At 40.0% G+C, this 72,089-nt stretch overlaps 2 protein-coding genes across 7 annotated transcripts; one reads left to right on the forward strand and one right to left on the reverse strand.

The window, feature by feature from the left end:
• Window positions 1-247: 247 nt before the first annotated feature.
• On the forward strand, window positions 248-45,071 carry HIBCH (3-hydroxyisobutyryl-CoA hydrolase). Of its 4 annotated transcripts, none has more exons than XM_082056896.1 (15): window positions 248-396; window positions 1,324-1,366; window positions 2,113-2,253; window positions 3,653-3,737; window positions 4,649-4,729; window positions 13,672-13,724; window positions 25,881-25,959; window positions 30,197-30,342; window positions 30,747-30,833; window positions 32,396-32,457; window positions 33,232-33,313; window positions 36,810-36,929; window positions 38,089-38,122; window positions 43,049-43,157; window positions 43,965-45,071. In XM_082056896.1, exons 1-15 carry the CDS (start codon window positions 365-367, stop codon window positions 44,095-44,097), a joined length of 1,287 nt encoding a protein of 428 aa, XP_081913022.1. In that variant the 5' UTR covers window positions 248-364; the 3' UTR covers window positions 44,098-45,071. The 4 variants fall into 4 exon arrangements, with proteins under 4 accessions (XP_081913022.1, XP_081913023.1, XP_081913024.1 ...); XM_082056897.1 differs by having other exon boundaries at window positions 286-396; window positions 32,399-32,457; XM_082056898.1 differs by having other exon boundaries at window positions 286-396; window positions 43,049-44,109.
• Window positions 45,072-45,218: 147 nt separating this feature from the next.
• LOC309441816 (small membrane A-kinase anchor protein) lies at window positions 45,219-57,296 on the reverse strand. Of its 3 annotated transcripts, none has more exons than XM_082056903.1 (5): window positions 57,249-57,296; window positions 56,817-57,001; window positions 52,518-52,591; window positions 51,829-51,876; window positions 45,219-48,303 (listed from the first exon to the last, which is right to left on the reverse strand). In XM_082056903.1, the coding sequence occupies exon 5, from the start codon at window positions 48,135-48,137 to the stop codon at window positions 47,874-47,876; it is 264 nt and encodes an 87-aa protein (XP_081913029.1). In that variant the 5' UTR covers window positions 48,138-48,303; window positions 51,829-51,876; window positions 52,518-52,591; window positions 56,817-57,001; window positions 57,249-57,296; the 3' UTR covers window positions 45,219-47,873. The 3 variants fall into 3 exon arrangements, with proteins under 3 accessions (XP_081913029.1, XP_081913027.1, XP_081913028.1); XM_082056901.1 differs by having other exon boundaries at window positions 51,829-51,896; XM_082056902.1 differs by lacking the exon at window positions 51,829-51,876.
• Window positions 57,297-72,089: the final 14,793 nt, after the last annotated feature.

A 72,089-nucleotide genomic window follows, 5' to 3' on the forward strand; every position in this document is an offset into this window, starting at 1 on the left:
AGGTACGAACCCTTCAGACAACGGGGGCAAGGGGCCCGCAGCCCCGGTTACACACCCTCGTCAGCCGCCGCGCTGACCGAACGGGCTCTTGAGGCGGGAACCGGCGGCCGCCCCCGGGTCGCCTCACGTACGTGAGCGCTGCAGAGCGAGCGAGAGGCGGCCCGTGGAGGGGGGACTGCCCCTCAGAGCGGGCAAGGAGCCCGGAGGACGCGACACCCCCCCAGCCCCACCGGTTCCCCGCGGCAGGGTGATTTGAGGGGAGCGGAGCCCGGCCCGCCTCCTGCTCCCCCGCGCATGCGCCCTCCCCCCGTTCCCCGGCGTACCGCTCACCCCATGACGGCGATCGATCGCGCCGGCTGCCGCCATGGCCGCCCGTGTGCTGAGGCGACTGCCCAGGTAACGGGGAAGCGGCGATGGCTGCCCTGAGGCACTGCCAAGCCTTTCCCGCACCACCCCACATCGCCGAGGGGCTTTAAGTGGCGGCGGGGCGGCTCGGCGGGGCCTGCGGCGGGAGCGCTCCTCTGGGGAGGCCTCTGGTGCCCGGGATTGTAGCCCCCTGAACTGGTGTAAAATACAATTTAGGCCTCAGTCAGTCAGGCCGAGGTTAACTTTTCCATTCTAAAATGAGCATGTAGTTTTGGATGCCGGGCGGTTGCGATGTAGCATGGTAATTAGCTGTGTTTAGTGCTCTGAAGTAGCTGAAATATAAAAGTTACTTGTTGATGTTGACAAACGCCAGGTGGCTGAAGTCCAGCAAGCACCATTGATAACTGTCTTCCTCAATATAATACAGTGACAATAATCTTATTATTTAAGTAACATTGTTCACAAAACATCCAAGCACAGGTATCTCCTTTGAGCCTTGTTCAGGCCCTTAATAAATGTACATACACAAGGATGTAAGGGCAGGTTTGGTGTTCTGGAAGCTTTGGAAATGGTACAAATTTTTGACAAGACCATTTAAAAAACGCTGGTATTTAAACATCCAGAAAAAGGCTGTAAATATTTAAGACATGCACTGCTAAGAATCAAGCGTATACCCCAAGCTCTTTGTCTTGTTACTTCCAGCTTCTAACATGAACACATTGAAACCATTAGTAGGTGGCACTGCTATCTGCCATCTATTTACTAGTAAGCAAATAAGTTGCCAACAGTTACGGTCTCAGAATTGTACTCTAATTTACTTGATTTTAAAAAGGAGAATATAAAACAATTGTGTTCAGAAATTTTTCTGACAAAGCTTTGCTTAACTTAGCCGTCATGTATCTGGGCATTTTGTAGCTGATTTATGTTTTTAGCTATCTTAATATTTTTTTTTTTCAGGGTGAAGCCGTTCAACAGGCTGCAAGTAATATTACAACATTTGGTAAGAAGAGCATCTTGTTTGACTGAATTGGAAGCTTTTAGGACTCTAACTTTCCTGGGAGAGACAGCACATGTGACTTGTTCATATGCTCACAGTGGTTCTGAATGCCATCATTTATTGCTCAGGCATAACATTGCCCATGTATCCGAGCACTTTCTTACAAGTTCGTAGTACACTGCAAATTAAAGCCTAATTATTTTCACCTTGCCTACTTTTGTAGTTCAGGTCTATGTTAGCTTCTGTATTCCTTAAATATAATTCAACAGTCAGTTTGAAACCAGTTGTGAAAATACTTTAGTGATTTGTTCTCTCCTGTTAAAAAAAGTTACTTACAAAGCAATGAGTACATTTGGGTTTGCAGTATCAAACCGCCAATAGAAAACCACGGAACTGTCATTGTTATAATTGTTGCAGGTATTTTCTGAATGTCAGTCTTAAAGAACCATGGTTTTGTTTTTTTGTTTTTAATGAACTCCAATGTCATTGTCAAAGAGTGTGCGGCTCAAAAACTTGTCTGAGGTTTATTACACTGAGGCGCCCAAACATAAAGTGATTTCAAAAAAACTGTTTAGGAAATGCAACTAAAACTTGAAGTACAGCCTGAAAGCCTTACCATGCAATTCCAAAACACATGGTTTATGATCTTAAATAGTGCACTTTGAGAATGTATGTCCATAAACACTTTTGTATGTTACTCAAGGTATCCAACTGATCACATTTGCTTTATGTTTTTTTTGCATGTACAGAAAATGTCTAAGCAAACAGATTCGACAGCTGAAGTGTTGTTGGAAAAGAGAGGAGATGCAGGAATAATAACTTTGAATAGACCCAAGAGTCTCAATGCACTAAATTTTTCCATGGTCCAACAAATGTATTCACAAATAAAGGTTAGTAGCTTCACGTCTGCCCAGCCACTATACATGTATTATCTGAAACCAAATTTGAAATTCAGTCTGAACTCAGTGTGTGGATTTAAAGAATGAAAGTCTGTGTGAGTACATCGTCCAATGAACTCAGATTTATAGGGTGTGAAAGAATAGACAGTTTCCAGCAAGTTGGAAAGAGGATAAGACATGGTCAAAGAAAGCAGCTGTCAGACAAAATTAAATTCAGCATCTGGATAGTTAAAGAGGCACCTATATTAAAACCAGAACTGAATTAAAAGCAAGCAGCGCTCAGCATTTATATGTTCCTTTTGGCAACACCCAGCTGGTCTGTCATGCACACATTCCAAGCTACACAGTGTTGTCACCTCTAGATTTGGTGCACGTTCTGTGGGAAGGCTGCGTGGCTGAAATAAAAGACACAAGCCATTAGGAAGCAAAATACTGTCAGTGTCATTCTTAAAGGAGAACTTTTTGGATTTAGAGACACTTTTTCTACAAGCTAGTGAATTAATGTGACATTTTAAGCATGTAAATAGTGCTTTTAAATTTAATTATATGATCTATTATGTTGCAAATTTATGCATTCTTCAAAGAACATTTAAAGAAATAAATACTTAATCTGTAGTGCTGAATACTGGGCTTTATTTGAAGCACAACCTTAGAAGGTCACATAATTTTAGATACAGTAGCTGGTATAGAGAAATGTCTTATCTCTCTTTTATTCGGGTACACTTGAATAAGGGATATATGAGCATAGTTTAGGTGGGGGGAAAAGCCTGTAAAAGGCATCTTTTTCTCAACACAGTTGCACCACTGCTGGAGTCTTGTACCAGTGTATTCAATTCAGAAAAAAAACAGAACAAAACAAACCAAACCCAAAACATAGTCTTTTTACTTAGCAAAACATCTGCACACAAATTGATTTGATCCAGTCCTTGATTAGCATTGACTGCAGTCGTTTTGACAAAATCTGTCAACAGTTTAATGGTGTTTTCCTTGCTATGCATCTTAGATTTACACAACTTCCGTGATTTGGCCGGAAACATTGTTATTATATTTTCTATATTCCCAGCTTTCTGCCCGAGGATTGTGTTCCCATTGAGGTTTACGTCAGGCCCTCTTTTAGGGAGTGCTGCCTTTCTTCAGAGTTTGGGAGCTCTGCACAGGCATTTTTCTGAAATACGAAACACAGCTCTGCTGGTCTGCTGTGTAGAGGCTGAATAGGACCCCGGAGTGGCAGAAAGACATTGAGCTCTCAAACTTCAGTTTAAGACAAACTATTTTAAATATGGTTTGATTTGCTTTTTCAAAAAGTTAAAAAAGGATTCTAGACTGTATAAAGAGAAAGCATTTTTTGCAAAGCCTTTAACCTTATGTGGAAACATTTACTTCTTTTTAGACTTGGGAGAAAGATCCTGAGACTTTTCTAATAATAATAAAGGGATCTGAAGGAAAAGCTTTTTGTGCTGGGGGTGACATCAGAGGTAAGGACTACAGTCACTTAAACATTTGACATATCTTTGCCAGTTACTATTTTCATTAATTTCCTTTATTTACTGTGACTCAGGTAAACGGAGGCTCGCTACACAACAGGAAGAGAGATTAGTTGTGTTGACTTCTTATGACACCTGGATGTGCAGATGTTATTTGTCAGGAGACAGCTGTCAGAACATTGTATTAAAGAGTAAAAATTGGGCTTTTATTAATAACTGGTAGTATCAGCCAGTCATTCCTAGGAAGAAAGTGTTCTTGTCTGTATTGTTTTCTTCCCAGATTTTCATTACTAACATCTTCTTTACAAGAAATTTCAAGAGTCCTAATAGGTAGCTCTGGTGCTATTGGGCAATTTGTGTCTGATGTTTGAGATGGCTAGATACAGAGCTGACACTGGTAGTCAATGCATCTGTGATTATTTTGTCATTATGAATTGTAGGAAATCTCCAAACTCTGAAAATTAGCAATTGTTTCAAATTTTAGGTAAACAAGTAGCACAGGTTATTGTTAAATTATGTGCTGCTCTAATTAACTTCTCATTTTTAGTATTCAGAGTCTTAAGTATAATCAGTTTTAAGTGACTGTTCTATATATTCATTTGAAGTATCACAAACAAGACTACCAGACATTAGAAGCAGTTCCATACCATAGGAAGTAGACTGCACTTTCACGAGTATGTGACAAAGTCTCCAGCACAGTAGAATTGACTCAAATTTGAAACTTGGCATTCATATTTACGTTTGAGCAAATTCTCTCAAATAAAAAAAAGCAGTATTAAGTTGCTGTTTGATTGCTGTAGGGAAGAAACTGTTATCATGTGATACTTTTTGCTTGTATTACTTGTGATTTTTTACTTGTATTTTCTATTAAACTTATTTTCAAAATTTTTATTTCTCTTAAGCCATCGCAGATGCAGGAAAAGCTGGAAGTAGACTGATACAGGATTTCTTCAGAGCAGAATACAGCCTGAACAATGCCATTGGTATGTTTAATATCAAATTTTGAAGCAACACAGTTTTCATAATAATGGCTTTGAATCTAAATTCACTTGCTCTCTTTGCTAATCTAGAAAAGACTATGATAACATAACAGAAGTAGTAATTTTTTTTTAACCAACTTCAGTACCAGTAGTGTAACATGTCTCATTTTTATACTTTGCATGCAGGGTTTATTTCTTTTGCTAAGATATTTTGACAGCTACCTCATCCCATTCCATTTTTCTGGGTAGTTATATTTCTACTGTGGATGAATTAAGTCTTAGATGCAGACAGTGCACTTCTGCACTAAGTATCATTAGTCTGCTTCAAAGAAGACCTGAGATGAAAATAGATGCACAGAAAATCATTAATATTCAGTCAGAAAGCAGAAGATCAAATTATGTTAAAGCTTTCAATTTAAATAAACTGCATAAATGAGTACCCAGGTGTCGAGGGTTAAGATTGCGGGGTGACAATAAAACCCTGGCAGATGTATTGTTAACCTCCTCTCCCCCCCACTTCCCCCTTTCTCTTGCCCCTCCCTCTCCCCCTTCCCACTCAGGACAGGCGATCGGGAGGGAAAGAAGGACAGAGAGAAGAGAGTTGGAAAAATTAAAGATGTTTTACTAATGCTACTGATAAGAATAGAGAAAATAATACAAAATATACAAAACCAATCTTGGAAGTCTCAGCAACTGCAGAGCCGGCCACCAAAGTCCTGGATTAGACTCTGCAACCAAGCGGAGCTGGATTCAGTCTCTCACTAGGCCTCAGTTCTCAGGGACGACCAGCGAGATCCTCTCCTAAGGTCGGCCATAAGCAGAAGGGAAAAGGGACGAGATCCTCGTGATCTCCCACTTTTATATGAAGTATTCACGTGAATGGAATGTTATACACAGTTGGTCAGTTTCTTGGTCACTTGTTTCTCGTTGCCCCTCTCCCGAGATGTCCATCCATGCTTATCAATATGTTTGCATTCCATTGCTAGGTTTACCAAAACATGTGTCTGGTTCTCCAGGAAAATGCAGTTAATATGAAGGCTTTAGCTGACAGGCAAAATTCACTGAAAGAGAAACTTGTTTTAACAAAACCAGGACATTCCACCCCTTATAATATGCCATTCACTGAATACTTAAACCTTAACAATACAATCTATCAACACAATCTAATTAATCACTACTATTATATATATATATACATATATACACAGGAGTAATTAATCAGTGGACCAATGCTTTAAAAAGTTCATTAAGTTCATTTTGTCACAACAGTCTCCCAGGGCAGGAAAAAATGGTACAAGTGCATCTCATGACCACTGTTTGTGGGTTAAAGACATCAACTTCGAGGAATTTGTCAGGCGCCACTCGAAGAAGCTAGCTCTGGTTTCATCATCACTGTCTTGATCTGAAAGACACTTACTAAATACTGTTAGTACGGCAATTCACATCATGCAGTTCAGTATTGAATATTTTCACCTAAACTCAAATCCCCTTGAGGTACACACCGAACTTCTCCATCCTTAAGCATCACCCACCAGGTGCTGCCAGGTCCCTGGGCAAAAACAATCCCACGAATGGGCTTGCCTTTGCCTGAGGCAGGAGTAACCCAGACTGCCTTTCCTAGCATGTTTTTCATGTGTACTACAGGGACTTTATCTCCTTCTACAGTCCGCAGAATTTCTGATTGGGCAGGCCCGGCTCGATTGGTTGATCCCCTGGTGTTGACCAACCAAGTGGCTTTTGCTAAATGTGAATCCCAGTTTTTAAAGGTTCCACCACCAAGTGCCTTTAGTGTAGTTTTTAGCAAACCATTGTACCTTTCAATTTTCCCAGAGGCTGGTGCATGATATGGAATATGATATACCCACTCGATACCATGTTCTTTGGCCCAATTGTCTATAAGACTGTTTTTGAAATGAGTACCATTGTCTGATTCAATTCTTTCTGGCGTACCATGTCGCCAAAGGACTTGCTTTTCAAGGCCCAAGATAGTATTTCGGGCTGTAGCATGAGGTACAGCATATGTTTCCAACCATCCAGTGGTTGCTTCCACCATTGTAAGTACATAACGCTTACCTTGACGTGTTTGTGGAAGTGTAATATAATCAATCTGCCAAGCTTCTCCATACTTATACTTTAACCATCGCCCCCCATACCATACAGGCTTTAAACGTTTCGCTTGTTTGATTTCGGCGCAAGTTTCACATTCATGAATAACCTGTGAAATAGTGTCCATAGTTAAATCCACCCCTCGATCGCGAGCCCATTTGTATGTTGCATCTCTACCTTGATGCCCTGAAGCATCATGGGCCCACCGAGCTAGGAAAAGTTCACCTTTATGTTGCCAGTCCAAGTCCACCTCAGCTACTTTAATCTTAGCAGCTTGATCCGCTTGTTGGTTGTTTAGAAGTTCCTCGGTGGCTCGACTTTTAGGCACATGAGCATCTACATGACGAACTTTCACAGGCAGGCTCTCTAGCCGAGCAGCAATATCTTGCCACAGTGTGGCAGCCCAAATGGGTTTACCTCTACGCTGCCAGTTGCTTTTCTTCCATTGCTGTAGCCACCCCCACAAGGCATTTGCTACCATCCATGAGTCAGTATAGAGATAAAGTATTGGCCACTTCTCTCGTTCAGCAATGTCCAAAGCCAGCTGGATGGCTTTCACTTCTGCAAATTGACTAGATTCACCTTGTCCTTCAGTGGCTTCTGTAACTTGTCGTGTGGGACTCCACACAGCAGCTTTCCACCTTCGATGTTTTCCTACAAGACGACAGGATCCATCTGTGAACAGTGCATACTGCTTATCAGTCTCTGAAAGAGTATTATACGGTGGTGCTTCTTCAGCACGTTTTACTTCCTCCTCATCTGGAGACATCCCAAAGTCTTTGCTTTCTGGCCAGTCTGTAATCACTTCTAAGATCCCTGGGCGATTGGGACTTCCAATTCGAGCTCGTTGCGTGATCAATGCAATCCATTTACTCCACGTAACTTCGGTCGCATGATGTGGAGAGGGAACCGTCCCTTTGAACATCCAGCTCAGTACCGGCAGTCGAGGTGCCAGGAGGAGCTGTGCTTCAGTACCGATCACTTCTGAAGCAGCTCGAACTCCTTCATATGCTGCTAGTATCTCTTTTTCAGTTGGAGTATAGTTGGCCTCAGATCCTTTGTATCCTCGACTCCAAAAACCTAACGGTCGACCTCGGGTTTCTCCTGGTGCTTTCTGCCAGAGGCTCCAGGTAAGTCCATTATCTCCGGCTGCGGTGTAAAGCACGTTTTTAACATCTAGTCCAGTCCGAACTGGTCCAAGGGCCACCGCATGAGTTATCTCACGCTTAATTTGTTCAAAGGCTTGTCGTTGTTCAGGGCCCCACTCAAACTGGTTCTTTTTACGAGTCACTCGATAGAGAGGGCTCACAATGTGGCTGTAGTCAGGGATATGCATTCTCCAAAAACCTACAACGCCCAAGAAAGTCTGTGTCTCCTTTTTATTAGTAGGTGGAGACATTGCTGCAATTTTGTTGATCACATCCATTGGGATCTGACGACGGCCATCTTGCCATTTTATTCCTAAAAACTGGATCTCTCGTGCAGGTCCCTTGACCTTGCTTCGTTTTATGGCAAAACCAGCATCCAAAAGAATCTGAATTATTCTCTCACCTTTCTCGAAGACTTCTTTCGCTGTGTCGCCCCATACGATGATGTCATCAATATATTGCAGGTGTTCTGGAGCTTTACCTTGCTCCAGCGTGGTCTGGATCAGTCCATGGCAGATGGTAGGACTGTGTTTCCACCCCTGGGGCAAGCGATTCCACGTGTACTGGATGCCTCTCCAGGTGAAAGCAAACTGCGGCCTGCACTCTGCTGCTACAGGAATAGAGAAAAATGCATTAGCAATGTCAATTGTAGCATACCACTTAGCTGCCTTTGACTCCAGTTCAAATTGCAGTTCTAGCATGTCAGGCACAGCAGCACTCAGTGGTGGCGTAACTTCATTCAGGCCACGGTAGTCCACAGTTAGTCTCCACTCGTCACTAGACTTACGCACTGGCCAGATTGGGCTGTTAAAAGGTGAGCGAGTCTTACTGATCACACCCTGGCTTTCCAATTGACGGATCAACTTCTGGATAGGAATCAAAGAGTCTCGGTTGGTGCGATATTGCCGGCGATGCACCGTCGTGGTAGCAATTGGCACCTGCTGATCGTCAACCATCAGCAATCCTACAACAGAAGGATCATCTGAAAGATCAGGCAAATCAGACAGCTGTTCAATTCTCTCAGTGTCCACAGCTGCTATACCAAATGCCCACCTATACCCTCTTGGGTCCCTAAAATACCCTCTCTTGAGGTAGTCTATGCCAAGGATGCACGGAGCATCTGGACCAGTCACAATAGGATGCTTTTGCCAGTTTTTTCCAGTTAGGCTCATTTCAGCCTCTACAACAGTCAGTTCCTGGGATCCCCCAGTCACTCCAAAAATATTGATGGATTGCGTTCCTTTATAATTAGAAGGAATTATTGTGCACTGTGCACCAGTGTCCACTAAAGCTTTGTACTCCTGGGGGTGTGTTGTACCAGGCCATCGTATTTGTACAGTCCAATAAACTCTGTTATCCCTTTCCTCCACCTGGTTGGAGGCAGGGCACCTCTAATTTCTGTTTTGCACAGTCTCTGGATGTGAATTAGAGGTTCCTTCAAGAGCATCAGAATCTCTTCTGCTCCTTTTGTAAACTGGAGCAGCCACCTTCCTAGGAGTTTTTCCTTTGATCTCACGTACTCGTTCCTGAAGTTCTGAGGTAGGTCGTCCATGCCACTTACTCATGTTTTCTCCCTGCTCATGTAGGAAGAACCACAGTGAACCTCTTTTTGTGGGCTGCCTCTGTCCTCTCTCTCGAGACTGGAAACGCCTTTTCCTAACAGCTGAAACATAGGTTTGTGCAGGTCGTGAATGGTATGTGTCTTCTCTGAGTTCTTTGATTTCCTGCAATAGCTTTTCAAACCGGTCATCAGATTTTTCACACAGTTTCTCTACAGCAGAGACACAAGCCCGTAGAGAACCAGCAAGGCTGTCCTCAAAGTTCCGGAGCTGCTCAATCACTTCAGTAATATCTTGTATACCTCGTGATGACCAGACCATTCCTGCCAATGACTTAGCATATGCGGGTGGTGCACTTTGTACAAATCTGCGCCACAGAGGTCGTGTGCAATTGATTCTATCTGGGTCTGTCCCCTCTTGGCTGTTTGGTTCAAAATAGATGATCTCTCGCACAGCTAATTCTCTCAGGAACTGAATACCTCTCTCCATAGTATTCCATTTCCCTAACTTGGATATACAATCTTCCTTGTAGGGAAATCTTACTTTCATAGCTGCCAGGAGTCGGGCCCAGAGAGTAGTGGCATTAGACTCTCTTGAAATTGCCCTATTAATGGTGGAATCTCTTGACAGAGATCCCAGCTGCCTGGCTTCACCACCTTCCAATTCAATTGTTCCTGCCCCATTGTCCCAGCATCGGAGCAGCCAGGTTAAAATATTCTCGCCTTCACGACGACTAAAGTCTTTTCGCAGATCTCTCAGCTCACCTGGAGAAAAGGACCGAGTGATGGTCACTTCATCTCCTCCCTGTCCTGATGATGATGGCCCTTGGGTTGATGTTGGCCCTGTGCCATCATCTGCTGCACGGGTAGTCTTTCTAGTGACTTTCTTACAACCGGCAACTGATGCTGATATGGGTTTACCATCATTTGATTCACTTCCAGAGTCTGAATGACTGTCACAGTGGTTACTGTGGTTACAGCAGCAACAGTGCCCAGTGTGTGAAGAAAGGGGGGCTGCCTTAGCCTGTGAGGCTGGAGAAGTAACGTTATCAGCAATGTCCTTGGGCTGCGTAGGAGCCGTACCTTCAGCCTGCGAAGCCGCGGTTGGCGGGGGGGCAGTGGCAGCAGCTGCAGCCTTTGCTGTTTTGCCCTTTCTTGAGCGGGTAGGAGAGCTTTTTGCTAAAGCTTCCGAAGACGCATCGCAAATCTCAGGACAACAAAGAGACGCAAACCTCCTGTTGAACGCCATTTCTCTTAACAGAAGCACAAACTGACACACATTCAGCAAACCAGATAACACCATCACAGTTCTGTCAAAACTCCAAGGATATTCAAAATTCTCTAAAACATTTGCGAACTCTCCTAGCGAAAAAACGAAAGTATTGTTAGTCAGCCTTTCTAAAGATTCGCTTGACCAATTAGCAAACACAGAGCCGTTCTGCTCTTTAATCTCTCCTGGAGGCTTTTCAAGGTAAAGCAGAAGCGAGTAGAAACTCATTAGAGGCTGCAGTATAATTAAGTAAACTAGTGACAAACCACACAACATCATTATGACCATTGTCCAGTTCCTTGTTGTTATATAATGAATACTTCGATTTAAAAAGAAAGCCCAACACAGATATGGAATCAGTGAGCACAATGTAGAAAACAACTGATACAACTTATGCCATAACATCTTTAAATCAACGTAATTCACTTTGCCTTAATACCACTAAATAATGTCCGAAGCAAACAGACGCGCGAGTATCACAACTCTATGAGTTGGCACCGTGCCAAGAAAACTGAAAGGTACGTTAGAGCAGTAGAAAAGCCAAAAATCTTTAAGTTTACCCCTTTCTCTTTGCCCCACGTTGGGCGCCAATTATCTGTCGAGGGTTAAGATTGCGGGGTGACAATAAAACCCTGGCAGATGTATTGTTAACCCCCTCTCCCCCCACTTCCCCCTTTCTCTTGCCCCTCCCTCTCCCCCTTCCCACTCAGGACAGGCGATCGGGAGGGAAAGAAGGACAGAGAGAAGAGAGTTGGAAAAATTAAAGATGTTTTACTAATGCTACTGATAAGAATAGAGAAAATAATACAAAATATACAAAACCAATCTTGGAAGTCTCAGCAACTGCAGAGCCGGCCACCAAAGTCCTGGATTAGACTCTGCAACCAAGCGGAGCTGGATTCAGTCTCTCACTAGGCCTCAGTTCTCAGGGACGACCAGCGAGATCCTCTCCTAAGGTCGGCCATAAGCAGAAGGGAAAAGGGACGAGATCCTCGTGATCTCCCACTTTTATATGAAGTATTCACGTGAATGGAATGTTATACACAGTTGGTCAGTTTCTTGGTCACTTGTTTCTCGTTGCCCCTCTCCCGAGATGTCCATCCATGCTTATCAATATGTTTGCATTCCATTGCTAGGTTTACCAAAACATGTGTCTGGTTCTCCAGGAAAATGCAGTTAATATGAAGGCTTTAGCTGACAGGCAAAATTCACTGAAAGAGAAACTTGTTTTAACAAAACCAGGACACCAGGCCAGGAGATAACTGCCTTACTTTATTGCTAAGAACCTAGGAGTACATGGTCTTAAAATAACTAACAGCAAAGACACTGGGTAAAGTTTACTGTCTTAAAGGATTTTAAGAAAGGATATTAATTCTTTAGAGTACAAGTTGAATGTTTCAGTGAGAAGAAACTGCTCCAAATGTACTTTAATTGAATACAGTTTTAGTTTTTAAACACTGTAGCTAGTGTTAGTCAGCACAGGAGGAGAGGTGGACATGTTGCCTATCAATTTATGTTGACAGAAGAGCATAGAGTTAGAGTAATTTCTGAGAAGTTATTTTTACTTTGTTTGACAGTTATTCCAGTTATAGGATGTTTGTCATGTACCTTTCTTGCCTTCCTGAAAAAAAAGTTTAAGGTTCACATACCTGGGAAAAACTAGTATTACCATGGCAGTTAGACTAGATGATGGTTGTAGGTTCCTTCCAACTAACTATTCTAGTCTATTCAAATATTAAAAGTGTACATACTTGAAAAGTTGTGGGCTTTTTAATGATTAGGGTGTTTTTAATTGATTAGGGTGTTCTATGTCTATAACGCATGTAATTATAAAGCCTAGATTTTTAATAACTTTGATATGATTGTAGTCCTTCAAGACTGAAATTTCTTCCAAAAAGATTTATTTATATCTTACATTTTACAACTTAAAATATACAGCATTTTCTATAGGAAAAGCATGCTTCTATAGAAATGTAGCTCAAAGACTAACATGTAGAGCCCATCCATTAGCTTACACATTCTGTTTTCTAACTACTAATTTGAAGAACTGAACAGCAGTTAGAAATAGTTCTTTTTTTAAACAAGGTTCTATAGTTGCTGCAGAAAAGCTAGCAACATGGCTGCAGCAGATACCCGTATCAACAATCTGACTGAACTTCAAATCTGACCTGAAAATACTGAATATGAGGCAGCAATTTCATTCACAGTGAACTTCTGAGTCTTTCCATGAATGGTAATTGAAAGCATCAGGTCTCTAGTTTTATGCCTCCTAAAGGCCCCAACAGATAAAGTTGATAGATAAAACTGGTGTTGGTACTTCAGGACATTATCATCACAACCTGCGTGTGCCACATTCAGGGTTGCAACATGCAACAGAGCTGGCAAGACAGAACATGTTTGCATAGCAGTTGTTCATAGTCACATTTTGTCCGAAGCCTCCCAGTGCATCCAGCTTTGTGGTAAAGTACTGGAGCGCTGGGACACACTCTGTGCTGTTAATCCAGGCTGTGAGATGGGGTGAAAGGGAAATTGTTGTGTCCCAGTGTCCTACAGAGCTATTTGTAATAGCCAAATGTGGCTAAATTGTCAGGTACTCACATAACAACCAATCTGACATTTGATGGTTGTATAATGTTCTCTTACAACACTCAGAATCCAGCAAGTCACTAAATGGTGTTTGTTTTCATTGCTTAAGAATTACATTAAATACCTTCATTATAAGTTGCTATTTTACTGTTTAATTTACCATATATTTTCTATTGCTCTTCCTGAAGTAAGACAAGGGGAAATGTGTCATGTATACAGCTAGTCACAGGTCCACTCTTTTGAAGAAAATGTACAATCTTTTTTACATTTCTTACAGCCACTTGCAAGAAGCCGTACGTGGCACTTATCGATGGCATTACAATGGGAGGGGTAAGTTACGTACCTTGGTGTGATATCTGATATATTTTGCTTTAAAGTAATCTAATATTCTGTACTTGAGTTGAATGAAGCTCACGTGTCATTTCAAACATTTCAATTCAAGAACAAGCATCATAATGCGAACCTTTGTCTCTTGCTTGTCAGGATAGATGGCTGCTCTTCCAGTGCTTCTGCTGTCCTTTGACAGCTAACGCAGCTGCTTCCTCTGAGGATCTGGTGACTGAGACAAGGAGCAGAATTCTGTCACTCTAGGAGACAAAGATTTTCAGAGTACTCACGTCCGAGTTTGTAGATCATACAAGAGCTGACAATTTTCTGCTCAAAGTGTATTAAAAAATATAACTATATTCAAATACAATTAAAGGAGATATTGGAAAAATATCATTCTAAGCTATACTCTAAGATACATTAATGAGTTCTCTCTTTTTCCAAGAAATAATCTGGAAATGCATCTATTTTCTCATCTCTACAGTACTCCTAAAATATTACTTCCCCCATGTCCCCACCAAGGCTGCACCTTATTACTATAGCAACCTGGAGAAGAGTCGATCCCATTGCTAGTTACCCTCAGTGCTAATAATTGTTTCAGCAATTGTTGGCTCTAAAGACCATGAGCTGGTAGTTAAAAGGGCAATACCATGCTTTTCTACATGCTAAAATGCTGTTCAGTTTGACAGCTGTTGGATATATTTGCACCATAGCAGGGAGTAGAATACAATAATCTTAAGTTATTTTGAACAATGCTGAAGTTTGTCACACTGTCACTTAGATTGTTTTCTTGCACATCAGTATATGGGTGTACAGTCTGTTTAAATTAAGTTCGTTAAAGACAGCATGCAGAAAGCGGAACACCACATCATCTATCACCTCTCATGACTCTTCCCTTTCCATCTTTCCTTATACATTTCGTCTGCTTTGGTTGTGGTCTTTTCAGCTTGTGATCTAGACATGCAAGAGCTCTCTTCCCCTTTGCTCCTCTGCTACCAAGCCCCAAAGATCTCCACTAGAGAGCCATTTTTTCCTCCCAGTCTGGTATGCAGAAATTGTTTCCAGAATAAAGAGGACTAGTCTTGTAGCTCTTCCTGTGGAAGAAGGTTTGTTTTGAACACAGGAGACCTGAAGATTTGTGGATAAGAGATATTTTATGGAGTTTTGTGTTAGTTTTGAGTGGTGTTCTATGCTTTTCCCTCTCTACCACCTCCCCTGTCTATAGGATTTGGTTTGATCCCTCTAAATGGACTAGTGCTTACATAGGAAAAGTGCATTAGCTCCCATGTTCCCCCCCCGCTCTTCTCTCACCATGTTCAGTGCTGGGAGCTCCGTCAGAACTGACCTTAACCAAACTTCAGGCTTGCATCAGCTGTTTTCTATTATGGTTCGCTGCAGTGGGATTTTATAGATTAAAACCTCTAAAAAAAGCCCTTGAACTTGTCATGGTGATACTATTACCTTGTTTTGCTTGCTGTATGGAAGTACTCGGTACTACTGTAATTATTCACTAGAACTGCATACATTTGAAGGAGTTACTCTATTCAAGGAATAATTAGATGCTTTGTTTTAAATCACTCAGATGCTAGCATATATGTTTTTAACACAATCAGGTCATATTTATTCTGTTTCATATGGTCAAGATCTGACTTACTCCCTACAAGGCAGTGTGGGAGCTAGAAACATTTGCCACTTACAAGCTACAGTAAATGCCTTTAAAAAAATGTCCGTTCAAGCCCTTGGCTTTAAAAGCAAGTGGGTTTAGCTTAGGCTTAAAAATCAAGGGACACCTCTTAAATACTGCAATTTCATTATAGACCATTTATCTATGAATGAAAATGCAACCAAGTCAGTCTCAAACTTGCTAAAAAAAAAAGCAGCACTATGCACATCAAGTGCTCTGTTGTTCTAATTTAGAATAAATTAAAAATCAGACAAGCGAATTAGAAACTCACTAATTATGTGCTTAGATAGTAAAAGTTACTACTGATGCATCGATATCATAGATCTGTGATGGTTAAACTTGGAATTGTATAAAAAAAAATGAACTGTTTCCACTTCAGCATTGTTAGCTAGAGGCTGGTGGATGGCTTTCTTTAGAGTTTAATTAGCCAACAGATGGGGCCGTGGAGCTTGTTTCTGCACTTCCTTGTCTATACGCTCATGTATGTTCATCAAAAATTGATATTCAATGTAAATGTATCTTTTGTACTTACTCGGAGCAGTAAGTGCAAATGACAAGTATGTTCGATGAAGCAAAGATGACTGCATTTTACTAAAAAATCGTGAAACAAGTTATAAATACCACATTTACTGCTAAAGGGTGTATACCATTGAAGGGAACACAGCTCGGACTCATGCTGCTAAAAACTACTATTCAGATTATTTCAGTTGAGTTCTATCCAGAGATTTTTATTTCTTTGAAATGAAATACCTAAACAGTGGACAAGAAATGCAGAGTATTTAAAACATTTTTGTTTGGTTTAATATTATTGTCTGTAAATGACATCCTAACTTTGGGCTTCTTGGTTGTAGAAAAGCCCACATCATTCCTGAGTTCTTTGGAGTTGAATAGAAGCGTGCTTTGTAATTGCAGTCTAAATCTATGGTGATAAATAGGGCTTTGCACAGAATACACTACTGCGTCAGATACTTTCTCTAACATACTAAAAGGATTAATAAAAATGTATTTTAAAACTGTTTCACAGTCAAATAAAGTACACTAGAAAGATTTGAGTAGTGGCTTTCAGTTGATTTGGCTGAGAATTCAAGGTGAATATTTGACAGAAAAAGAAATGCTGGGCATAGACTTTGGAAGTTAATGAATGGGGTTCAGGTCACTGGACTGACTTTACTTAAGCAAAGTTAAATAAAAATAAATAAAGCAAATTTAAAACTTTAGTGACATATTGCCAAATAAGAAGTACATCATTTTTAGGAGCAAAGGCCATTGCTTTTAGTGTAGGGAGGAATCTATGACAGTGTATACAAACTACCCTCCTCCTTAGTATCATCTTCTAGAGCATGCATGATTTAGAAACTTCCTGAGTTAGGATTTATTTCAGAACCACGGTGTTAATAACCATCAGTAATCCTGCTGACCTCTCCATTCATCTGGTATTTTTTGACAATAAGTAGGCTTGGTCTTCAGAAAGGCCTGTGGCAATTGGTTTCACAGTTGAATTTCGTGCTTTCTGAAAAGCAATGTGCTGCTGTTTCAGGCCTATTGTCCAATACTATTGAATGTTTACATGTTTAATTATTAATAAGGCTAAAATAGGCCTCAAAATATTTTTTTACTGATGAGTAAAGACTTGCTCAAACATAGGAATTCTTGGCTTTGGACAATTATATACAGGATTTAATCCTTTATTGTGACCTCTTACACAGCATATTTGTTAACTTTATTTTAGCAAGCTACAGATTCATAAAGGTTATACCATTATGTTATACTTCTTGCTTTAACAATTAATGCTTTGAGTTTTAGGATAACACCTTCCTGTGGGGCAAGTAGATTTTAATTATGTGATAACATGCAACGTTTTCAGTACAGAAATAGAGTTTGATAGAGTTGACAGCTCTCTTAAATAGTTTGCAAAGCCCTTTGAGAATCTTATTTTCTAATCATGTTTAGGGAGAGTAAGAGGAAGTTGAAAGTTTATTGTATCTTGCAATTTAAGGAGAGAAAGGTCACCCAACGTTATTTCCATCCCCAACTCTGTTAGATTTTAGGGCCCACTTTGTGAGTTCTTTTTTTAAAGAACTGTTTGAGTCTGTGTTAGTCACTCAGGTAGTGTCAAATATGTTAAGTTTTAGATTATATGGAAGTATAGAGTTGAGAGAAGCCTCAGGATTATTCATTTGCACTTGAAGAAGGGTTAAATATAGCAAGGTAATTGCTTAGCAGTTTTTCAGAACTCTACAACAGCAGGAATTAGTTATTCTTTCAGATTATGATTCCCCAGTGTCTAATTTAAGTCTCTAGTATGTGTAATCAATATATTCTTGTCTTAGCCACAGCTCTCTAAGAACATTTTGAGATAGTTGCATTCCTTGCTCCTAGCCATCTCTCTTTAATGGGGATAAGGATAGTTATTCAGCCTTAACTATAGATTAAGTCTCTTGGTCTTCCTGCAGTCCTCTGGAATCTCTCCATTTGAGTGCTTTACAGTTCATTACTAGAGACCAGACAGTATTTCAGCTCGAGAAATCGTCAGCACCAAGTAGAACAGAATAATTATCCTCCATATATCACAGAGATAATCTGTCACAAATAGCCCATTTAAATGTCAGCTTCTCAAAGCATCAGGTGCTAGGAGACCATCAGTTCTAGATTTTAAGAGAGTTTACTGAGACTAGAAATTAAATTTCTAGTGAATACTTTCCAACAGCTAAATTAATATGATGTTTTCTGATGATGAACAATATTGCTAGAGTTTGCTACAGGTTCCATGGGTATTCTACCAATGTAGTTACAGATGTCTAAACTTATACTTTAGCAGTTCTTGGTCAGCAGTTCTTATTACACTAAGATTTCTTATCAAGTAAATTGGTAGTGATGTCATAAGCAGCTTGTATGTTTTATGTTTTAGTCAATAGAATTCCAGCACACACAGGAGCTGGAGTTGAGCAATAGCTGTTCTTATCCTGTTCCATTTTTATCCAAATTGTGTGGAATGTTCCATTCCCTGCCAACATATATGTAAAATTTCTGGCATACATCTGCAAGTAACACTTTTTCCCTTGTTTCTTCCAAAACATGTTTAAAAAAGTCAACATCAATGTTGAATTTAAATTACGTATTTGTAAATTGGAATTATTTGTTGTTTATTTTTCTTTTTTTATTGCAGTGTAAGATAAAGCACACCTTTCTTACTACTGCAGATAAAAAACATAAATAAAATTCTTTATTCCCAGGCTTCACGAGTTACCCTCTGAGTTACAACTGGGTGCACTGCTGCGGTAGGTGGGAGGAGGGAAGGGAAGGAACGTCTCAAAGATTCCACAGTCCACAGCCCAGTACCAAACCCAGTTCCCAGTGATGTAAAAGTAGGAGAGAAGGGTCTGCGCTGGATCTCTGTGCCATTTGTGGGTACAGACATCTCCACAGAGCCTGTCCTTCTGAGCAAGTTACCTGGTGTTGCTGTCTTTTCTTGCACACTAGTGAAACAAAATCATTGTGAACATAATACGTGATGTTTGCCTGTTCTTTTCCATAAAAAGTATTTATATAGAAGTTGTGAGCCTCTATCTAAAACCAAAGTTAAGATCTCGTAAACCATGAATACTGACATTTCAATATGTTTAGCTGAAGTGACAGAAGACTGAAAGAGGAAGGTGGGAAGTGTAAAGACAACCGACTGCTTTACTGCATCATGACCTCACTTGAACTGTGAGCTGTTAATAGAGAATCTGCCGAAAAAGCATCCAGACAAATACGATAGGCCGCAATAGCTGCAGATGCTATGTAAACATTTAACTTTAAGTTAGGTGTCTTCTGATATTCCTGAGGCAAATAAAAACACAATGGGGTGCAGGGGAAGCTCCCCATTTTCCTCCACATTGTAATATGTTTTTCCATCTGTTTTTTTTAATTTATTTGCTCTTAGGACGTATTCTTAGAAGTTGTGTGCATATAGCTCTTACACAGAGGTGTAAATAGCAGCATTTGAGATGAGCATTCAAAAGCTAGGAGACATTAGAATTAACTGTATGTGTAAAATCTCACATTTTTTGCCCACTTGTGATACAATTTTTAATTAGAGGAATGTGCATCCATCTTTGGTTTTGTGTTAATGTATGCTCTAAAATCTGCCCCGAAGTTAAATGGTCATATTAAACCTGGAAAAGCTGCTTTCTGATTCTCTCCCTCTCTCTGGAAACTCATGCGTGTGCACCACAGAAGAGCTTGTGGCATTTTTTGTTGCCAGTGTTTCAAAGCTGAAGGCAGCTTTTACTGTAATGCAGAACACAGATTTTGCAGTAAGTCATCTGTCATACAAATCTTTGTGAGATTGACTTGGTGTACCACTTAGCTTTTGTAATATAGGATGTTGAAAACAATGCTGAGGCAATATGAAGAAAGGATGCGCTCTTTGCTGATATTACAGTATTACTTACCATCTGGTCTGCCTGTGATCCAAGGGATAAATGTTGCACTTCATTTTGTAGCTAATTGAACTATAATATCAGCAGCTCTTGACATCACCAAAAAATAACCACTGAATGTGTAACAATTTGCATGTGATGTTATTCCCCAAAGAGCTTGTCATAAAGCACTGCCTTGAAAACAAGTATTTTAAATGATGGGTCAGTACTGGTGCAGTAAGTAAAACTCCTCTCCCAGCTCTACAAGGACTGCATTATTCAGCATACGTTATGAAAAGGAATTAATTCCACTATTTTACACCCAAAGGGAAAAGCAAGCTTCCTGAATGTGCACGGTACAGATGTTGGTATTATGCAATTGTACTGCACTTAATATTTTAGAATTACAGAATAAGTGTTTGCATTCCTGTGCAATGTAATAGCATACAGATCACACCACAGAGCAAAAAAATCACTTGTCTACTCCGAGACTGAAGTTGAAGTTTTAAGCTGCACTTTCTAGGGTATTATTTTTTTCTGACACCTGTGTATGTTTAAAGGAGGTTTTATTTGTGGCTTCATGGAAAGGACTTTCTTAGCCCTACATCGCTGACTGTCATTGCAGTGATCATTTAATACCAGACTCTTTCTTGCTAAAAGCCGCACTACTTTTCTCTAACTCTAGGCATTCATGTAGATGCCTAGTCTCGTATTGAGAGTTCTCTAATTATTTCCCTCTCCTTCCCTTTATTACAGATCAAGGGAAATAGGTTCTGAAGAGAATTATCTTTGCCTGCTTCTCCATCCTTTCATATTTCCGCTAATTTTTCTCCTTTCCAGAAGAATTCAAATACTTATTTTCTCCTGGATTCAGTTTTAATCTTATACCTTCTAAGCACTTTTTCTTGAGAAATAGCACATCATTACAAAATGCCCTCAGTTACTCCTGTCATCCCAAATAACTGTGCCCCTGTTTAAATAAAGTTCTGTTGCATGTGCCTGTCTTTAACAATAAGAAGTGTTTCCTCAATTTTAAGGTAAAACCAGAACTTAGTTACGCATTGGTGCAAGTTGATGAAACGGGTTCACTCCTGTTCTCCCTGCAGACATTAAGATGTGGTGAGTTGGACATATGGATTTCTTGCAGTAGCTGAATTATTAGGTGATATAGAGGGACAAAGGGACAGAACTTGTCTTCCAGAATTTTAGAAACAATTTAAAAAGTGTTTACTATTGTTTTCTGAACATGCGCGGCCAGTTACGTATAGGGGGACACTAGGGAACAACATTGGGAAATAAAGAATGCTTTCAAATTTAACACTAGAAAAAGTGTCACTTGTTAGTAATTGATTACTTTTGCTATAGACTCTGACATGAAAGAGCTTTTAAAAATTCAAACTAAATTCTGTTGATAAGGGACGCTCATTGTTAACAGCATTGGTGCATGGAACGGCTGATGTTTGGTTGGTTTTTTTTTTTACAGGTTTCACTGTAAGAAGAACCTAAGTGATTACTATTAATATGGTTGGATCAAATTTGTTTACATAATTAGGGGTCAGGAGAACAGGACTGAAACATCAGATATTATTACAGAGAATCTGTCTCCAGTGAGCTAGTTGTGCTTCTGTGAGAATCTCTGATGCATAATCAGTACGTGGAAATTAATATTTTACATTTAAATCCTATTACATTAATATTTGTGTTTTAAAATACCACACTAAATGATTGAAAAGTTAAAAAAACTCCACTGTTTTAAATGATATTTTTAAAATACTTTAATAAGAGTTGATTTATCTTTCATCAACCAAATGAAGTGATATTCTCAGTCCAGATTGATCTGTTATACTGCATTGCTCTGGTTCACTAAGTCATCTTGTCTGTTAGTATCTACAGATAAAAACAGATTATACTCTCTGGAGTGATCCATAACATTAGCGATGAACAAAGATTAATTTTGATTCAGTTTAAGATTTTCTATGTCTGGCTGCAGGGGATAATGCTCTTACATCAGTGATTTTGGATCTAACATCACTATAAGCTCCTGCTGCTTCCTGAATCAATTCCACTCACTGACTTTGCTAACTGATGCTTTTCAAAATGTTTTTGCTGCACCTTGGCAATTTTTATAAACCTGTAGTCAGGTATATTTGCCATTTGTTGTGTTACACTTTGTTTGTTGATTGTGACGATTCTTCTGTGGTTCTAGCCCTACCAACAACTGTATTCTTATGCAATTAAAAATGAGTGTGATCATGGCATGTTAACTGGTGCAACAGGACTTTAACTGCAGATGGTATTAATATTGGTGTTATCACAAAATTGTTTGCTTGAACAGCTAAGAATTCTTTATCAGCTTAGTGAAGATGATAAAAGCAACAATCCTGAAAGCTTTTTCTGTTTGTATTTCTTTTTTTTCTGTTGTTTATGCTTTCCTAGGCAGTGATTACAGTCTGAGTTAGGTTATTTAGTAAATAGACTAAATATAATTTATGGTTTTGCTGTGACACAGGTCTGTTTTTCTGTATGTGAACAGATGTTTATACATGTCATTCAGGAAGGGCATATTTATTTTGTGCTGCATGTTGTGGTGTCCCTCAATTTCTTAATAAGTTCCCTAGATGCGATAAGTTCTCCAATTTACTAATATGGGTCATTCTCAATTTAAGATACTGTAAAACAGCCTTCCAGCTACAGTTTAATTTTCTGTTTCTATTTCTCCATCTATCAGTAATTTGCACCTTGGTTTTCATTTGAGAAATACTTCTAATAAGGTTCTGTATTCATCATGATAAAAAAATGGAAATCAATGATAAATTTTCTATACACAATCACATAATGACTTTTGAAATATGGCATTGAGTAGGAAATTGTGTATCTGAAGTAAAATTCAGATACTCTACTGGCTGTTCCAGAAGCTTGTTGAGGAATTCAGACAGAACTGCCTATAATATCATGTGCCTTACTGAGGTGAGCTGAGCCTAATAGTTGAGCTGTAACACACTGGTTTTAGGATTAATATCTTAATATCCATGCAGTAATAAATGTAATGTGTAACCAAAGACCTGCATAGCTAATTGATCTCCAGTAATACATTGTCAGACCACCATTTCTGCTCTTATCTATGTGTTTGGTTAATTCATATGTAAACCCTACAAGAAGATTGTTTAAATTAATTGCTTGGTAATTTCTTAACTTTTAGTCTTATTCTTTAAGTATCCTTTATGAAATTCAAACATTCAGCTGTCAACGGGGAAAAAAAGTTCCATGCCATTAATTAAGATAAACTATCTGCATTAAAAAACAGGCTTGATTTACCATAGGAATCTATTATCTTGGAAAAGTCTGAAGGAAGATATTAGCTTTAGTATATATTTTAACTCTAGTTGTGTAAGATTTCAGTTAAATTTGATTTTTAAAAAGCCAGAAATGAAGGAGGAATGCATTTAGACTTCCTTTACTTGGGATATTATTATATTAAACTAAGAAGCATCTGTCCTCTGTATTAGATGGAGAAGGTTAAACACATACAGTGAGTGTGTTAAAATAACTATTTGGGAAGTTGCAAATAAACATTAGAAAGCACATGATCACTAGTTTAATAAATTACTGGGGTTTGTACTGTCAAAGCACTAACTCATTTTTCTCTCCTTATTTTATCTTTATGTTGGATTATTTAGAAATGATCTTCAAAGAAATAAGGACATATTTGCATTATTTTCTTTATAATGAATTGAAAGAAAATAGAGTTTTAGTCTTTTAAATATACATATAAAATTAAGCTCTTATCTATAATACAAAGCTTGAAGGCTATCTAAAAAACAAATCCAATTATGGCTTTAGTGCCTGAAAAAGTGAAATCTGATTTAATTACTTCTTTCAAGAGAAAATTTCCTCTTTCAACTCTTTATTTTTAAAACTCTACAGTTATTTTTATCACTGTAAAAAGAACAAGCCTGGAAGAGAAGCTCTCTTCATGGATTTCACACTCTAGTCTTTGTTACTTAGTACTCAAGCTGAAAACTTGAGTCCTTATATAAACTTCCGATTGTCTCGAAAATAAGCCGGAAAAAAAGCTTTATGATAGATACTATTTACATTAGATGTGGGATTAGGAAAAAAGTAATTTCAGCATTAGAAAGAGCAAAAAGGGCATGATTTTTAAGTTTCATTATCTTCATAGAAAGGTTGTCATTATTGCTGAACATGCATAAAAACAACACCAGGCTTTACCAGATACAGTGAAAATGCGCTGTTACGATGTTTTTTAAAAAGTTGGAAGTGATAACGTCACATTTGCATTTCATTGAAGACTTCTAGAGCTGGTTTTGGCTTAGTCTCTGGATATAAAATCGTATCAATTACCTTAAGTGTCCATTTCTCAGGAAATTAGTCTGGAATCGTAAAGACATAATACATCTCTATTAAAACCTGAGACTGGCAGATATTTATTTTACAGAAAAAAACTTGAAGATATTTTCCAGTTTAGTCAAGTGTCACCCTAATGGAATAAGCAGTGACAATTAATTTCTTGCTGGGCAGAATTTGAGGAGAGGCCAGGGAAAAATGCATGAGAATGGTGTGAGGAAATGGATGTAACTTGTATTAAATTGAGATAACTTTTTAAAATTTTAATGTAAACCCCACCCAAAGATCTCTGTAGATAAGCAAAATGACAAGAAGCTCTACTATGTTCTACTCCCTCCTTAAAATCTTATCAGATCTGTAGCGCTGGTCTGAGCCCGTATCACCCGATTAATCCCACTGTTCTTGATGTAAAGTATGAATTACTGTGAACACTTTTGTGAACACCAGTAGCCTTACTTAGATAAAGTGCCACTTTTCTAGTATCTAAACAATTAGAAATGTTACTTAAAAATCTTATTATATTGTCATTAGACACTGACTTCTTTTGGCCAATGTTATTTAAGAGACCTTAGGTTAGTATAAAAATTGGATGGATAGAAGAACTAAGCAAAGGTAAATTTAACAGCAAGGAAAGGAAATAATCTGAAACAGTGGAAAGGAAAAGAGAGAAAACATCTGTATGAAAAAAAAATTCTTGGTAGAGGGTTTTGTCTCAAGTAAGATCTAACACACATTCTTATTGACGTGTATCATGTAGATAAGTTTTGAGAAGTGAGACTTCTTCATGTGTATGTTGTGGTTGTATCCAGTAATCCAAATATTCTTGGATTATTTTGAATATTACTACTAAATAATAGTAACTTTGTTGGATAAAGATTTTTCTTGAAATTTGTCAGTTTGCCTCTTGAACTGTATCTAAATTAAATTATTTTGTGTGAACTGAAATTGTATTTTTCATTTGGCCTTGCTGCTGCTTACTGCCTAAATCTGAAAAGATGTGATGGCCAATACCAGGAGTTCTTCTGCTCCTGAAGGGAAGTGTCAAATCAGGAGGGAGTGCTAGAGAATACTGGATACTTAGAAATGTGAATTCTAGTTCTGACTTGGAGAACGAAAGTCCTCAGGTTAAATAAGTGAGTTTCTGACCACATACTTTGAATTTTAATTGATAACGCTGAACTGAAAGCTTTTCCTGCTTAAATTACTTCTCTATTGATATAGTAGGTAAATATAATATTATAAGAACAGTTCGTTTTTTATGTATTAGAATTACAACTTTGTGCAATTCGTGTATATTCCAAAAGTATTGGTGGGCTTTTTTCTTTGTGGTGGTTTGGAGTAAGTGCAAAAATTATAGAGGGGGTAACATTAGCAAAAGTATGACAATTCCCGTAATAGTCTAACGGAGAAAATGGGATCACTCGTTTATATTGTTGCTGTCTCTCGTGGGTGTTTGAAGTCTATCTCTGCATGACTCATCAATCTTTCAAAGCAAATAATGTTATTTCAGCCAAATCATAAAGGTAATACAATGCTTTATTAGTGTTTGAACCGTAAAAGGCCTTTTAATATTTTGTTGAGATGTGCATGGTAAATCTAATATTATTTCATTGCAGAGCAAAGCAAGAGTTGATTACATAGGATTATGGTTATGATTATTTTTACTGGTTATTTTATAACTGTCTTTTGTTTGTGCTCCATGCATAGGGAGTTGGTGTTTCAGTCCATGGGCGTTTCCGAGTTGCTACAGAAAAGACAGTTTTCGCAATGCCAGAAACAGCAATAGGTAAGTATTTAAAACAGATTATCACACGTTAATGTGTTTATAGTTTCAGTGTTTGTGTAATTGGGATAAAATGACTTTGACTGAAAGCAGTAATTAAAGAATTTTAAAAAAGGAATCAGAGATGACCATATTTTCTATTAAATTAATAGAAACTTCTCTGTATTCTGGGAGGTTGAACACTGAGGTTCTTAACCTGGGTTTACTGTCTAGACTGACACAAATACCAGCAGGATACAATTCTTTCAAAACAGAAGTGAATCTGAGGAACTAGGTCTTTGCTACAGATGTAGGCAGGTAAAGTGTGAAGATCCTAGTGCAAGGATGTCACCCAGCTTTACATTTGGAGGGCAGTATAAGTCAAACTAGCCATACCACAAGCTGATCTGCAATGTTAATGAGACAGATGTTGAAAATCCAGCTTTTCTTGTAGATTATTAATGCAGACCCATTACAATTGCATACAGATTGGGTGCAGGTGAGATCACAGTGTTGTCACTTTTTTTTTTTTTTTTAAAAATAGCAACATGTATCTGGTGTTTCTTAATGTTTGATCCTCCAGCTTCTTTGTCAGCTCTAAGATGTACAAAATAAAATATTGTGTCTCAGAGCTCTATGAAGATGGTGGTATGGCTCAAGAGAAGTCAGTCAGATTAAAGTGAACCCTCCTGTGAAATCATTTGTGTTTCCCTTCAAGCCAATCCTGGCACCAACCGGGTACCTCCATTGAGCCTATTATGGTCTGGCGTATATACTCCATTAATGCTTTCATCATTGAATAATTAGTTGTAAGGACTAGTGACCATTATTTTCTTAAAAGAATTTCTGAACAATTACACAATATTAAAAGAAAGAAATAAGGTAAAAAACCCCCAACAAATAAGTTTGGGATTAGAAAAACAAAAACTATTGTGGCTCTCCAAATGCTTTTTTCCTGCTGAAGGAATTTGCTAAACTCGTGAAGTTCATAATCAGTTGTTGTACAAGAAAACCATTTGAAGGAAACTTTTTTTAACAGTGAGGTTCTTTAGCATATGAAATTACTCTAACACTAACGTTATCTTTCTTGCTTGCTTCTTCAAAGGTAGTTTTAGATTAATAAAGATTATGTGTTGACAAGGACTGACTTTTAAAAAAAATAGACTGTGAAGACATGGAAAGGAAAAGCTTAAAAGTTGCTTAGTAAATAAAGTAATTAAAACCTTTTTAGGATCAATTAGATGTAAACCCACTGTAATCTGTTTGGATTTAGGGGCTTAGCTGTTTCGATCTGTGGTGTATGTTTAAAATGTCTAGCTGTCTAGATGTTTATTAATTGATTTTTTTCATATGTTCAGTTATTTCAGTAGGCATTACACCTTTCCTGTGAAATGAAAACAAAGCATTCATTCAGCTGCTACATTTTCACACAATTATTCTGCATTCATACGCCACCATAAATAAAAGGATATAGATAGATACACCACTTTGCAAATAGAAATAAAAGTTCCAGATTGTAGGAGTTTGAACTCGACAAAGATAAGATAAAGCACTGGAAAGTAGTTTAGGTGGAACAAAAGGTGAAAGTACGTTGTAAGAAGTGGGCTCTAAGGTGATGTTCTAAAAACAGTGGACACTTTCTTGTATATCCTTCCAAGTTTTTAGCTTTCTGTAAGTCATTTAGTAATAAATCTCTAACCACCTCTGCAAGTTAAGGTAGGAATGTAGAAGCAGCACCTTTACCTTATGTTTGGAAACTGCGGGGAGTTTCACTATGGTTATTACAGTGAAGCACGTTGCGTCTGTCTCAGAGCGCAGACTGCAAGGCAGCGTTACAGGCACAGGTTTTAGCCTGCTCAGCCCAGCAGACAGTCAGTTCTCCTCTTATTTAAGTAGGAATATGAGAAATAACTGGTAAACACTATCAAAAGGAAAAAAAAAACCAACACAAAAAACAAGTATTATGGAATATGGTAAGAGAAACCTAGTAGCAAGCAGAAACATATGGGAAGCATTATTGAGAGAATTAAGAGAAATACGTAGAACAAGGAAAAGAGGAGTAAAATTGTAAGAGAAGACAACAGGGACCTTGGAAAGGATACAGTAGAAGCTATAGTGGACTGCACTTATGCAACCAAGTGAGTTTAAAGTGGATTACTTACACCTTCACTAATCCTGTGTGTAATTTCCCTAATAAATTAAAGAAACCTTAATTCAGTTTCGTTTTATTCACCTCTAAAGCAACTTAAGCTAATCAACTTCCCAGTTTAGTTAGAACTAATTTCCCTGTGTATGGCCGCATGGAAGGGCCCTGTAGAACCCGACAGGTAAGTGGCTTTTCCTCTGGGAACGTGGAGCATGGGGAGGATGGTACTTCAGCGTTGGTATTGTAGTTACAGCAGAGAGAAAGGTTGTTGGCTGCTGCAGTCCTGGGGGATGGGGAGAATAACATAATTGCCTTTTTGCTTTGGAGGGCATTTGTTTCATTTTGAAGTGAAGGATTTTTATTGCAGTAGTGGGATATTCAAGGGGAAACAGATGAATAGCAGCATAAAACTAAATTACAATCTTGGCAGCGACAAGATTGGCTCAAACTGAGGTTTGCAGAGTAGACTATTCAGAAAGTGAGTACAGATGAAAAAGAAGATCAGTGATGAACTGAGGTTAATACAGGTCAGGGCTTTTAAAGGGTGCGAACGAGACGTTCAGTGTTTTGGGAGAAGAGCTGTATGTCTCAGGAATAAATCAGTTAATGGCAACATGCACATCAGTGGGAATGGGAATAGAATACTACAACTGGTAGGAAGTGGCTACTAAACCCAACTTTGTGATGTATTAGAGGCTGCAGAACTAAGGGAGGACCAAGAGGAAACCAGAAGAGAAGCTGAGATGGGTGAGAACATAAGGCAGCATTGAAATTTAAAGATTATCGAGAAGAGAAAAACACTGAAGAGAAGGTGTCTGGAAAAAACCTCCCCTCGATTCTATCCAAGGGGGAGGGATGTTCAGGCACCACTAATTTCCCACATCTTAAAATACTTGCAATAAAGTCTTTATACAATACATACTCTTTTGTGACTGAAAGGAACTACTTGTGAGTGAAAAATCATCACCTTCTGTCAGAACCTCATTTAAACTCCTTATGTACATCTTAATCTTTCCAGCTACTATCTCTGCTTTTGGAAATGTTTTCTGAGTTTCTTATTGCTCATTTGTATCCCTTGTCATTTATTTTAATGTTTCATTTATTCTCTCAAAGTGAAAAAAAAAAAAAAAAAATCACACCTTTAATTTTTTCAAAAGGCTTCCAGTTTCATGAATGCACCATGGGTGATTATTTCGAAGTATAAGCAGGATACTGCTTTCCATTTAGATTTCTGAGCCTGATAAAGCTAGATTTAGTTTTCTTAAGTATGTTAAAAGTTACAAAAAGTGTTTGAATTTATTGTGTAGGTGATTAGTGTATATAACGGAATAATGTAGATATTGACAAAGTTATTTTAAATATTTAAAGTGTGATAAAAGTAGGTATATTTTGCATTTACAACTGTTAAACGTCTTTTAAATTTTATTCACAGCTTTGAATTTTTAAAAATCACCCTACTCTCTAGATTTTAAAAAAATATAAATGTAAGACAGTCACTGAATGGGAAAGTTATATAATTTTTTTAAATTGCAGGTTAGTCCTAGTCCCATCAAAGAGCTGGGTATTAGGTCAGCATGTTGTGCCTCCACCTTGAGGAAGACCCTGGCAATATTGTTGATCTGTTAAGAATTTCTCAGCCCCAAAATTTGTTCAAACTTCGATGTGCAAGAGGCACTTCATCATTGTTTGATATTTTTATAGTAATAACAAATTTCAGAGACAAAGCAGCAGCCACTTTGAGGTGGCACAGATTATTTCACAGTTCTTTGTGTCACCTCTGTTTTTTCTGAGAGCACATTTGATTCTTCAGGCTTCTAAAAATGTCTCAAGTTGCTGGCAGATAGAACGGACACTGTTGTCTGGTAGATATTTGTAAATTATGTGCCAGTGGAAAGGAGTCAGTTTGGAAGGTGTTCCAGAGTTTTCTTTTAGGAAGGCTTTTGATGAAAGAGAAATGTCAAACTAAGTCAAGGAGCAAGTCTCTCCTTGGGCAAGAGAGCCGTACCTACATCAGGGAGATACAGGCCAGACAAGAAAAAATAACTGCTAAGTTACATCCGTGATTAGGACAAGTTCTTCTCCCTTCATGTTTTGGTTTTGTTTTGTGTATTACAGGCCTTTTTCCTGATGTAGGTGGAGGATATTTCTTGCCAAGGCTATCAGGAAAGATGGGCTATTTCCTGGCACTAACAGGTTTTCGGCTGAAAGGAAGAGATGTACTAAAAGCTGGCATCGCCACGCATTTTGTAGACTCTGAAAAGGTAAGCACTAACCAGGGCTAGCAAGGCCACAGCCTGCGCTGTAACAACAAGTTTGAGTTGTGTAGCATGCCAGTATACTTCTGTCAGCATGCAGAGGCACAATTACATTACATTAATAAACTGGCCATGCACTGTGAACAGGTTTTTTTTTAACACCCCATGAATATGTTCTTTATCAGTCTGTTGCTCATCACTGCAGACATCACTAAGTCCAGATGGTTCAACACTGGAAAGTGAACTCTGGCTCCTTGTGTTGTTTACTTAATACCTCTTTAAGATCTGTGCAAAAATTGTGGGGTGGTGTTTATATACATATATACTATCTATTACTATTACCAGAGTAGTAATAATCCAATAAGTACATTTTGTTTTACTTATTTTTAATTAAATCTTATTTGTAATAGCTACCTGCCTTAGAGAAGGACCTGATAGCACTGAAATCTCCTTCAACAGAAAATATTGCAGACTTACTGAACTCTTACCATGTGAAGGTAATCCGATCAGTTGCTGAAATCAAGCAGAACTGTTAAACTTACGTAAATACAAATGTTTTTTTAATCCATGCTATTGATCATTTGTTTTATGGTTAAAAACTAACGGGTGTCCAAACTCTTAGCACTCTCTAAAATTCTAATTTGTAGCGCTCATTCTGTAGCGGTCAAAATTAAAATTTAAATGCTTGATGCATTTGATGTAAATTTTAGCATTATTTTGATGCACATCATCTGCAGTTCCAATTTGAAACCTGAATTTAAAGGCTTGAGTTTTTACTTTAATTTCTGAAATATATGTTTGTAACCTTGAGATAATTGAAAGACGGAATAAGCACAGCAGTTATCCATAGGATAAGTACTAGCACATACATTGTAGGGAAAGCACCTGAGGTCTTACAGCAGTATTTTAAGGAGGAGAAAGCTGCTGCTTTCCCAGCAGACAAACCCATAGATCTCTGTTGTGATTCTGGACGTGAATGTAACTCTGTCAAGAAAACGTGATCAGTGTTTGTATTAGCCGCATGTAAAAACGGGCATGAAAACAAAAACATTTTGGCTTTACAATTGCTTCATTCAGTGGTTATTTTAGCTGTTTTGATGTGCACTGTAATCTTATTTCAAAAGAAAGGAAACTTCTGAAGTCAAGTCAGGATTCAATGTATTCAGTCAATCTATTACTCCCCAGTTGTTTGGCTTTAAAATGAGCAGTGTCTACTCTTGTTATTTCTGGTTTGGAATGACTTAGTTTTTATATAAAGATTAATTAGAAAAATAAATGGGATGAGCTAATTTACATAGTAGTACTGATTATTTTGACAAACTGGAAAGCTATGAAATAGGAGTGATGAAATGTTGCAGTGTAGTACTTTACAAGGTGACACTGGGTGGAAAAGGAAGCCGTGTATTTTTAGATACCAGAACTGAAATGACAGGGAACCTTTCTCAGCCTCAGCTGCTGTTACTGAAACATCTGCTTATGTCCTAAACCCTTGAATGCCAGAAGATATGAAACATCTGACAGCCTTTCCACATAAGGACAACAGATCTTCTGCGCTCTTTAGCTGTCTAAATAAAATTTTGTAAAATGACAGAGAAAAGATAAAGAAGAAAAATGCCTTTTTTTTGATAGCTTTTTAAAAAAAATCCCTACATACATGCCTGTATATTTTTTTAGGAAATAAAACTGTTGTTTTTGTGGTTTTTTTTTTAAACATCCTCAAGTTTTTGAGTAGATTTATCTACACTGGCTTTCTTAGTGTATATTACAGAAATGTATTGACAGAATAATAATGATTACTTGTGTACAAGATAACCGCCCACTCAAATATGCATAAATATTAGCTCAGAGCAAGCACTGCATTATGAGGCGACATCTTTAACATTTACAGGATAAAGGGACACGTTCATTTATACACATTGCAAAATAGTAATTCATTAAAAGTCTCAATGTCTTATGAATAATAAATGTTAATATATGATATTTCTGTAACACAAGTAATTGAAATTTTTCAGTACTGATAAGCTTTCAGTCTAAAATAACCAAGTATTTGCTTTTTAAGCAGAGCAAAGTTGATCAGGAAAAGGAGTTTGTACTTGATGAACATATGGAGAAGATTAACAGGTATTCAGCAATCTTTCTTATTTTCTTTTCTTTTAGATAGAGAATATGCAGTTAAATCCAGTAACAGTACCAATGTTCCACAGATAAGGTGACAGAAATTACATTCAAGTTAACAATTTAAACTTTTTCGTCTTTAGGGAGCTTTATCTGAAGCTCATTAAATATTTCACTCATCAGTATACTAAGTATTGAACATATTTACATGATTCATACACCATTATATTAAACAACTACCATTTGGCACATTAAAATGAAAATTTTCTATAGAAAGTAGATGGGGACTTGTGGGACTAATCGTTCAGTTGGACATGAAATGTTACGTAGTGTGTTTACACTCATTGGTATAAGACCATATCTATTATTGGAAATTCTGTGTATCAGAAAGGGAAGGAGAAATAAATGAGAGCAATAAGAATCAGCTGAAACTCTTGAAAAAGGATGGCAGTAACTAAGTTTAGAGGTGAAGGATGTTGACAGCAAACCAGTAGAATGGAGCCCATAGCTAAAGATTTGATGTGTTATAAAAATACAGATAAAACTGAGGGTAGTCATTAAAGTTTCTGGATAAATATCGGAGTTTGTGAGTGAGATTTATTGAAATGCTGAAGACTTGTAAAGGAAGAGGAGATGCCTGTCAAATGAGTTACTGAAAACTAAACAATTGCTAAGAAAAGCCAGATCAGCTGGTTATGCTTTCTAAATTCTGTTACTATCACTTCAGAGTGAAGAGGAAGCCTGAAGTATTTCATTCATTTATTAACTCATTTCTTTTAGTATTTTTTCAGCAAATAGTGTGGAAGAAATTGTTCAAAAATTAAAGCAAGATGGTTCTCCTTTTGCCGCTAAGCAGCTAGAGGTAATGTCCCAGAGATTATTTCTGGTTCTGTAATTTCTTATCGCGGGGCAGACTTTAGTCACCTTATTAACATCACTAATGCTATGCGACACTAGTAGGACACTAGGCCAAGATCCTCAGGTTCTCACATACGGTCCCATGGGATTGTCAGTAGTTCTACACAGACAAGAATCTTCCTCTGTAAAACCACACACTATGCATACCATCATATATTGCATAAAATTGTCATCTAGTAAAAAAAAACCCTCCCTTTCCCTTCTCCTCTTCCCACATTCGGGGGTTGTTGGTGATAAAGGTTCCTTTTATAGCTGCTCATTTTATTGCCAAGGATTGCAATAAAACATTGCCAGAAGAACATTGTTCTTCCTCCATTCCAGATATCTCATTTGAGTAAACAGCAAGCAATTTATCATCACAAAGTGTTTTTTGATCTTTTTAATGCATTTCTGGGTGTTGGATTTAGACACTACTCAAAAAAAATGTATAGTAATACTACACACTTAATACACACTTCAGACTCAAAAGCAAGAAGCAATTTATCTTCATTTCTAAGTAATGTGTGTATTTTCTCATTTTCTTTTGAAGTGTCTGTATTCAGGTGCATTGTACAAGTCTGTCCTGGAGCTGTTAAATATTACTTACAATTGGATAGAACAAGCTTTGTTTGTACTTCACTTACAGCTTACAGAAGAAATGTTGCTGTTGTAAGAAAATAAAACATCCATCTTCTTCAGGCTTTTTTTTCTAATGTAGTATCATTAACATTAGGCATCCTGTCCCAGATACACAGATATATTTTGGGGCTTAGTTTTTAATTAAAGTTTTAATATTTGGGGACTGGAACTCTCAAACAGCTTTTGAAAAAGGAAGTTTTAAAATTATCTTTGTGCCAACCAGTACACCTAGTACATTGCCAGAAGTTTAGCATATACATTATGGAAGCAAAACTCCATTAGAGCTTTACTTATATTACATTCAACTTATATTCAAGTTTCATTGAATAAAATGGGTTTGCAGCAAGTGGACGAGAGAGATTACAGGAATAAAGCTGGATGGTATCTCAGTAGTGTTGAATTCAAGCAAAACAGCCTTCTGAAACTCTTAGCAGACCAGCAAGGGAGCGCTATTTCTGTCCTTAAGTAACTTTTCTATGATGCTTTGGCTAGATGCACCTATTTTGTCAAAGCTCATCCAGAACCGTTGCTCCCTGTGTATGAACAAATGCTTTGGTATCTCAGAAAGTATAAATGACAGGTATCCTCACCTATTGCAAGGGAAGTGATGCACTGGAGCTCTAAGAGCTATTTTGTTTATTTTTAAGTTAAAGTCTTCCTCAGGGACCCTCAGCAGCTCATGTCAGAAGCTTTAATGGGCCCTGGAGACAAAAGATGGAGCCACTGTTCAGCTGTTATTCTTGTAAGGGACTCCACTGAGTCGGTGCCACTTAATTCAGTCACCCTCTGATAGTATCTAATTGGAATTCAGTTCTAGTGCAAATTCAGCTTGTAGCTTTCAGGATCATTATGTTGAAATGAAGATGGTCTCAAAGATACAGGAATAGATGTCAAATACGTCTGTGAAGACTTCTTTGCATTTTAGTACCCCCCACTTCTCCTTTTCAGGCTTGTTCCCTAGCACTGATCCCCTCCTCCTCCTTGTACAGGGAGTTTATTTCTAGATACACCAGTGACTCATTTTTCTGCAATTACACCTACCCATTTTCTTTCCTCATTCCCCTTCCTTCAGTCTGATTTATGGCAGTGCCTCCTCCACCTTCAGCCTCATTGATATGCCAAGGGAAGGCAGCTGCTGGATGCCCTAGACTAGTTGAGTGCAGTTTTCAGATATTCCACATTTTGATGCTTTCTTTGACCAGAAAGAATTTGCCATGACCATTTGCCATGACCTTTTCACCTGTGGAACCATCTGGTTGCACTGTGCATACCATTTAATCTGGCCTCGGTGAAGAATCCTTAATCTAGTGACAGAATGTGGAACGCAAAGGTGAAAAGGTCCCGTTCAAAGGTAGAGCCAGCAAGAGCATATCATAGGAAAGGAAGAGTCCAGTTAAGAGTTGCTGTCCATCCAAGACCTACATGGTGATGTAATTAGAGGTATAGCTGGTTTCTTTATCTGCTGAAAGGCAGCTCGTCATTAGAGAGCTTCACCCGAACTGAGGAGACGTCAACAGCTTGAGCCAGCATTAGCTCTTTCAAAACCAGCTTGTCTCTCAAGGCAAGTGGTCAACATGCAAATAACAGACGGACAGAACCGGTGCTTTTGCAATACACTTGGCAATCGCATGTTTTCCAGCTTAACTAGGCAAAATGGGTCATTGCTGCATCAGCTGGTGTCTGGAGAGGGATGAAGAGTAATTGGGAGCCAGGAAAAATGTTAATGTTGATGACCTGCCATTTCAGTCTGCGGGTCTAATGTCTGCCATGAAAATAACATAAAGGGGCAAATCTTACCATCTGCCGCTTTTCACTACTGGTGAAACGTCCTAATCAACGGGAAACATCTATTGTACTGTGAGTACTACAGAGCTTTTAGCTGTGCTAAAAGGGAAAGAAGAGTCTTGTTTGGAGCAAGAAAACAAAGATCAACAACAATAAGGTTTAGCTCCTTTCCCCCACAACCCTGAAAGCTTTAAAACTCAGTTGTTTTCTTTCTTTCTCCCCACCTCCTCCTACTGTTTGCTGGCATGTTAACTGAAGGATAGTCATGAGAGTCAGATTTGCAGCATTTGTTTGGGTGCCTTAACAAAATCCTGTCACATAATATTTATAGCTCAGTCAGAAGGAGGGTAAGACCTCCAGCCTTCCTATCAGCAGAGCAATGCAGGGCTAAATTACTGCAGTATCTGTTGATCCCAGACCAGAAACCTGGACAAATACACATTTATGTTTCACTTCTTTTAATACATTTTCTTCTTTCACAATTTTCTTCTTAATCTATTGTCTAGTCTTTGCAGATGATCCTAAAGCAACTACTTAAAATTTGTGGCTAATCTCACTATTTTACCTTGCTATTCTGACTATTTTACCAAATAAAACTTAAATGCTGTACAATACTAATATCAGCTACCATATCAGTAATATTCAAGAGGAATTCAGACTATATATATGATATTAAAAAAAGGTATATAATCCCTTGTAACACTCGCCTTCACTTCTCAAAATAACCTGTTTGGAAATGGCTTTCAAGCTGCATTAGATTTTCCGGCTAGTAGTAATTTCCTCATAAATGATGTGACCTTAGGAGTTTGAGGCTTTGCACAAGGGATGGTGCACAGCCCAGAAATGTTGCTGATAGAAGTTCCTGCAAGTAAGTTCATTGAGGATGACAGCATGGTGGGAGGGGGCAGGAGGAACGGGTATCACAGAAGTGTGCTCAGGGACAAGAGTGCTGTCTAAAGTCTAAAATGCAGAACAGACAGACTTGCAAATGTATCTGAATTGAAGAGAATAAAAATATTTGTTAATGTCTTCCCCAGACTCTTAATAAGATGTCACCTACCTCCTTAAAGATTACTCTCAGGCAGCTCAGAGAAGGAGCTTCCATGAGCTTGCAAGAAGTACTCAGGATGGAATACAGACTGAGCCAAGCGTGTCTGGTGAGCGAGCAGTTCTTTCCATCAAAGACTCACAGTTTATAAGTTTTAGTTTTCAATATCTTCTTTGTGTATTTGTTAGGCAGTCACTTGCTTTTTTTTTTTCTAGTTCCTTGTCCTTCCATGCAACTCGAAGGAGACTACATTAATGATGGTCAGATGGGAGTGCTAGAGGGCTTTTGTTAAGAAAACTACGATAATGTTACAATATAGAAAGTTTTGTATTTGGACCATAATTTTAAAACTCTGCTGTTCTTGAACAGATTTCCTATTTAAATTACTTAGTCCTCAGTGCCTCAGTTCCCATCAGCAGAATGGGAATAGTTGTATATCACTGCCTTTCAGGAGTGCTGTGATAAAATTATTAAAGAAAACAAGAGATGTTAGTACTATTTGTAGTAAGGGCTGAGTACTTGGTTAACATTTGAGGAAGTGATTCTTTCAGCAGAACACAGTTGCTAACTAATTATCTGAACTATTTCCTCATAAAGCTTCCCCGTGGCATGCTTATCATTAGTTTTATCAGATTTTAAAATAAGATTTTTATGTATCCAATTAAATGATATGTGATGGTTAAAGAAAATGCTTTAAAATAAAATACGAGTGAAAAATGTATCTAATTCTGACACGTTGTAGTGACTGGCAGTATCCTTGCCATATCTGTCTTGAAAGTAGTATTGTTCCTTCATTGCCAGTGAAGCATCCTTAGAGATTTAAATGTTATGTTTCCCTTTATAAAGAAATAACTGGATGTTTCCAGGATTCTGTTTAACCAAAGCGTTCCAAGGATGCAGAATACATCACAATTCCTAAAGACTGGCCTTTTTCTGAAGAATTTCTGATCCTGCACACCTTGCCTCTACCATGCAAAGCTCTTTAGAAAAACAAATAAAAATCTGAGATGTAACCCAGAGAGAGAGCATGCACTGTGTAGAATTTGGCTGATAGTTTAACAGACTGATTTTAAGAGTTGTGGCTGCATTTAAGCAAGATAATATAGAGCTCTTTAATAAGTGAAGAGAAAGCAGGACTACATGAGGACAGTACAAGTGGGATTTAACCAGATCTTGAGAACTTGTATTTCAAGAAGAAGTGAGACAGGGAAAGCCAGGATAAAAGAATCTGTCATGTTACAGCTTTTTTTTTTTTTTTAATTTTTCAGAAAGGCCATGACTTCTATGAAGGAGTTCGAGCAGGTAAGCATGCACACCTGAAATGCTTCCCAAACTTAATAACACACAGACTCACTGTTGTGTTGCATCTCTAGAGGTTAAGAACAGCGCAGCAGCAGCTGACCAGAGAACACTTCCCAGCTTGCTACTGGTTTTGTTTGTTGGACTCCCGTATGGCCACAATTTATTACTTGTTCCGCAGTGTGACACACATGTTGTTTCCTTTGGGCAACCTCAGTTTCCTAATGTTATTTATCTGTCTGGTAACCCAGTACCAAGAAAGGGTTTCACCAGTTCATCTGGAAAGTTCAAAATGTATTTAATACTGACAGTAGCAAGTAGCTGTGTGTATCATTTATGTGTCCAGATGGAGTGTTGCCACAGAGCTGGTTCAGCCAGTTATAACATGGTTTAAGACTCAAAGTCAAAACCAACTATTTGCATAGAAAATAGTTAGAACAGAGACTACATTCACCCATGTCCAATATATCTCTGTACACAGGTGTTTTACTATTAAAAAACTATATATGCAAACTTAAATAATTCAGCATTTTATGGCATGGGTCAAGATAGGTAGCAGTAAAAGTAGAGCAGCAGCTCAGCAAGTTCATATAGGGGACAGACTCTGTCCTTGATTCTGCTGCTGATTCACTGTGCAGTTTCTCAAACCCAATGTCAGATCTCTTAGAAACTGTAGTAATTATTTATGTACTATTCAGCACAAGATGAAACAAAGCACAAGCATTTCCTTTTCCAAGGAGCTTACAGTACAAGACATTTGGATGAATAACACTTGGGGGTTGAGGGAACCTGCCTTTTAATTCACACAGTTTTATACTTGACTATGTATCATCACCTCCTCCTTATTTTTATATGTCTTTATAAAGTAGTTTAAAATCTACTTGAGTAGAGGATACTATTTTGAGTGTTCACTATTAGTAATACTATATTTTATATATACATATAAATGGTGTGAGAGATGCAAAGTTTGCACAGCATGGAAAAAGACTCTGATTTTAATAATTCATCTTGGCACTTATTAGCAGAGACTCCTTTGAAGAATTTGCCATGCATGTTGAGAAGTGCATGGTTTTCATTGTGTTGGTAATGGGGACAAAGATAGCTTAAAATGAATATTCCTAGGATATATTCCAAATCACCACGTAGAAATGTTATTCAGGAAGCGACAGACTCAAAGGCTGAGAGGCAGACGAACCCCAAACCAGATTCTCACTGTAATGCACAAGGTCATCAAACCATCTGGGGATGCAGTAGGGGACGAAAGTAAATCACTTGTCAGCGTGGCCAGTAAATTACACAAACTGCTTGTAAAGGAAGAAGTGGCAAGAACAGCAGTTGAGAAGCTTTGACATAGAGTGACAGAGCAAAGTCTTAACTTTTAAAATTGTTTCTCTTGTTTAAGAGTGGTGCAGAGTCTCACTCAAGATCATTTTCGTAGTTAGGTCTAATCTCATAAAAATCATTATCCAACAACGTGCTGAGCATCCTTGTTAATAGGAAGTAAGATTATTAAGCACTTCACAGGATCAAGCATGATGAATAAAAATTATAAAAATTTTAACTAAGTATTACCTTTTTCTTTATTAAAACATTACATTACAAGCATTTAAAAGCCAGCTGTTGACCCTGTCTACCACAAAGTAAAAATATAATCAGATTTTAGTTTTTAATTATTGTTTTTCAGCAGCAATGGCCACAGATCAGGTTTTAATAATGGCTTTTATCTGCTTCAAACAATAACTTTAATAGGAATGCTAGGGAAGAAGTATGCTTAAAAGCTTTTGAAGCCTGCTTTGACCTGAAATCAAAATTTCCTTCTTTCTTTTAGCCAGTTCTCTTTCAACCAGACTGAAAATCTGCTGGCAAACCGTCTTCCCTAGTTATGATTCTGGTGATTGCAGCTACTAAAGAAAAGCCAAAACCCTTAAGGCATAAAATACACAGATCATATTTAATTGTATTTCATCAACATTTTCCCATATAATAGTAAATGCGGCCTTTGGACACTTCAGATATCAATGTTTCACCTCAATTTATAGAATAATACATAAATTAAGAAATGCATAGCTCTGGGTAATTTCCAATAATTTCATTTTTAAATTTTTGCTGCATAAGAAAAGTGGTCATTTTTGGAGTCGGTGCTCAAACACATCCAGATAGACCACAACCTCAACAGGCAAAGGGGACAAAAATCTGTTAAATGAGCCTCCTAACGACTTGTGCAGGGATGTACACCCCAACTGGAATTGTAAACGCCTCCTACAGATTGTTTGCCCTGCAAACACCTTATTTCTGTGCAGCTCCTGCCCTCTCCCCTGCTAAACAGAGATGTTTGGTTTTTTGTTTTGTTTTGTTTTTTTAATGTAAACCACAAGAACAAACCCTTAATACAATGTCTGAGTTCAATTACTTTTGTCTTAATAAACTTCCCTTAGCTTACCTTTGAAGCTTCAGAATTTTTGCTCCACTTTTGTACTGATCGATATCTCAAGCTGGAGAAATACAAAATATACAGAAGTTACTACAGAAGAGGAATACTTTCATTATACTATTAGAAAACAAATACTTTAACTCAATACAAGGTTAAAGATTTCCTTTGAGAGACCATTACGAGCAGTTTATCCACCAGAGTAAAACTGGCCACAAAGCCAAACAGAAAGATTAATTTAATTACACAGCAGTGCCATGGAGTGGAGAATGACTTGGAATTACTACTGTATTTCAGAGTTGAAGCTGTAATAGTAAACACATGGACTTTTTTTTTTTTCTATCTATATAATGGGTTTCTTTTCAAAATCAGTGTCCTGTATTTGCAGGTAAACGGATGCAGGACCCAGATTCTCCTTTCTCTTTGGAGATGCAAGCTAAAGAGTTGCAATACCTGTGTGTCTTCAGCTACAGAAATATTAATTAGTGCCATTATAATTTGAACAGCATTTGTTTTCTAGGTATTTTCCAAGAGTTGGTTAGAGAGGGAGAAGTTAAAAATAAGTTTCCAAGTCACATTTTTTACCACAGACTGCCATAAAGCTTGTCTTTTGATAAGACACAATCTTTAGGTAGGTGTTCTTTCTACTGAACTTCAAATCAGACTCCTTTGCACATTTCTTATCCTGGCTGGTTCTAGTTTAGTCACTACAAACACAGTCTGTTTAGAAAGACATGACCACTTACCAAAAAAACTGTTATTCTTCAAAATATCTAGTCTCTGAGTGTCTTCTGTCCACACACCTTTAGAGCCATCCTGCTCCAAACTTTGTCAGAAAAGGAACAAGTTCTGTTCTCAGCAGAGGAACTGGGAGGTGTTTCCTCCCCGTCCTCCCTCATGTGCTGTGTGTGGTCAGGAGGTCTCCAGGACACAGGTGCATCTCCAGATCAGCTGCTGATAACCACACACCTGCAGGGAATGTGAGGAGGGGCGCTGGGTGATCAGTGTATCCTAGAGAGCCACAGTCACTACAGCTGCTCTTTTTAAAATTATTTAAAAAATCACGTTTTTAATAGCATCTTTATGGGTTTTCTTGGAGCCAGAAAGGTGCTCGGAAGGACGCTCTGGAATTCTATTCACACTGGTCATTTTTACACACAAATAAACTCTGTCTTATTATTATTATTTGCTAGTGCAGCTGTTCTTGCTGACATGCCGTCAACACTCCCGTGATACAAGGAATGCTTTTTGAGAATTGGTATTTTCTTGTTACACTTTTACACACAATTCATTCAGTGATGATTTACTCTTTGGCGATGTATTTCCCAGGATACAGTGTAAAGGTTCTCCTTCCCTTCCACTCTGCCCTGGTGAGACCACACCTGGAATATTGTGTCCAGTTCTGGACCCCTCAGTTCCAGAAGGACAGGGAACTGCTGGAGAGAGTCCAGCGCAGGGCAACAAAGATGATGAAGGGAGTGGAGCATCTCTCGTATGAGGAAAGGCTGAGGGAGCTGGGGCTCTTTAGTTTGGAGAAAAGGAGACTGAGGGGTTACCTCATTAATGTTTACAAATATATAAAGGGTGAGTGTCATGAGGATGGAGCCAGGCTCTTCTCGGTGACAACGAGTGGTAGGACAAGGGGTAATGGGTTCAAACTGGAACACAAGAGGTTCCACTTAAATTTGAGAAGAAACTTCTTCTCAGTGAGGGTGACAGACACTGGGACAGGCTGCCCGGGGGGTTGCGGAGTCTCCTACTCTGGAGACATTCAAAACCCACCTGGACACCTTCCTGTGTAGCCTCATCTGGGTGCTCCTGCTCCGGCGGGGGGATTGGACTGGATGATCTTTTGAGGTCCCTTCCAATCCCTGACATTCTGTGATTCTGTAAAGGATACTTACCAAGATTATACACATCTTCACAGTTAAGTGTACATAGGTCCGCAGTAACTGTCTGTATTTACAAATAAATATTTGTGATTTTCCCATTAAGATACTCTGCTTTACTCTGTCCTCATTAGTCATTTCATTAGTAGTTTATTTGATGTGTTTAAATTGGGCCTTAAGCATTTAACACCTACTTTGAGTCATCTCCTATATGCTACAAAGAGTCAGATTTTGCACCGAGATGCAAAAGCCCTTGTCGAGAAGGAGTATCATCCAGACTTCCCAGTTTTAGACGGAAGAGCACAAGTCAGTAGTAAATCAAACAGAAAGCGTTAATTTCAGATCTATTCTTTCAAAGCTTGGGCTACTGCTGCAGTGACCCACTGTTCTTGTGTCATCAGGAAACCCAGCTACATCTCCAGACAGGTCACAATGCAAAAATTTTTATTCTAGTAGAAATACTTATGTCACAAAACCTCCATTTTCTCCATAGCCCGTTGATTTTGTCTCCTATGTATTTGCTATGGTAGTCTGTCTGGTTGCAGTCTGACCTCATCCTAATTAGACAGAGTTTGCAATGTAACTTTTGTGTTTCTGTTCCCCACCCGGCAGTGGTGATTGACAAAGACCAGTCCCCCAGGTGGAGGCCAGCTGCTCTGGAAGAAGTTAGCGACGAATTTGTGGATAAGTGTTTTAAGCCACTGGGAAGCAACGATCTCAAGTTGTAAAAATCAAGCCTATGGACATCTTATACATCTGCTTAATTCTATGATACAAAAATTAATAGTAGTGTGATAAAGTTTGTCAAGGCTCTTTTAGCTAGCCTGAGATTCCTAAGTCTAATTCTTTGCATTCAGGAGCATTCTCTTTTGTTATGCTGTCTTAATGGCAAAATAATCATATCTCTGGTTATTATAAGGGAAACATTACTTCAAGGCAAATAGTTATTTTTACTGCTTTACCCAATGATTAATTTTTTTGTATAAACTCTTTGAGGGACAGAACATAGTTAAGGGATGACCTGATCAGCAAGAAGTCAGGAGACCTTTGTGTTCTCAGCTCTGTCACTGATGTGTTAAATTTGGATTGTGCCTCAGATTCTTCTCTGTACAATGGAAATAAAATATACATAGTGCTTCAAAACCGAGCTACAAAGGAAAATGCCAGACATGTTAAACAAGATAACAAGCAGGGGAAACATGAAATATCTGCTGCTGCACAGATCGTATGGTCTTTTAACACAACATATCCTAACAAATGTATTTTTTGGAATCAAAATTTAAATGTACATCAAAACCCCCTCCTTGTATGTGTATATGTTGCTAGGTACTGATACTAATACTTGAAGTTGTATGACATAACCAGAGCTCCTTGAGAAATGTATCATCTTTGGGGGGGGGGTAAAATTAATTTTTCTGCTGTTTATACAACGCACAGCTACTAATCTTCACCATTAAGACTGCGTGCTTTTGTATGGGTAATCAAATCATACATCAGTAGCTCATCCTACTTGTTTCTACACTTATAGGCAGGTGACAAATACAAGTTTTTGCTTCTCTGAAGATGAACCATTGAGACTAAAGGAAGAAAACATTTGTTCAAATAACATAGTCAGTAACCAGCCCTGGGGAATCAAAAAAGAGCTACAGCAGAACTGGTAACAGAGTTTTGAACTTTGTGCAGTTTTTCTTACCGACAGTAACAGGCTCCGCCGGCTCAAGGCTCCTTCCCTGCCAGCAGCTGCTGCCTGGAAACAAAGTCCAGGAAATGCAGGCATCAAGGTGAGCACGAGGCTGATTTTCAAAGAATGAGAGGTGAGCAAAATCCAGAAAAACTCACACCTTGCTTTGTCACTAGAATCTTTAAAATTGTTAAAATTTGCGCTGTGACTTAGTGCTCCCATGTACATATTTGTTAGGAGACAGTTCTGGAGTTTATTTTTAATGGCAGCAGAGAGATTTCATCCATACTCTGAGGGTAATTCTTAAAATATGACTTGGATTTCTGCCTCATGCTGGTTCTGTAAGAAATGGAAACTCCCCCTCTTATTTTTTTAATTTGTATATGTTTTAGTTTCTTAAACAATGGCTATTTATTATTTATTTTGGAAAAATTGGTTCATTCCATTATTTTTGTACAAAAGGAGCAATCTTAAGTGACCAAGTTTAATGAAAAACACAGGGATCATGCCTTCTCTGACTGAACGTTTTAGCAAGAGTGCACTTCTGAATCAGTAAACTTTGCCTTGCATGTTCAGTTGCTGCCAAAATGTATGTGAACCGGAATTATCCCAAACTCCTGGTAGCAAGATCCTGGTCAATCTGTGCATTTTTATCAAATAAAAGTCATACAAGCAGATGGTAAGTTTAATTTTATTTGGTCCACAAGAAAATATTTTCCACAAAAAATATTGTAAAAATATATCGTAGTGTGTTTTCTTTGGGCATACTGACATGTTTTACTCCAGAAATGTTGATTTTACAAAGTTGTGCTGCAGTTAATGTGTTTTGAACTATTTTTAGTATATCAAGTCAGTCACATTGTACCCACTCAGCCTATACTTATGTTTCCTGGAGAAAACATAAAGCAAATGTATTTGTAACTCCTAAATAGAAGTAAATGGTTTTACAGAGTATGCCAGTCCCATACTGCCGTACCTTTATTACACAAAATCAAGTCAAAGAATCAGTAGCACTGTAAGTGGCTTTATGAGACTATAGTACAACTTAGAGCAATCTAATGAGAAGTAAACAGATCTAATTTTATTTAGGTAAAGAAGTCTTTATTATTATTATGTATTAGTATTGTGCCTGTTAAAAATACAGCAGAACTCTGGAAAGAGATCCTTCAATCTCACTAGATCATAGTCTTGAACAGGTTGGTTTTTTTTTTTATTAAGGGTAGGTGCATTATTCATTAAGGCCAGTGCCTTGTAAAGAGATGATTTTCCCAGTGATAAGCTGTCTCCGCCTTCGCAAGCTTGTTTGCTTACACCAAGGTAACTTGCTCCTTTGCAGAAATTCTGAGTATTTATCAGTAGGGATGCTACAATGGAACTTCAGGGTATTTTATATCCTTTTTTAATTCTGCCATGGCAGTCTGCTGACGGAGAAGCTGCTTCCAACAGCGTGTCTGATACTGTGACTCCAGAAGAGTCGGATGCTAAAGCTGCATCCAAGGAGAGGATGTGAGACATGGCAAGATCGGAGTCCCCATGGCAGCCACCAAGGTGTTTCTGCAAGGGCCAACACAGATACACCTAAATGCACTTTAAAAGTGCATGCAGATTTCTAGCTGCTATTCACCCAGCTGGCAAATCATCTCTGTGCAGTTTGGTTTGGTTATTTTCTTAATCACTGTCTTTGGCAGTGTTAACATTCTTAAGACCAATGTTACAGAAAGGTTGGCCTTTATTTTTTTTGTAATAAAGCTTTATTTTAGCTATAACAATAGGAATCTTTTTTAATATCCAATTAATATGTACTGATTGGTGTTTTGTTTTTTTTTAATTCACCGTAATATATGGCATGGAGTTTTTTTAGATAGAGCAAATGCAGGGGATAATCTAATGATTTACATGCATTAGAGCTTCAAGGAACATCACTGTTAGCAGTAGAATTTAAATGCACCATAATACCTTCGTCCCTCTATATATGGGCTTCAAAGAACTCCGTTACATCAGAGATGACAGTACAGCATAAGTAGATTTTGTTCCCTTTTCCAGCAAAAGCCCAAGAACAGTCTTAACAGCAGGGTCTAGTCTGGTCATTGTGAATTAATGGCAGTCTTGCACTGCTACAAAGCAGCATTTTTCACTGTTTAATCTTGATGCAGCCACTTCCCTGTATAGGTGAAGTTCCAATAACTGAGTTTGCGTCACAAAGTTTGCAAAACAGCCCAATTCATAGACTGTGTCATGTCTGAGAATAAGCTAAAAATAATGACCTCTTCCCATTGCTTCAAAAATCACCCTTTATATAATTTACCAGAACTACACGTCCCTTTCAAAAATAGTAACAGTTTTTGCCAGTATGGAAAGCATTTTTCTATCAAAATGAAAACATAAAATGGAAAGCACTTAAATATAGAAAAAAAACCCCACACCTGCATTCTTTAAACTGGCCATAACAGAAAACGGTGCTGGAAACTCAAGCTTTTACAAGGCGTTCACTTTGTAGAAAATGTCAGCAAAATCCTACCTTTGAGATGACTACGATTAACTCATCCCTTTCTCCATATCTCAGAGGTGAGTTCTGAGGACAGTGGCTCAGGCTGCAAGTCCGGGAGGAGCAGGTGCAGCGTGTGGATATAAAATGGGTGAAGAACCCAGCCCTGCGGCTTTGGGCCTGAGGGTTATTTTTGCCAATTGAGCACCAGGCTCTGGGTTTCTGTCGCTCATTTTTGCATCGCCACACGGAGTTTCCCCATTGGGGAAGCGAAGAAGCCTGCAGAGCCTGAAGGCTGCACACCGTACCAAGGGTGTTAGGGCGGAATTCTAGTGAAACGCAGCCAGAGTTCCCAAGAAACAAATAGTCCCAAAACATTGTTACGCCTCTGAAGGTTCGTTTTGCTCGTCAGCATCAGTAGTCTTTGCACACTTATCAGGGTTACAGTAAAAAAACAAAACGAACACCCCCAAACCCAACACAAAAATAAAATCCAAAACCCCAAACCAAAATGAACAGCTTTGGTCTGAATGCAGATTTTAGAGAAGAGCCGTCATGCGTTTATGGAAGCCAGAGCATGTGGTACTGATAAAGCACTGTTGAACAGTATTGTCATGTTTCTCACTGCTTCACTTGAGAAGGGAAGCTGAATAGTATCACAATCCCTGTGGTTCCCTGAATACTGCTTTTATAAAATGCTTCTCATCACCTTCATGATTTTGTGATTTACAGATGTTGTCAGGTCAAAGCATCAAAGTAAAATTTATGACAGCAGTTACCTTTGCTACATGTAGACCCTGATTTCACATTAGCAAAATGAGGACAAATTTACCAAGTATTGTGAGTTCTTCTCATTTCACCTACCAACAGGCCACTGACTTTTTATGCTGTACAGAAAAATAACCCACGCTTCGTTGTCGAGCGTCTTTGGGGCCTCGGTGACAGTGCCTGTACAGTTGCAGGACAGCCACATTCTTCTCATCGCCTTTTTAACACTAATTTCTGATCACAGTCAACACATGCAGAGACAGAATATACTCAACATACAGCTGATAACAAATGACACTTGATTAATAGATTCTACTGTAATCCAGTTAGTTTCTTAGCAATATAGATTAAAAGGCAATTTTTTTCAGCCTCTTCTTGCAAACACATTCATATAGCAGCTCAAATTATGCTCAAATCACAGCCGATGTTACTGTATTTGCACTAGTACCAAATACAAACTGCACAGCAGAGAGGACACTGGCAGTGGAGACGGTCCTCGCCGCTCAGGGCACATCACTTTCGATAAAAGGGATGTCGCTGTATTTGCTCTCAGTCACTGCCCACTGTTTCACGGCCTGATCGAGAATCTCCCGGGACAGTTGGTGCGCATAGTCCAGCACTATCGTGCTCGATGGACCTTTCTCGTCCGCCTTTGCTGCGATCAGGGATGATTTCTCCCCAGTGTGGCCTTCATCACCTTCCCGGATCCTTTCATCCTGGGTAGCATCGGAACCTGCAAAGGCGTCCTTGGATTTGATGCATCCCATGGTACATTTGAAAACGCAGCTGCAAAGCTCAGTTCAACAGCATGTTTTGAGAACCTGGAAATGGTCTCCTTGTTTGATGCACAGTGTTGCTGCTTCTTGCCAGTAGTTGCAGTTACTTTCACAGAACAGAATGTTTCCTTTTGCCCTTCTTTACTTCTGAAGAAATCTGTCAAAATAGTGTTTCGTATAAACACAATACATAGTTTACCATTCTCGGTGAGCTCAAGGGAAAGCTAAATTCACTACAGACACTTGTAGAAGCAACTTTAATAAATATCTGCATGGTGCACGTAAAATGTTTTTATCAGTAACGTCCACCTACTACAAGTAGGCAAAGCTTGACCTGATTCAAGCCGCCTTTGAATGCAGTTCCCAGGATGTGATGTAAGCAATCCAGGAATGTAATGGTCTTGGAAAAAAATAATAAATCTATTTCTTCCAGACTGACAGTGCAGTGCTCTTTTCCTCAGTCTGTAAACAAATACCGACTGCTGCTGCAAAAGAAAATAAAACCCCAAACTGCCCCACGGAAGCACCACTGAACACGCACCGTGTGTCATGGCTGCTGTGCAGCCTTTGGGCACGAGTGACACTGATTCTCAGTGTCATTCCGCTGTTGCTCAAGGAGGCTGGGGCGCACAGCCACGAGAAGGTATTCACCAGAAATGAGCTGCTTTCAGATTTTTCCCTTGAGAGGCTGGGAGAGCAGCAGCAGATGATGGCTGCGCTCAGGGCAGTTCTGACAGAGCCAGAGCCCTGTTCTCACTAAAGCAGGACAACTCCGGAGCTAGAGAAGGGAGAGCGAGGAACACAACACCCAACTGCGTCCTCTCATCAAATTGCTCAAGAATCAGAACTGGTCAGCCCCGAATTCTGGTCTATGCTTTGGTTAGTAGCCTACAAAGCTGGTTCTCAGGCTACTTCCTCTCCATGGGCAAAGCAGAATCCCATTATGTGCCTGACTTTGCTTGGCATGAGCTTACCCGCTTCTCAGAGTTAATCGACTGGCAGCCAAAATACAGACTGTGCTGCACAGAAACCAACTGTTCCCTACAGCTTCACCCAATGACGTTGTACTAAGGTCAGCCAAAGTTAAAACACTTTTTTATAAATAGCTTTTGAAAACATAATCATAGCAAAGATGTTAAGCCTTATTTATTCGCTTTAGGTACTGAGGGGAACAGGGTCTCTGATCAGTAACCTGATCACAGGCAAGTATTTGCAAAGGAAATCAATGCTGTTTGCAGGCAAATGGTGCTGCACAGGTAGGACGGCACCTCCCTGGCCCAGCAGCTGCCTCAGGAGAACCAGGAGCTTCTCCTCTTTCTTCTAGTTCATGAGAACACCGCTACCTGTTCAGAAAACAGCTTGCAGGACTAAAGTGCCAGCACTCTGAGGTGCTGCTTGGAGTTCCTGGAAGACAGTCAGACCTAAAGGTTTCTGAAACCACCAAGAACATACACACATTTTCATACCTTTAGCTTCGTAGAGGAACATTTCAGTGGTTTAGAGAAATGTTTGTACATCACTTTAATAAAATTTAGTAAGTTTCTGTTGTGCGTAATGACACCCTGCAGCATGAACCAGTGTGTTCTGGAGCAGGCAGTACAGTTAACAAGCCTCCAACAAACCCTGTTACTGGCATTTGTAGTTTTACCCAACACAGAGAGCCAAGCAATGGGGGAGATTTTTATTGTAATAACTTGTTATTAAACGAGTAAAAGGAAAGATTCCCTTCATTGCCCAAGGTTTACAAGAAAGACATGAGCTTTATACCCATGTCTATCAACTGCATGGATTGATGAAACTTAAACAGCTTACAGAACATGTGGACAGACCGGAGGCTGATGGCTGAAAGCAATTCAGGCATCTGAATAATTCAAAATGTTCTAATAGTAGTATCTTGTGCATGTCTAATGTCAATATTTACCCTTAATAAAACATTAATAAAAAGAATTTCCACTTGCTCATTTGGACAAATACGTAGCTTGAAGTATCTACTATGGTACAGAATCGCTAACTGCAGGTATAAGGCAGCGCTGCTGACGCCCGCAAGCTGCAGCTCCGTGCGGAGCAGGCGATGGATGCACAGGTGCCAGGGGAGGCACACAGCTGCGCTGCTCATCCCTTCTTACCACACCGCTGCTCATAGAAGCTTTAGAGGAGAGATCGTGTCCTCCTTAGGCTTAGTCAGAACTGTAAATACGGTAGATTTACACCTTAGATTCCCCAAGCATACAAATACTCTACACCACAGTAGATACAACAATGTATTTTATCAGTTTTATTCCTGATGGTTTATCTAATGACTATTCAGATTTAGATTTTTTTTATCTAAGTTTGGAGCCGTATTCTTTTACACATTATCCATTTTTTGTGCTTTTTAAAGGAGGTCTGTTAAATGGTAGCCAGCTTTAGTTAGTATTTTATTATTGTTTATATATATACATTTCCATCCTACAACTGGAGATTTCCTTTCCTCTTCTCTTAGGGGACGCCAGCAGATGAGTTGGTGTCCAGCAGAAAGGAGGGAATGTGAGTAGAAGTAGGACAAACATCTCCTAAAGCAGGTAGGGAGACATGCCCTAGGGCAGCACCTTCCTCTGCAGGACTTGCCTCTGTTCCCAACTTCTTACCTCTGCCTTTTCATTTGGGCTAAATCAAAGCTTGTCTGACTGTCCTACACAGAGGAAAGGGCAGGCTATAAAACTTGCAGATAGAAAGGCATGCAAGACAACTAAATTGTTCCAAATTGATTACTAGTTAAGCTTAAAAGCAAAGTTATTGACCTTAGTTTAAATTCTTGACTGTTGCTCATTTCATTATTTATAGGGTGCGGTACTTTCCAAGTCACTGCAGTAAGTTTTATAGTTTGCCTGCTGTACTTGAGTTAATAATTGTTGGCACATAAATGACTGCAAGTGAAGTTGCTCTCAATCTTCTGACTGCTTGCCTGTTTTTCTGACAACCACTGCTCGCACATACACAGTAAAGTGCTGTTTAAATCTTCTCAACTCATCTCCAGAGTTTTAAGTTCTGACAGGGATTTTAACATCTCTAGCTTTCCTCACTACACTCACACTCTCAGAGGGGAAAAAAAGCAAAAGTTCTTTTTACTCCCAGCACGGTGTTTCATTCAGTAACTGCACAAGGCAAAACTGTCTGATAGTAATCTGTTTTTATCTCCAAGCCCTAATCTGTTGCCAGTTGTGTTTCAGAAACTGCTGCACAGCTGAGTCGGGGCTCAGGGCGAAAGCTCTGCAGCTGCAGCCCCTGTGTGAGCAGCTGCTGTGGAGCTGCCGGCTGAGCTTGGGGAGCTGCAGCCTGTTCTGTGACACTGTCAGCCAGGAGGTAGCACAGCACAAACCTTAATGTATCTGCTCTTTTAAAAGACCAATATTACAGTCAGTGAAATGTTGATTTAATTCATCTTAAAAATACAGATTCCTAGTTGTGCTCAATTTCAGTGGACACATAGTCAATACACTTCTAAATACCTCATTTAACTTCAGCACAATAAACACTGTGCATTGTTTTAAGAAGAGCCCTGAAAATAATGGATTCCCTTCCATGTCCCTGGAGCTGCAAGTTCCCAAGGCCAAGTTCAGGCGTTGTTTCACCTGTTTGGTTATGTATGACCCGTGTGCCCTGCAGTAATGCAAGGAGAGAGGCAATACCGAGCTCAACTCACCTTGCATCAGAGGGCTCAGCACTCTCTGCTGGCCTTGCTAAGTGTCTCCTGCCAAGGCAAGTTCATTTCTCATCACGGAAAGAAACAAAACAACGGTAAAAAGATGGCTGCAATTCACTCTTACGCAATAAAAAATGCAGGGGGGGGGGGAAAATTGATAGCATAACTACAGTTTTGTTTTGATAAATAAGGCTTTTTAAGGTATTAAAAAATATCAATAAGAAATAATTATGGAAAGATACGTGTGAGCTATCAAAAAATAAAGAATTTCATATGCCTCTCTGGAATACACCCTTATATGAAGAAGACAGGCATAAGAGCAAGAGTTTTGCTGTTACACAACATCTTTAGCTTACCACTGGCAAATAAGTTCCTGCCACCATTTAAATGGTTTCTATCCATACAACTTTAAAAAAAAAATCTCCTTGAAGTTCAGTGCTACACTGCAAAGACTCACCTTCTATCACACTCTAAAAGTCACGAGATTAAAAATAAATCATACTTTTCAAAATAGCTTAGTGCAGCTTTGCCCAATTGAACACAGTGAGTACTTTCTGCTGTGACAGAGCCAGTCTCCTCACTTTGCAAACTTTTAGGTTCAAAGGTGCTTCCTCCAAACCCTCCTCCAGCCAGGGCAGCTTTTAGTTTTTTCCTCAGTATCTACGAGAGCAGCTCAGCACACGACTTACCCAGAACGTGTCTGCTTTTAAGGAGTTGTCCCGCTTGTCCCCAGCACAGCACAGCCAGCTTCACAACTGGGACTCTGCAGAGGGAAACAATATCTAAAACTGAGCACTTGGGAAGATGTCAAAGTTAACACATTATCACAAAGTCAGATGAACCTGTAGTGCTGTCCTTGCAGCAGCCTGCTTGCCTGTTCCCCCACAGCACTTGGCTTTGCCAAAGGTAAAAGGATGACAAAGCACTTAAGAAACACACAGCACCTAATCCCGGGTGTGCAGTGGAGCCGCTGCATGGGCAAGTGTGCTACATGCAGGATTCCAGCTTCCGTCTGCAGCAAGTCCAGTTAAGGACGATCTCAGCAAGGACACAGGAAGGGTGACACCCCAGCACCTGGAGCGCCCCATCTTTTGCACAGTCTTAAAAGTTCTCCCCTGTTTTTCCTTCTCCCTCTCAGAACTTCTGCTGAGACCCGGACCTTTAACACCCAAGCACGTGTTCACAGTGCTGTCATGATCATGGGAACAATAAACATCACTGTTTTGTAGAAAAGACCTTCAAACTCCAGGCAGGTGACCCAGCTCACATACCAGCTGAAGCCAAACAGCATTTAGGCATCCAGACCTCTGAACTGCACCTAATAGTATGAAATATTTACACCCTCCATGTAGTAATGGAGAGAAACAGAAACACAGAACATCCTACGTCTGCCTTTCTGCTCCCTCACAAGGGGAGATGTTATTCATGAGGATACACGATATTACGCCTTTGGATATTCTGCAGTTTTGAACGGAGCAGCGAGCACACGGCAGAGGGATGAATCATTCCCTTAGCGCACAGTGTCACCTCAGGACTTGGGCTCGCCGTGCAGAGCAGCCCCAGGCAGGGGCTCTCAACGCAGCCCGATCCGCCGGGTTTAATTTCTGCCTCTCCTTAACACCCAGTTTTCTGCAAATCCTACAGGGGAGATGCGCCGTAGTAACATTTATAATGAAGTCTCCTTCCAATCATAGAAAAAGGAAGTTTTAAAAAGCTGCAGGTGTTTTAAGACAAGCACGATTTTCAAGATCCAGCTACCTCCAATCACCAAAATACCCTGAAACGAGTTGGGAAACAAGCAGCAAAACCAGAGCCCTCATTCTGCGCAGGGCCATCCTCTCCCTCTCATGTCGCTTGCTGCCAGCAAGAGATAAGAGCTGCAGCTCGGAAAGGGCTGGATGCAGGAACGGCAAACAAGCAGCAAACAACCGCTGTGCAGGATTAGCAGCGAGTGAAAGTCTCCCGGTTATCTGCTGCAGGGTACGGGCTGGAATTGCAAAGGTTTGGGTTTTTCCCCTCCATGCCCAGAACTGATAAAACCTCTGCAGGCTTCTAAGCAGTTTGTAACTGAATGGGGAAACAATGCACTCACTTTTCAGAATGGGGCATAATCTCCAGTTTACTTTAAAACGCTTTTCAATAAGGGACAGTTAATGTAGCAAGGAAAGGTGAAGCACAGCAAGGAACCTTCAGAGGAAAATACCAATAGATCAGAAAACAGCAGTGCCAATAGGTACAGTCCTCAAGGTTAGTTTTCATCCAGGGGAGAAAAAAAAAAGCCTTGTTAAAATTAAAGAACACCATGGGCTTAGTAGCTGTCTAATTTAATGAAAGTAAAATTGCACCCAGTCCGCCTGTCCTGAAATCCTCCCTCTTCCCTCCAGTACAGCCGTTTATTTACCAGAACTGCCTGCAGGTCACAGAGCAGCCTGAAGGCAAGAAGGGAAGAGGATGCTGAAAACTTCTTGCAGGTCCTGCTCTCATTTTACCTCAGCTGCTTGTCCAAGCAACTGTATGTACTACTATTCTCTCCAGATTTGGACAGAAATATGTCCAACAATTCTAGATGAGTAAGAACAGACCAATGGATTTCCTTAGCAAGGGAGGCCAAAGAGCAAGGCTGTAGAAGAAAAGGCGTGAAGAAGACACAGAGTTTCTCAGAAACTCCATCGTGCAGGAAGTTTAGCCAAGATATAAGGAACTCGACTATGGATATTACAGAGGAATGCCTTGGTTCAGAGGAAGGAAAAAATAATAGTCATAGAACAGATATGAAATTCTCTGAGAACTTGAACACAAAATAATGCTCAAAACTGGTGTGTGAACAGAAACAAAATATAAGAAATAAAGTTCTTACACAGATGTACAACTGCTTCCTCGCCCTGCATAACATGAAAAGATAAGGGTTCAACACACCTTTCAACAAAACAGTTCTTGCAGTTATCAGCCCCCCATACGTATTAGCTGCAAATCTACAGTGTGAAGAAGACCCCCACAAACGTTTTCCCCGCAGCAGGGCAAAATGCCAGGTGTCCCGCCAAACAAGCCCCACACCCAGGCTGGACTGCTCCAAGGCACGGCACTGGGCCCACACGGAGCAGCCTCTTGGTTTCTAACAACGCTGTGACAGCGTTCTGAATGAACTAGAGCGGAAATTGGTATTTTCCTATATTTACCACAAAACTTCAATCCCAACAAGCCAATCGTGGTGTCACAGCCCACTTTCAGGAACATGTTAAAACATCAAGCTACTCATGCCCATACTAAAGCTTAGGCTCTAGCCTTGTTTCTAAGGATCTATTACTGTCCTCCACAGGTGCCAGCCAAAGCCAGGCTGCTGCAGGCGATGAGCAGGGATGCATCGATCTTTACAAGCAAGAAAACCCTTCCTGCCACTGTCGCTGGCTGCTGCCCAGCCTGGGGATCCTGCCAGCCAGAACTGATGAGCAGCAGCAGGTAAAACAGTGCATCGCTATCTCAGTCTGACAGGGTCGCGGTTTATTGTAGTATCTGTCACAAGATTCTGCTCTGAACATATGGAGCTGCAGATCATAAGGGCTGAATTAGGGAAGCTGGTTTGCTTTGTGATGCCCTTATGAAGGCAAAGGCCCCACTGGATTAACACAAATAAAAGTAAGAAGGAAAAAGAGGTGGCCAGGATCTGCCCAAGATCAACCAGAGAAGAGTACAAGAAAAGCGGCACACAACCTCATTCTATTCTTTAATCTCCCTATACAGAACCCAACTGTAAAACTTGGAATCGGAATTAGGAACGCAACACAAGACCCGTTTTTTCACGTCTCATGCAGGATTGTGCAGAACAACACAGCTCCACATTTTAAAATCACAACTACATTACTAAGATTGGCAGAAATCAGCCGAGGCATAAGAGAACAAAGCGAGGAGTTAACAACCAGACGCTCCAGCTCTACAAAAGCTGCCCAGAACTGCAATAAAGAACTACGTCAGCCTTAAAAACCACTCTGTCTCACAGCTCTCCCCCAGTATTTGTTTTCTTGAACTTCATCCCTTCTAACATGCCAGCTTCTGCTTCTCAGGGAGCTGCCGCCCTCGCAGCAGGGCAGCCAGGAGAGACGGCCATGCCGGCCCTGCCCACGGAGCCACCTTGTCCCCCCGGACATAAACGTATGACTTGTAAAAGCCAAAGTAATTTTAAGGAAAGGATTTTCTCAGCAGAACATAACGTTCAGAAGAAAACTCGTTTGTATGTACTTGAAAGTTAAAAATGCCACTTTGTTAAGACTATGGTATAAACACCTGTATTTTTCTTTTTTTTAATTACCATATTTAGAAACCTAACTTGGACTCCTACTTCCTGAACCATGAAAGAACATAAGATGTTTCTAAACATTTTACAAATTTTTGCCATGACAGATCTCATGCTACTAAACCTGTATTTTACAACATGCCAGATCAAGGTAACCTTCCCTGTACAGGTTTGCGCTGAAGCTTGGGAAAGGTCCTCACGGCAGAACAGGGGCAGAGGAGAAACCCCCTCCCCACCTCGGCCAGCAGATACAGCTGTCTCGTGTCTCTCGCAGCAGGAACCAAGCTCACAGAGAAGCAGCCACACCGTTTACCTTCCCGCTTTGCGGCACTCGTATCGCTTTCCCAGGCAATGCCACGGGTGCCCAACTGGAGCAGCACCCCTGGGTTGCTCATTTTTGAGGACTTTGCTGCTAGCAACCTCGCTGTGAGACGATGGGAGGAGGAAGGTGTCGCCAGTGCCAGCCCCGAAACACCCCACCTCAAAGCCTGGCTCTTCTTCCTCTCCATTACAGCGCCAGCTTACGATGCTGAAGGCCGGTCCTGCCCACGGCCATTGCTCACCCCATGGGTCACCACTCACTGTGACAGCTGCAAAAGAACGCAGCCCGTTCCTCCGGCAACACCACACCAGGCTGTCCCAGTCCTCCTTGTAGGACCTGAGCAAGATGAGAAGGGAGCAAGAAACCCAGCTGACCTACCAGCGCGATGGGGCTGGTCTAAGTGCGAAGAACACGTTGCAAACGTGATCCCACCAGCGTGCCTCCATCCGTCGAGCTGAAACTCCGCTGGCCAGTCAGCTTGGAGAGGGCTGCTCCTACCTCCAAAGGCGCCTGCAGGGTCCGACCCAGGCCCTCGTTCCACCAACGCCGCGTCCTCCAGGTTCCTGTTGGTAAACAACAAGGACACGAAGTCATCCTCCAAGTCCATTTTGACACCACTTCGGGGAAACGACCCGCAAGCGCCGCCGGAGCAGCAGTACCGCGGGGCTCCCGCCGGGCAACGCCCAGCGCCCGCGGCCCCGCCAGCAGCGCCCGCCGGGCCTCCGCCACCGGCCCCGCCGCCCCCCTCCCGCCCGAGCTCGCACAGGTAGCGGCCGGGGAGGGGCCCCCGCTGCCGCCGCCGCCACTCACGCCGCTCCGGCAGCCGCTCTCCCTCCGCCCTCCCCGCGGCACGGCCGGGGCTCCGGGGCGGGGAAGGGAGGGGCCGCGGCCCCGACCCGCCGCCCCGCCCGCCGGGCCGCCCCCCACACCGCCTGCGGGGGCAGCGGGGCCGGGGGCAGGATGGGGCCTGCGATTTAAAATTTAAAAATAAAAAAAAAAAAGGGGGGGGGGGGAGAAATCACGTACCCAGGAAAGACGCCTCTCATTGGCTTCTCCGTCTTTTAAATGAGGGAAAGCGTTTCTAAAGGACAGAGTCACCCTCTGAAAGCTTCTCGCTGTCAGAATCGCGGGTTCGGCTCAGCCCTTGGGTACAACACCGACGTGCCACAGAACGGTGAATGACTCGGTACTGGTGAGGATTAAGTGAAGACAACTGTGGAAACGGCTGGGGGTGAGGCCTGGGTGATGTGTCTCCTATTTTATCCTGCCAGACAGCATCAAATCACAACTACAGAGAAATATTAATTATACCAAACCATTTAAAAAAATGCCCCCACCCTAAAAGAAAGCTTCCTGAATGAAGAACCGGAACAAACTAAAATAACATTTTTAATATTTCTAAAATAAAAGTGATGCCACAAATGAAAAGAATATTTCTCAACTGAGGCTGAACAGAGAACTCAGGTAAAGCGTTCCTGCCTTTGGGGAGTCCTGACATCAAAGCTGCTGCAAAAAGCACAAGTGCACGCCTTGGGTCTCACCTCTGCGAGGCCAACCTGGAGCTCACGCCTGCCTGGGGCTGGAAACCAGCACCCCAGGACTGGCAGGGGTCTCCCGGTCCTGGCAGGGACAGGCTCAATGCTTCGGGATGTGAGGCTCCTGCTGAGCCCTGGTTTCTCCTGCAGCGAGAGGCTAAAAGCCGGGGGGCTGTGAGGCTGAGTACAACTGGCTTTAAATGCCTGTGCTGACCTGCGGCAAAGTCTTCCTCCGTATTTAGGCAACTGTTTTATTGTCAAGTAGGTTTCTAATGTATTTCCAGTTAGTCAGTGGCCAGCTGAGGAATTTATTGCAATGTTATCAGAGCCAAATAAAACACTATGCTGGTAATATTAATAAAGAAAAATGCTATTATAAGTATAGCCGCTGGGTCACAGTTAGTCCATTGCATGGCTGTTACCAAGTCCCAGGGAGGCTCTGCAGAGCTGGACAGCCAGGGCCTGGATGGGCACAGAAAAATACACATGAGCAGCAAAAACAAAGCCCCCCTCTCCAGCCCAGAGCACTGGGCAGCCCCCCGTGCACGTCCACAAACAAAATCCAGCACCTAACACAAAAGGATCACAGCCTACAGCTGCTGTGACCACTTGACAACAGCACGCAGTATTACACTCATTACTTGCAAATAGTCCATCAGTGAATAAAAAAATAATACAGATTTTACTAATTCCTGGAGGAAGCATTCAACTGACAAGTGCCGTGCACAGGGATCGCACACGCTGCATTTGCTGCATCATTTCACCAAAGCACTAATGGGAACCACGGTGCCCCTAGGGAGCGACGGGAGAAATTCTGGGGCTAGGGTGCAGGCAGGGGGGCAACCTCGAGCTTCCCCGCAGCAGCAGTTCCCACGGGAGGCAACCTCAGGTACCAACATCAGCTCTGGCTGCTCACACGTGCGATTTTTAAGTGATGAGTTCCCCAGATGGGAGCTAAGCACGTGTATTTAAGTGTTTGCAGGAGCGGGTTTTAGGAGCTTGACCCAAAGCCTCTTAGAGCTGGCAGCATTATATCCTTTGATTTCAAGGAGCTCTGACTTGGGAACCACTGCCTTGGGTGGATTTCAGTCAGATCTTTTATTACTGTTTTAGTTCACCCCTGGCTGGGTAGAAGAGCAAATAAACTAAAATCATAGCCCTGGGAATTAAAACATGACAGAGTACTGGAAAGGCATGGTTGCCTTGCATTAACACAGTGGTATTGTTGCAACAGTGATTGTTAAACTATATACACTTTAAAAATAAGAATTTCATAACAAAATTATGAATATCTTTGTAGCAGTTTATGACTACTGTGCTCTTTTTTATTCTAGCCTGCTTTCTAACTCAGCTCCACTTTGAACTCCAGTTTTTAAGTGAATGCAGTTCCCACTGAGCAACTTTGAGCCGTGGGGCAGACATTTCACAGGCTGCAAGTACATCACTAGCGACCAACTGGATCACTTTGTTACATCCCAACTGATAATAACCATACGGCACTGGTGCAGTGCTCGCCTCCCCGTGTCATGACTTGACAATAAACCGTTTAGTCTGAGCAGCAGCACTTCAGTGTAAAGCAGGGGGGGACAGGGAGTTAAGGAGGGGGAGATAGGTGTGATGAGAATTTTGAGCAGATATTTATTTCTGGGTGCCAAAACATATTTAATATTTTATAAGCTGTGGAGTATGCAAGACAGCTTATTATGTCTGGCTCAAGCAAAGCAGTCGGTCTTTTTAAATGCAGAGCATCCATTTGAAATGACTACCACCAGGCAGTCGATGAAATATTTAGCTCATAAAGCATTTTGGTGGGAAAGGCTGAGGACACACACAGGTGCTGTGATGTTGGAAAGCACAATGTCCAAACCTGAGGCACTCCAGCCCCAGCACGGAGGCTTCAGAGGTGCAGCAGTCACACAGGGAGCAGGGCCGCAGGGTCCCCAGGGTACCTAGTCCCGCCAGGACACAGGAGGCCATGCTGTGCACTGACCAGTTTTGGGAGGACACCAAAGCCCTTCCTGGGACTCCATTTCTCAGATCATGCTGTTTCTTGCACCACCTTCCCCATTTGAGTGGCTGAAAGCATTTTGCTGTAGGGGTAAGAAAGGCATTTGCCCTCTGGAAGAAATGATTTTGAAACAAGTTTGACATTTTTGTTGTCATAAGGATCTGATGTTTATTTTATTAGGTTTTTTTATTAGTTATTTACTTATTGGAGTGTGCTAGATCTTCTTGTAATAGCCCTAACCCTCTAAATGCTTGGCATGCCATGCTCTGCACGTAGATGTCCCCAGAGTGATACAAGCACTTTCTGATAATAAGGTGGATGCAGCATAAATACATTTGCAACGGGAGGAAAATGGCACAAAATGAACCATGGAAGTTACCAAATGGTACTTGAACTGGCATTGCTGGAGCAGTCACTAACTGCAAGACCTGGTGGTAGCTATGCTGAAGTTTCAGAGGAACTTAGGTGAGAAATTGCTAACCTACTACTTTTGATGTAAAATTTGTCACTTACCAACCTCTGTACCAGATGTCAGACTTCTAATGAGTTTCTCCAAGGGTAACAGAATAAATGAAATCTGGTTTCTCCTTCCCTCTGATACAATTTCATAGCTTCTGTCCTCATCCTTCCACCTGCTGCACTTCACAGCTTCTCCACATCTGCAAACCCCTCTCCAAACTTCCAAATCCTTTTCCCAAGCAGTGCTTAAATTAATTTAAGATCTCACTGACATGGGATGTGGCATTCAGAAAGTGCTACACAACTCCACGGAGGAGTAGTGAATCTGTCCAACTCAGTCCCTAGTCATCCATTGCTGGCTTCATGCTTGCTCCATTTCTCTCTCTTTTTTATTTTAAATATACATCCACATACCTGTGTTCAGGAAGACTTTATTGAGGCACATGTTTCTAATTCAGTTGAAGAGTTACAGAAGGGAAGGTAGGACGAGTATTCTCTGCCCTGGCAGTTTCCGCCCAGCACGCCCATGGTCACGCGGTGACTTTACAAAATCTATTTATACGTGCAGTAACCCACTAACTGTATGGGTTGGAAAATGTTACGCAGTCCAAAAATAATCAATATAGAGTCTGAAGAGCTAAAAAATCCCCAAGTTTTTTTGTTGACTAAAATCTCTTAATCCAAAAGCCTTGAAGTTTTACCTGACATGCCCCGATTGCCCTGCAATAAGATACTTTGGTTTCAAAATCAAAACCATGATGCAAAGCTCCACTTCCCTGCAACAACCAGCTTTATGGACTAAGTAACTGTCATTTAAATAAAAGCTGTATTTTCAAAAACTTTGTTGATGGGAGAGATGTTCCTTTCCTCAGCTATGGATTTTTCCTCTCTTTTTTACTTAATTCTTGTTTTATTATGCATTGCTCTTGTATTCTGTGCACAACTGAGATTTACAAAAGCCTTTTCTCAGAGCTCATAGTTGTCTTAAAATATTTCCTTGATGTCTACAACTAGATGGATTAAAAGGATGGACAAGTACAATTAGAGTATCCCCAAGCAGCATAGGCCACAGAAATCACTGAGGGCTGCCCTAGTTTTCAACTCTCATACTATAAAAGTACATTGCAGGGCGATTGCACATTTGCTCCAAACCTTGGGGCACAACATTGATTTCTAGATCACAATTATTTTTGGAACATCCCATCCTCCCACTCTCAAAAAAGGGTTTGATGGTTTTTAACCAAGTTTAGAATATAAAGGTAAACCCTTGTTCAGCTTTCTTGTATAAAGGTATCCTGAATATTTAAAATATAATGTTTAACTCATTATTATTATTATTTTTAACTTGGATGTGCATACACTGCTATAGCTCAAAGGAGAACAAACAACATGAACCATCCATATATTCACTGAACTTTGTACACATTAGTGAATCCCCAGCACTGTGTGAGAATAGCTGACTCTTATGGTCAATCTTCATCATAATTGCGATGAGATATTTGGGGAAAGACCCATTTTTTCCAAAAACTGGGTGAAAAGCCACATTTAACAGCAGAACTTGAAGCACATGCTCAGTTTTACTCATGTACTTACGTTTCAGCATGTGCTGCAGTCTTTCAGCATATAAGGGCTGATTTGCAGTAATTCGTTTCATCCAGTCACCAACACCTGTGTGAAGACATTTGGAACTACTTAAGCCTCCATTTTCACAACATTTTCCATAAGGAGACAACAATGTTTACTTAGAGCTTGCCTAGATGCTTACTAATGTGCTAAAAAGATAATTACAACAATATGTTACACTATAAAGGCACTCTGCCCAAATAAAATGAGATATAATGTGTGGGTATTAATTATTTTCTCCCATAGAACAACTATACTTATCAGTAATACAAAAGAGGAAACCAGAAGAGGAGTTATAAAATAAATTACAAATTTATATACAGCACAGATGTTTAGCCAACTGAGTGTAATAGTTGTTAGATGCCTTTGTTTCAATGTGTGTTAGCCATGAATCCAGAAATTAACAGAAAGTTTGTAGTGGAAGTCTATTTGGGAAATTTTAGGAATCTTTAAAACAAAAGTTAATTCACAAAATGGGTCTTGATTGTTTGATAAAACCTGTAATGTTTTCAAGAACTTACATCATACCACATCTCATTGAAATACTGTTACAAGAAAATACGTTTAGTTTTTTTGTAGAACAGACAAGACAAAGTTTACAAGAAAGCATTAAGTCAGAGAGGGCCCATGGAAGCTTTTGTCCTCTGCTTTCTGCAAGGTAAGGCCTGAAATGCTTTCCTTATTTCTGGTTTTTAGTCAGAAACCTGATGCCTGTTTGTAATAAATCTCCTCTTGTCCATTCTTTATCATTTTTGTACCTCTCCTGTCTTACAGCTTTGTTAAGCAGATTTCTCAAGAAACATTAATACAACAGTAAATATTAAATACAGAAAAACATTGCTATCCAACATACATTACATCTTCCGTAGCGCTGTTACAATACAAAAAGACACTTTCATCATAGCTTACATGTAGTGAGGTAACAGCAGGACCAGAGTCTGGCCCGAGGATAGAGAGGAAAAAACCTTTAGGAGGACACAGTACAGAACATTGTATCTCTAGCAGGAAGAACTGGACTGACATTTGGATTATTAGTCACACCAGAAACAAATGTATCTTTCCTTCCTTCACAAAATTGAGATGCTTTTGTAATATGAAGCCTCATTTTATATGCACCATATGCTTTAGAAGTGTTAAGTAGAAGAAAATTTGGTTTTGAGCTGAAAAACTTAGAAAAGTCTTGATTTTTTAGTAATTTTCTAGTGACTGATGTGAAGTAGTTTCACCATACTAGATTTTCCTGGGTTGCTCTGAAGTGCAAAGATTATTATAAAAGCCTAATGTTTTCCCAGTGCTCTTGGGGCTTTCCAGGTTTTGTCCCCTACGACGGCGAGTGGTGCTGACTCCCTGGGACTCTCTAAATTACCCTGCTCCCCAAAAGCAGGGTAGTCAGTGTCTTCAAATAAAGGCAGAGCAATGACACCTGAGGAATTCAGAAGCAGCCAAGAAATCTTTAAAACTGATGCTATTAACTCTCATTCAATATGACAATTTTCTAGAACAGTGGAATTTCTTACAGTGGGAGGAGGTTGAATATTTAAACTAACAAAGACTTTCTAAAGGATGGCTCCTTCTGTGTTGTGTGTAGAAGCTGAGCACTGCATCACCAAAGCAGCACTGCATGTTCATCACGAAGGAAAACTGAAACAGCAGCAATAAAAACTCCTCAGGAGCTCTGGGGAAAGTGACAGCTATATTTTGTCTATATGTGGCACTGGAGATGGTGTTGGGCAGAAGGTTAGGAGTGGGTCTGAGAAGTTGTGCGTGAGAGACAGGGTGGACACGTGGCTTCAGCCACACAGCCCGGGCAGCCGGGCACTCGCCTCCTCCTCAGTGGAGACCGTCCTTACCCTCTCCACAGCACTAGAAAACATAAATCAGAAAAACAGTAAATACCAAGTATTATTTACATTTTTGGTAATAAGGCAGAGAAAAATTCCTAATTGATATGCAAGTCCCCTTTTCTTTATTGTATAATCAATATCTAACAGCAGTTAAAACATGAAGCATGGGAGGACATGCGAACCGCAGCCCTGCAAACACCCGGCAGCAGCACAGCGAGAGGATTAACCATGAGGCATTAGAATATTGCAAAGAGGATCAAAAGAGATTTGGGACTGAAAAGCTGCCCACCAGAATTACAGTCAGCTGAGAAGCCGGACAGACAGAAAGCGGGTAAAGCTTTTACATTTAGATCTCTCCTAGAATAAACTCAAACTTATTGCACGCTGCAATACGTCACATCAGGCTTCCCTGTGACACAAGGCTGCAAACGCCATCTTCTTCCCACATTGAAATTTATAGCTTTGTGATAGGCAAATATTATCTGGGAAAAAGGCAAAAATCCCATTGAATATGTTCACTGGCATGCCAAAAACTAAGAGCCCAGAGGACAGCATCAAAGCAGTAGCTGCACAAAAAATTGCCACACAAAGGGAAATAATAGAGAGAAGTAAGAGGAATTTAAGGACCCAATCTTCACATAACATTCCTTTCTCTGAAGTAAAAATCAGTCTCAGGGTTCCCAATCCAAAAAGGTACTGAAGTAAAATACTAAACAAAGATAAAGATACCCATGGCTGCAGATGAAGCCATGGACCAACAGTGACACACTAAGACCCTGCTCCTCTTGATCTTGTAACACCTGCAGACACTGGTGTACTTAATGTGAAGAAGTAATGTGTTTCAGAGGAATGTTGTATCAGCAGCTGCACCTTCAAATTTTCACGCTGAGATCAACATCATTATGAGCAACAACTGAATAAGGTTAACACGTATGAAACAAGTAACAGGTTTTGTACTTGCCCTGGGCCTGGCAGGGATGGGGCTAACTTTCTCCATAGCAGCCCATAGGGTGCTGCAATTTGGATTTGCAGCCAGGACAGTGTTGATAACTCACCAATATATTGACCTTTGCTCAGCAGTGCTTGGTTTTGATTGGAAGAGACCCTCAAGATCACTGAGTCCAACTACTAACCCAATACTGGCACTAAACCACGTCCCTAAGAACCTCACCTCTGCATCTGTTAAACCCCTCCAGGGATGGTGACTCCACTACTGCCCTGGGCAGCCTGTTCCAATGCCTGACAACCCTTTCTGTGAAGAAATTGTTCCTAATTTCCAATCTAAACCTCCCCTGGAGCAATTTGAGGCCGTTTCCTCTTGTCCTATCACATGTTACCTGGGAGAAGAGAACAACACCCTCCATGCTACAACCTCCTTTCAGGTAGCTGTAAAGAGTTACTTCATCCCAGCTTTGTTCAGAGCAAATCAGCCTGTCTCTAAGAGCTAATTCATTCCCCAAAATGCGCTTTTCATGTGTTTTTATGGACAAGGCTGAAGATGCTTAATGGGTATGAAATGGAGAGGTTTTCCTAGTACTTGTAGTAACTCCCCAAACCACCTTTGCCTGGAAGATACATTTCTCAACCTTGAAAAATTAAGCCATACAGACAAACTTGTGAAAGGGTGGACTCAGCTGTAATGTCTCTTGCTACTTTAAGAGCCTGGCCCACTTCTCTGCATTTTCTTTGAGGACAGAATGCATCTCCCCCTCACTTTAAGGGATATATTTTATTTAATTCATTGTTCAACTGCCTGCCCAGCACATGCAGCCCATGGGGAGAGCACCAAAGGCTCGCCCTGCAGTGCGGTCTGAACTGGTCAGTGCAATCAGGAGGTGGGCAGAAAAACTGGCTTCTTCTGAGCACAAAGCAAATGGATTTTCAAACAGGAAAATGAGCCAGAAGAGGCCTTAGAAGAAGCTGGAGTAGAGATTCCCTCAGAGTCTATGCTAGGGCAAAGACAAAGGGCTGAAGGATGGGGGTGCACATCCCTCAGGGAGATTTATGGGTGACTGAAGCAGAGCTATTGCTGCTGAACTCTTTCATTTCCCAAAACTGCCTTGCTGGCTGAGATCAAACTCTACGTACTTTCCCTGATGCACCAACATCACCTTTGGCAGCACGAATGTCAAATAAATTCCTTTATAAAGTCACAAAATGACTTCAACTGTGAATGATATGAGAAGATAAATTTGAAATTTATTTTCAAAAGTCTAATTTACTGACAAAGAACTGTCATGATTACCCTACATAATAAATATTTTTATATCTATAGATATTACCAAACACCCAAATGATCTAATTATCTTATCTGAGCTACTACCCAATATCAGGTATCCTTTCCACTTAAGAGGTTTTCAGCTGCATAATCCTAAAATCAGAACTCTTGTACACAGTGGAATTTATGACAGTGCATAGATCAAACAGCAACATGCAATTAAATTTTGTTTGGAGAGGTCATAAATAGAAATATTATCTATAAGAGCACAATTGAAAAGAAGAAAATAAGAAAATGGGTTTCAGTCATGGTACTCATAGACCTTGATGCCCCTAATTTTGCAGTTTGATTTCAGGAGAAAAAAAAAACAAAACAAAAACAAACCATGCCTTGGGGAGACAGGGGACTGTCCTGAGGACACCGTGAGCGTTGCAGAACAGCTCAGCTGAAATAAATGCTAGTTGTGGATGGTCTGTGTAACAGTTACCATGTACTGAGAAATCTCACAGGGTGAGAGTGCACATTTTGGGAGCCCTTTTTTTTTAGGATATGGCCTAGCATTCTGCTTTCAAGTCTCAGTTTTCCCAATTTCTCGTGAATTTTACAATAACCATTTCTACCTTAAATATAGCAGTGGAAAGAATATTTTAGTTGGAAGATCGAGTTAGACTGCATAATCTTCCTATGTATGTATTTCATCACAGCAAGGCTTTGAAGAAAAGCTGATTTTGATCAGATGTGGAAGAGTTTTTATGACTGAAAAGACACAATATATTTGATGTGATAATATGCATGATTATAAACAACTCATTGAAGCTTACTATCAGCTACTGCTAAAAAAAATATCGAAAATTGAGCCGGTATGCCACTAGTGCATGATTTGAATTTGTGGAATAAGCATTGGGAGAGGATAAATCCAGTATTAAAACCTGGAATTTAGAGGTCAGTGTTGAGGTCTTGGTGTTCACCTTGGACAGGTGGTGGGTATGGGGTCAGGACTGGCAGGGGCAGCTGTGCTAGGGGAAAGCCAGATGCTAGAGCAGAAATTAATGTCTAGAAGTACACTGCCAAAATAAACTAAGAGGTGATGCCTAAGCATTGGCTTGCAAATAGGGTTTAGACTGAAAGAAAAACATGCAAAAATAAAGTCTATAGGGGACCCCAAAGCTACAGAATTTACCACTGAAGTTTGACGGTAGTAGTTCCAATCTCCCTCAATTTTCCAGAAAGCTTTGGCTTACAGAAGAGCACACCTTGGTTGGTATTAATTGATACTGCCTTTGCTCTCCAAGCAGAAATGTACACGAGAAAAATGCCATAAAGTAGTATATGAGAATTAAACCCATCTTGATCAGCCTTTGGCTCTTGTAGAGCACATCTGTCAAGAAGCATCAGACATCCTGTATCAAATCAGTATGGGATGCAGTCCCAAATTTCAACATGGAAGCATACACAGATCTATATAAAGTTTTGTACATATATATATATATATATATAGTTTTGTACACAAATGATCTATGATGATCCAATAGCTCATAAACTCAAGAGCTGCCTTGCACTTAGTTGCAGCACAATGTTATATGGCTTTCTGATTTGATAAAGTAGTCAGTATAGGAAAGGCTATATAATCTCTGAGAGACAAATGGATCACAAAAAAAAGCCAGCACTGCCATCCTATCCTAGGTGGTCTGCCAGCAACCCTACAGCTTAATGCAGGAACTGCACTCCTACTGACTGGAATAACTTCCCACTCTCTCATTGTCCTTTCTTCCCCTTGCCCCCAAGTCCGCTTTTTGATGTCTGAATTAAACTTTGTTCATCTTGCACAGTTCAAAGTTCAAGATCCTACTTGTATGGGGCATGACATCTTACTGGCTGGAACAAATTAGTCAAATACAGACTCTGTGATGCAAGGCCAACAACTGGATGCAAAATTTGTGTCACTTAGCTGCAAAACAAGCCTGCATTTAGAGAACTAAAGGAGTCGTTCAGTGGCTCAGCCAAGAGCTCACAAACACACATGGTCCGACAAATTCTTTTCAGTGAGCGTCAATAGTACTCACAGACAGACACACATTTTAAGCTTCAGTTCTTCTGAATCAGAGAGGATGAATCAGGATGAATAGTTTCAGCCAAACAAGAATATTGAGTATTTTTATCTATCTTATCTATGAACAGCATCACACACTATCAGTAATTAAATAACTGCTTAATGTCTGCAACCTGTACCACTTGCCATCTCCTTACCCACACAGCTGCCTGTGTGCTTACAGAGGTCTCACCAGGGCAGTGTCTTGGAACATCGTACATCCTCCAAGTGGAAAATTATATTGGCTGTTTAACAGTGGGGAAATGAGGGAGAACGGTGGCAAAGTTTGGAAAACGTGCATGCAGTAAAGGGCTGTACAGAGAGATGCCTGAACACAGCATTGCTTTGCACGGTGCGGGCCAGCCCAGCAAGCGGGCAGGCAGGGAGCTGCTGCTATTGATAGAATAAGGTCTCTGTTTAACAATTCGTCCTCTTGCTGCTATTGGTACTGGATGAGAAATACTAAATTGATTTGCCCAAGGTCACTCACACAACCTGAAGAACAGTCCCAGAAAACTGCCTCTTTGGCTTGTTATAGTCGCTCCTTAGAGCAAGACTTCATACAATGAAGAGATTAATTCATACTTGCATAAGTGAGTGACAGAATTATCATTTGTTTCAGCAGAGCCAAGACCCAAGTTTTAAGATTTTGAAACCAAATAACCCTTTCCTCATTTCCCAAACTGACTCTGAGCTTTGCCAGTCACATTTTAATATACTGAAAGATTGATCCCAGCCCACTGCAACTTGTTTATGGCTGTAAACAACCTGCCACTCAATTTACTATTGGCATTATTTTAATTAATTAAAGGGTTTGTAAGATTATTTTCTTCTAAAGTCTTTTGACAGAACTGATTTAAAATACACTACATAGATTACTACTACTAGTAGAAATCACTTTGAATGAAGATGGATCTGTTGAATTTACTTCCAAGATTCCCTGCATACCTACTGTTCAAGCACTTTGTTTCAAACATACTGACAGCAACGACAAATTAATTACTTGTATCAGTGAACATAACATTATTTCCTGGATAGCACACACACACACAGTTATCCCGCTGCCATGGCATTTGTTTGATATTCGTTTAATGACACAGCTAACACAGTGTTCATTACCTTTTTATTAAGGTGAGGAAAAAAATGAGAAACACTTGGAAGATGCTTGTTTGGAAATAATTTTGAAACATTAGCCCTCTCAGGAGAGCCAGCAAATATATCGCTTCTATCATCTTACAAGAGTAGCCTGTGAGCCACGTTAATCATCTTGGACTGAAATTTATAACAACATATGGAAGACTTGCTTCACTATTATTAGAAGTTGCAAGTTTCATGTGTGTTCTTCAACTAATTTAAAGTTCACTTCTGCTTTGAACATTATACCCCAAGTGATAAGTGCTATAACAGGTCATTTGCATTCAGGAAATTATTTTTGGAAGAAGCTCCTGCTTGATGCAAAAGGGCAAAGGCCACAGGAATCTAAAGTCAAGAATTGACTTCTCTTAGGGCTGGATCCACACTGCCTTTGGAGGTCCATTTGATCTTTTAAATCAGTTTCAAAGGATTTGGATAACACTACCTTGGGAATATTTTGTCTTTAGTGACATTTTGCCAGGGTTTATTAGTATTTACTGATGGCTCTGGGTATGTGCTTGTTCAAGAATGGAACTGCACACGTCCCTTCAACCAGCATGGTGGCTTTTTTGAATCTTCATTGTGCTTCAAATTTAGTATCATTATTTCATCCTCTGAAAGAAGGTACTTCATGCTATAAAATCTCTGCATTTGACTCTGTCAGTACTGTAGGCATGAATAAAGATTTTAGTTGAAAAATGTGTGCATCTCTTTGAATATTGATACAGTTTCTTTGTTCTCCTTAGGGGAAAACTATAAGAACAACTCTGATTAATTTTTTTACCCCTATGGATCTCACGGTGTTGGAAATGTTTACATGGGCATGCTGATGTACATCACACAGTATCCATACTCCAGCCTCTCTCACAAAATCAAGTCCCCAAAGCCTCAGTGCTACAGTGGTCACAAGGAAACATTTTGGAAGATTCCCAGCCAGTTCTCAAAGTCATCACTGAGTGTTAGTCAAGTGAACAAAGTCTGTTTACTTATGCTCTAAGACTTTTTTCTCTTTTTCTTTAAATATTCTTCTGCTGCTCCTACACTTATGCATACAGCAGATGGAATGTAAATTTATTCAAATGAGTTCCTGAAGTCTTAGCCATGCAGCAGCAATATCATGGGCAGTATTAAGTACAAACAGTACTGGATAGTAGTAAAAATAATGTTAGCTTATTCTGATTTTTACCTTGTAAGGAATGGTAGATTTAAGATCTCATATAGAAAATCAAAGTCCATGTGATACAATCTCACCTTTGAGAAATGTTGAGTTCTTATTCACTGTTAAATTACTGATAAAGTACTTAGTATGGTAATTTTCACCCCTGTAAACTTAAGTGCAGTGTTCAAAACTACTACATGATTTTTAAAAGCTTAATAATACATTGCAGATTTTTCTTTAACTCCCAAATACTGATGTGCAGAATTGGTACATGTAAGACAACTATAGTTTATCTACAGCTTTACAATCAATACGTTACCTTGCCTGAAATATTGTAGACATTTGCAGAATATTGTTGATTACTCCATCTTAAACCAAACTCCTCATGAAGTAACCCTGGAGAAGGGAAACAAAAAATGATACAGGGCTGAAAACACTAATATTGAAAAAGTGGAGCTATTTACTACAGAAAAGAACATGATAAGTTGTCTAAACTTACGCATGGAACAGAGGAGGGAGATAATAAATTGCTATTTTCAGTTTCTCATAGAAAAAGTATGACAGACCATATAACGGAAAGGAAATAAGGAAATTCCAGTGATTAAAAAATGAGAAATCTCTTTACATAATCAGCCCACAGGAGATGCCACCTTTAGAATGGATTTAGAATACATACATTTACTGTAACATGCACCTTAAAGTTTTTTTGTATTTTTGATCTTGTGCTTTTATGCTGAAGCCCGTCCTTAGCAGAGATCCAGCTGGAGAGCTGTGAGGTGGCAGATTATTTCACAGGCTTACTGAGATTTCTTGAGGATTATGCAATTTCCTAATGCACATGATTTTGGGAAAGAAAAGGCTTTTTCAGCAGACTTGAAGGACCTGGTTGTATGTTAGGTACATACATGTTATCTCTGATTTCACAGCTTCAATTGAAATTGAGGGTTTATTAATTAAATGGCAGAAAACAGAAATGGACGTATTTCTCCGAATGTGCAGCTTAATGACAGTTTCACTGGAAAACAAAAGAAATCAGTAAATACCAGAGGAGAAAATGTAAAGACAAGAGGGCAAACAGTCATTCAAGGAGCAGTTTGCACTCCCTGTAGCCTTGTTTCTCTTTACACGTCTGTGTACAGCCACGTGAATGCGATGAAAAAGATGCCCATAAATATTAAGGAATGAGTTATTAGGAAGCACAAAAATACAAATTAACTGAACATTAATGCTTAGGAAGCTGAATGGCTGATTTGGATCCAAAAATATAACCCTTAGAGTCAACAACAAGATATTTTAAAGATATTTGCATTATCCATTTATAAAAGCAGAGAAAGCTTGCCAGGCTTATTTGAATTAGCATGAAAGTAATATGAATTCTTGGGTCCTGGCTGATTCTGTCACACAGATGCAAAACGTGCTCTGGAGGCGTGTGACTCCTCCATCACGAGAATTGTACTGAGCCCCATTAGCTTTCTTATCGATTACTACTTCTTAACGAGATTTGTATTTTATTGTGGTTCTCTATTAAAACACCTGCTCTTTCTCTGATCATTTGTAGAATGTCAAAAGAGGTTTTCTAAAA

This window comes from Streptopelia decaocto (genome assembly GCF_964273445.1).
Source record: "Streptopelia decaocto genome assembly, chromosome: 6".
NCBI lineage: Eukaryota > Metazoa > Chordata > Aves > Columbiformes > Columbidae > Streptopelia > Streptopelia decaocto.

Excerpts from the sequence above, each read along its gene's own strand:
- HIBCH (XM_082056896.1), top strand. The coding sequence starts at position 365 with ATGGCCGCCCGTGTGCTGAGGCGACTGCCCAG. Across the intron at positions 2,254-3,652 it reads AAATGTATTCACAAATAAAG|ACTTGGGAGAAAGATCCTGA; the intron begins GTTAGTAGCTTC and ends ACTTCTTTTTAG. Across the intron at positions 30,834-32,395 it reads TGAACTCTTACCATGTGAAG|CAGAGCAAAGTTGATCAGGA; the intron begins GTAATCCGATCA and ends TTGCTTTTTAAG.
- LOC309441816 (XM_082056902.1), bottom strand. The coding sequence starts at position 48,137 with ATGGGATGCATCAAATCCAAGGACGCCTTTGCAGGTTCCGATGCTACC.